This window comes from Pan paniscus, chromosome 10, assembly GCF_029289425.2.
Source record: "Pan paniscus chromosome 10, NHGRI_mPanPan1-v2.0_pri, whole genome shotgun sequence".
Classification (NCBI taxonomy): domain Eukaryota; kingdom Metazoa; phylum Chordata; class Mammalia; order Primates; family Hominidae; genus Pan; species Pan paniscus.
Window position 1 is genome coordinate 76,288,684 of NC_073259.2, and position 72,089 is coordinate 76,360,772.

Below are 72,089 nucleotides of genomic sequence, written 5' to 3' on the forward strand. Positions count from 1 at the left end.
ATGAGGGAAAGCATAGCTAAGCTTAGATATGTCTCTGAAGGCATAGGAAAGGGAGAATATCTCTAAGATCCCAGTAATTTGTTTTTTCCTGGGAATGCAGCCCTTGATGGCATCAGAAGATGCCATCACAAGTGATCCTGTCCATTGGTCAATGGTATGACTTGTGATGCTGCCATTGGTCAATCAAATATATACCAGGTCAACAATGCCCATGGTCAACACCTTCAAAATTGTGAGTTCATACAGTCATTCAACAAACATCTATATCTCACCTCCTCCATGCTGGCTCCTAGGCCATGCTCTGAGTATTATACACAGTTCCTGCCTTTAAGGTGTTTAAAGTGCACAGTATGCAAAGTCAGAGGCAGAGTTCTCTGAAAGCAGAGGACATAATCCAAACTAGAAATTCTCTGAGCCAAGTCACAAAGAAAATAGACAATTCGGCCGGGTGCAGTGGCTCACGCCTGTAATCCTAGCACTTTGGGAGGCCGAGGCAGGCAGATCACCTGAGGTCAGGAGTTCAAGACCAGCCTGGTCAACATGGCTAAACCCCATCTCTACCAAAAATATGAAAAATCAGCCGGGCATGGTGGCTTTTATCTGTAGTCTTAGCTACTTGGGAGGCTGAGACATGAGAATCGCTTGAACCCAGGAGGCAGAGGTTGCAGTGAGCTGACATCACGCCACTGCACTCCAGCCTGGGTGACACAGTGGGACTCCATCTCAAAAAAAAAAAAGAAAAGAAAAGAAAAAAGAAAATATACAATTCACCCAGCCCAAAAAGAAAGAACATACACAATTCCACCTTTGAAGATCTGTGAATAGTTAGATGAGGCTGAAAGACTTATACGAAAGGGAGAAGTAGAGAGAGAGACAAAACCGGAGAGAAAAGCATGAAGGGTTCTGTAATGCTTGTGAGCTTACACTATCCTACTGGCCATGGCAAGACACTAAAGGATTATGATGGAATGAACTGGGGAGATCCCATTTGTTCCTTATGAGCAGCACTCGGATGAGAATAAGGAGAATCATTTTAGCAAGATTGGAGGTAGAGAAACAAGTTAGGAGCTGGGTGCACTGACAGGAAGATAGTGATCTGATGTGGCCAATTGGGGTGGAGAGAAAGGTGATGGGTACAAAATATATTAATAGGATAGCTCTAGGGCAAATAGAATTTAAAGATAGACACTATGTGTAGATAGAAGTAGGGGGGAAATTGACAATTCCAAATTTTCTTGCTTGAACAGCAGACAGATGGAGTTTCATTCATTGTGCATCTAGAAGTAGTGCAAATTAGAGAAAAAATAATTAATTTGGCTTGGACCATTCTGGTACAATGGTCCAGTAAGCAGATATTAGGATAGGCAGCTGAGTAGAGGCAACTGAGCCATAATATTGGTTAGAAATCATGATCTTATTCACCGTCATAGAAGTAATAAGCAAAAATGAGTTCACCCAGAGAAAAGGTGTCACGTCTAAAGAGTCTACACAGAGAAAGGCATTTAAGCAGTAAATGTGGTAAGGTGACACTGCAATAGAAGTTTCTACAGAGTATAGTGGGAACAGAAAAGACTGTGTGGCCTGCTCCACTTGGGAAGCTCTAGAAGCTTTATTAAAGCCAGTTTTATTAAGCTGAGTGTAGTAAGTTGAGTAGGCCTTGTCATAGACAAGGCAAGAAAGATCATGACAAGCAGAGGGCATAGCTAAAGAATGGCATGGAAATGTGAAGCAGCACAAAATGTTTGGGAAAACCACATGTAGCTTTAAACTGCTAGAGGGTAGGATACACAGAGAGGTAAGAAAAAATTTGTCAACACATGAAATTAATGAAGTGGCCAGAGACTAAATCATAAAGGCTCCTGTGTTCTAGTACTTAGCAGTTAGGGTTTTATCACCTGTGAATCTCAGTTCCTTTGATGGAAAATGGGTATAACTGTGTATACCTGCAGCCTGAGGATTACAGATAGTATGTGTCAGGTCTCTAGCATGATGCCTGGGACACAGACCCAAGAAGTCAATGTCAGCTATTACATTGCTATTAAACAGAACTCTCATTTGGGCCCCAATGTGGAAGATGGATTGAAGGTGTCGAAATGGGGGTACAATACTGACTGTAGGTAGAGGACTTGAGAAGCCAGTTCATCACCCTAGGCCACAACCATGGGGCCAGATCTAAGGAGTAGCCATGGGAGCAGAAAGGAAGAGAGTGAGCTGAGAGACGTTAAGGAGCTAGAGTCAACCACCTGGGAGCTAGAGGGAGTAGGGAAGGAATCAGAGAAGTGAAGAAGGATTCTCCATGATCTGGCTTACCTACTTGGGTGATACCATTTATTAAACTGGGACTCTTCAAGGAAGAACACATCAATGAGGTAGTAAGCGTAGTTTGGGATTTTTTTTCTTTTTTTTGAGACAGAGTTTTGGTTTTGTTGCCCAGGCTGGAGTACAGTGGCGCGATCTCGGCTCACTGCAACCTCCACCTCCCGGGTTCAAGTGATTCTCCTGCCTTAGCCTCCTGAGTAGCTGGGATTACAGGCGCGTGCCACCACACCCAGATAATTTTTTGTATTTTTAGTAGAGATGGGGTTTCATCATGTTGGCCAGGATGGTCTCGAACTCCTAGTTTGGGATTTTTAGTTGGGGCCAGGAATATGGAATACACATATACAGCAGTTGGGTATACATGTCTGGAGTCCTTTCTAGGAGAGAAGGGGGTAGTCTTGGAGAATTCACAGGATGAGAAGAGCAATGGGACCAAGAGAGTGTCCCAAGGAATGCCAACATTTAAGGAATGGTAAGGAAAGAGAAGTTGGATTTAAAAATACATTGATTTTCATTATTCATGGCAGTTACAATCTCTGAAGCCACTGTGAACCCTGAATTAGAAAATGCTGAACCATTTCTTTTAGGGGAAATACAGGGTTAGGTTCCTGCAAGCCTCTGGTCACTGTGTTTTCACCAACTTATCAGTGGTAACCTTGTTTTATGTGTGTTTCTGTTTAAAAATAACATATTTAATCTATATTGTCAATTTATTAATGTTGAACTCATGCCCGAACAAAGTTTATCTAACACTTATTTTCTTCATAAGGCGTAGTATAGCTTTCTTGTGCTTGGAAACACTAAACAGCACTTCAGTACTAGGCCTGGGGCTATTTTAAACAGTAAAGTCATCAACAAAAAGCACAAATATGTGAAAAATGCACACTGAATAGGCTGCGATAAGGAAACTTCTTAATAGGGTGGGAACTGAAACGGGAAAGCGAAGCATCACCTTGGTCAGCCTCAGCTGAGAGCATGCCCATCGGGAAGCTCAAATTTTGTGCTCCTCTGCACATCTTTGTGGGTGACCTCAAAAACCCTATCAGGATCACTTTTGGAGTTACAAATAAATTTTAGCATAGGCAAATTTGCAAAAACAGACTCCATAAATACTAAAGGTTGACTACATGTATATTCAGGGAAAGGAATGGTCATTCTTGAGAGAAATCAGTGCTGAAAGAGACAACCAGTCTAAGAAGAAAACAAATAATAGTGTTAAATTCCACCTAGAGCTTAAGTAAAATGCAGACTAGAAGAATCCATTGGATGTTGTGAATAGAAGGTTAATTGCTGGCATTTGTTAGAGGACTTTCGTGGGAGGGTTTGAAGCAAGAGTTCAGTTGCTGAGTTGGAGAATAATTGCGGGGTAAAGAAATGGAGGGAGAAGAAGCACTTGTTTTCGGATGTTTTGTGGTGCTATTCAGAGGGGAATACATTCAACGTTGAAATGAAAGCTCTGTGAGGATAGGGGTTTTCTTCTCCTACATTCATTGCTGCTTTCTTAGTACCTAGAACAGTTCCTAGAACATAGCAGGTACTCAACACATACTATTACCAATAGGCCTGATCTGACAGAGCTAGGAGGGGCTTTTAAAATCATATTCCCAACACTTTACAACGAAAACTGAAACCAACGAGGTTGAGCAATTTGTCTGTAGCCACACAGCTAGCTAGTGGCAAAACTACGCTAGAAACCCAAGGCTCCTCACTTTTACTTCAGTGTACTTTTTTTATTTGCGATGGGACCAAAGATGAGATAAATGGAAATGGAGCAAAAATATGTTGCCTCATCATTACAACAGCAATTGCCACATATGGACAGGCTGGATAGGCTTCCAAAGTGAAGAAAACGAAATGAAAAGCCATGTGTATACTGTGACCCCATTTTTGAAAAATAAGAATAATCTGACCTGGTGCTGTGGCTCATGCCTATAATCCCAGCACTTTGGGAGGCTAAGGCAGGTGGATCACCTAAGGTCAGGAGGTCGAGACCAGCCTGGCCAACATAGTGAAACTCCGTCATTACTAAAAATACAAAAATTAGCCAGTCATGGTGGCAGGTGCCTGTAATCCCAGCTACTCAGGAGGCTGAGGCAGGAGAATTGCTTGAACCCAGGAGGTGGAGGCTGCAGTGACCCAAGATAGCGCCACTGCACTCCAGCCTGGACAAGAGAACCAGATTGTCAAAAAAAAAAAGAAAGAAAGAAAGAACAAAAAAGAAGAAGAAGAATCTAGCTGGCATACCTATTGAAAAAAATTGAGGATCACTAGACTATTAAAGTGGTTTTCTCTGCAGGTAGAATTACGAGGCACCTTCACTTTTTACAATACATATTTCTTCAGTGTTTAAATTTTATTTAATGTATATATTACTTCTATTGAGAAAAATAAATTTTAAAAACACTTTAAGAGTTTATAGAGAAAATTCTATTACTGTTAGAACTGGATCGTACAATGTTGCCTAAGTAGGAAATTAGCAGATCTTTGGCCAACATGTAGAACAAGTTTTGTGAGGTCGCCTGCCACACCCTGGAACAGCCATGGAAGGTTCCTTCAAACATCAGAGCAATCTAGAAGGAGAATAAGAGAAGATACAATTGCTACTGTAAAGTAAGAGAAAGAGAAGGTGATGGGAAGAAAGAGAGAGACATTCCCACTGTGAGAGGCTGAGGTGTGCTAAAAACAAACCGCAGAGAATCGAGGGATTAATAACAAAGGCTCCTACTGAGAAAGAAAATGACTCAGAGATTTGTAGTATCAAGAATAGAGGGTTTCCTGCCCACTCCTACTCCCACCTCCTTGCCCAGCTCACAGTCACCCAAGCACGCACACACAGCTCTGCCATGCTCCTGTGTGCAGTTTGCAAGGTATTAAACCCTCAGAGCCAACTCCATCAGGGCTGCTTGAGGATTCATGGAAATAGTTAAGCCAGCAGCAGGCTCATAATAAGTTATTATCACGGTAGTTGAAAGAAAAGGCAACCTCAGTTTGTATACACCTTAGGGAAAGTCACAGATGTAGTTCATGCTACATATACATTTTCTCTTAATTAAACATTGTTCTATAGCATTATTGGAAGTGCAAATCATTGAGTGTACAATTGTCCTGCTTGAAGACAATCCAGAGAGCTTCTCACACAGTGGCTATGTTTTTTGAGAACATAGTTTAGGGGGAAAAAAGATGGCTTAGGGGGCTTGTTAGCCAAGTTCAGAGCTCTAAATTCATAGCATATTTTTTAAAGTCAGTGAGCAAAAAGTTTAGAACTCCAAGACAGGCATCAAGCATAATGCTTTCAATCTAGATGCCACTTGGTAGCAATTAGACATTCCCAGCATTGGTTTCTCAGTGCTCCTCCAATGCGGCTCCTTCCCTGGAATCATTTCAAGCATCCAAGTAGGACAGGAGGCCTCCACCCCTCTCATTCCCAAACTCACATGCTCCTCATGCCTCCTGGCAAATTAGGGGGTGAAAAGGAGCATCATCCAGCTCCAAGCACGTAAGGGCCAACTGCTGCTTCCCTTGCCAGGTGATTTGTGATAGAAATACCTAGTCCTACTATATATTGATGTGCAAAAATGTGAAACTTTTATACTCAAGATAACTGACAGGGGCCACTCTCTTTCTTATTGAAAGCACTAAAGGATTTTCTCTCTTCCCTAAAAGAAATATCACAAGGCCCCAAATATTATTGAGTCTATAAAGACTTAATAATTAAAGCAGAGTGGTACTGCTAAATGAATTCACAAATAGACCAATGGAAAAGATGCAGAGTCAGAATTATAAGCAAATGCCTATGGGGATTTGGTATATGACAAAGGCAGCATCCCAAATCAGTCATGATGATTTTTAAATAGAACAATGGTGGGGCGATTGGGTAGTCAGGAGCAAAAGGACAAAGATCCATAACTAACGTAATACTCATCAGAATAAACTCCAAATAATTCAAAGATTTAAAGATGAGGGGGAAAGGAATTGTCAAAATATGATAAAATGCAGGCAAATCCCTTTGTAACATCAGTGTAGGGAAGGCCTTTCTAACTATGGCTGAAAATCCAGAGATCATGAGAGAGTAAAGATGCTTAACTACATAAACAAACAAAGGCCCTCTGAAGGCAAAAGAGTAGTAATAATAATAACACACCAAGGCAAAGTCAAAAGATAAGTGGCAAACCCGCAAAAATATTTGTAACTCATCTCAGGCATAGACTCCCCTACACATATTTTTCACAGAAAGGAAATATACCCTTAAACATATGAAAATACTCTCAACCTCAGTCATGAAAAAAAAACAACTATTAAGTCAGAACTGCTCTAGGAAACCATTTCTCGCCTATCAGATTGGCAAAAATCCAGTGTGACAACACACTCTATTGGCAGGGCAGTGGAGGGGACTCTTATCTAATGCTAGTGGGAGAGTCCTGTGAAGGACAATTTGGCAATAACCATGTAAAGCGCATTTACTCTTCGACCCAGCAGTCCTGCTTCTGGGAGTTTATCCTACAGATACCACTGCATAAGCAAATTCATTGCAATGTTTTTTGTAATTACAAGACTGCAAACAACCTAAACGCCCATTCGTGGAGGCTGGTTAGATACGCTGTGGGACAGGTACACAAGGAATACTATGCAGATGTAAACAGTAAAAAGTGCATGTTCTCTATGTATTATTAAAATACTTAGAGTAAAAAAGGTGAGGACAGAGTGCAGCTTTTGTGTAAAAAAAAAAAATAAACAGGTATTTATATTTGCATTTAAAAAGGATGAGATGAATATGCAAGAAACTAATAAAAATGCTTACTAATTTAGAGGGAGAATCAGGGTGAATGGGGACAAGGGTAGAAATAAAATATGTTTTTATATGTAATTGCTTTATATTGTTTTGATTTTGAACTATATATGTATATATTATTTATTGAATGAATGAATTTAAATTTTAAGGAACTATAATGTTGGCATAGAGTAAGCTATAAAGACCAAAAAATACCCCATGCTTTTGCCTCCTGCTTTCATTGTAACAAGTAAATCACATCCTCAGGTAAGGATTTGTCCAAGCCTTGCAGAACTATGCTTTCCTAGGGACATTTATTGAGTCTCTCTTTTTCCCACTGAAGGAAGATTTATTACATGACAGATGGACAGGAGCCTCTACTTACAGAATGACACAGGAATAGGAGCTCTATCGGCTCAGACACAGGAATGAGATCACAGGCAGACTTCATATTTGAAGGGAAGGCAGGACATGAGAGCACTGGTGTGTGGTTGGAGATAAACTGCCATTATAATCCCTCACCCAAGACGGGGAATCTGGAATATACTGTGCAGGAGAGCTGAACAAAGCAGGACTCCTCAGTCAAGGGACTGCAGCTTGCAGATTCAGTCTGCCTGTGTATGGGCTACATTTTCTATGAGAAGCAATATACCATGGTGCTCAAGACCAGCAACATACCTGGTCTCCAAGGCCAGTTAGGCATGGCTTGCAGCCCCAACTACACCATTTATGAAGGATATGGATTTGGCGAAGTTACTCAGTTTCTGTAAACCTCAGTTTCCTCATCTGTAAAATACAGGTAATAATAGGCAAAATTACATAAGATTATCCACATTCAGGCATTTGGTACAATGTCTGACACATAGTAAGTGCCCAGTAAATAGAAACCATTCATGTGATTTGGCCTGTACTAAAGGGAGCCTGTTCTTTATCTCATCAAGGCTGCACATCATTGCAAGGTTTTGTGGTTGTTTGTTTGTTTGTTTGAGATGGGGCCTCACCATGTTGCCCAGGCTGGTCTCAAACTCCTAGGCTCAAGCAATCCTCTTGCCTTGGCGTCCTGTTGCATTTTGAAGGAGGGATATCGGATACTTGCACTATCTCCCTTTTATTTTATTTTCCATTTCAACTCATATTTTAAGTTAAATAGTAAAACCCCCATTTTCACAGCTCCTGATGGAGCCATGTGAGTGAAGGTATGCATGTGAGTGAGGCTAGTCTCCCAAGAGAACCTACCCTTCATATGCAAACCTGGAGGGGGTCCCCACACAGCAGGAAACAGGCCACTTACAGCAATTTAATCCTGTGTGGAAGAAAATCTAAACTAAGTTTGGACATCTTTGATTGAACTCAGCACATCCTTTACAACCAATTAAATCATTAGACTTCAGAAAATCTTTTCAATGTGGGTGCCAAACAGCCAGTTTGGCTTTAGCTGTTTTGTAATCACCTTGGTTCCTCAATTTTCTCATCTCATTGTTCATGATAACCGTAATATCTGTACCTAAGGGAAGATTCCATAAATACTTTACTTGGTAACTAAGAAATGAGCCACTACCAGAGAAATCATTTCACTGCCACATCAGTGCAGGGGAGTTTAGCTGTTATTTTCTCAGATATCATAAGCTCTAAGAGGCTGATGCTTATCTGAGAATCCAATTTAAGGAAATTGTGCATGCTTAACTCTAGTGGTGTTTCTATGGCCATTTCACAATTATATAAGGAGGAATCAATTTAATAAGAACTTTATTGGAATCAATACATTTGATTGGCCTAGTTTCACAAGCACCTTAGCAATGCCACATTCTCAAAAATCAGCCACATATGAAACCAGTGTGCATGCAAGGATATTTATCAAGTACTTAGTGAAACTCGCTAAATTATCAAAGAAGATGGGGGAGGCTGCTATGACTTGGAAAGGCCAGATGGAAAGAAAAGCATAGACTGAAACAGAGTCACTTCATAGTTACACACTGAGGCCCAGAAGTAGACCAATCTCATTTTAAATTTTTCCTCTGCCCCCTACTAATTTTGTGAAACTCAGAAAATTTCTGAACCTCTCACCTCAGGGTCCTCCTCTGAAGAACAAGGAAAATCATAGTAATGGGAAGTAATGAGGTCATTTGTGAATTTCAGAGGTAAAGAGATTATTTGTGAAGGCCATTTAGTACAACACTTAATATAAGCACCCAAAACTACAGATATTATTTAATAAAGCTGCCACATGTAACCTGATAAATCTGTCAAATACAAATAATAATTGTCTTTATTTCTTATGGTTATTGTGGTCCTAAGTGAGTTAATGTATATAAACAGACTAGAAGTGGGATCCTCATGAGCTCAGTAAGTGTAAGGACTATGATAACAAAGAACCCTCCTCCTATTACTATAATTATTATCCAGTCCTTCTTTAGGGAAGAAGAAAAATCAGCCTGGAATTGAAGTTTTAATTTAATCAATAGCTTGAGCCACCTCAATTGCTGATATTTTACCACTTATTACCTGCAAAAAACTAGCAATTTCTTTCTTTCTTTTTTTTTTGAGACAGAGTCTTGCTCTGTCACCCAGGCTGGAGTACAGTGGCTTGATCTCGGCTCACTGCAACCTCTGCCTCCTGGTTTTAAATGATTCTTGTGCCTCAGCCTCCTGAGTAGCTGGGATTACAGGCATGCGCCATCACATCCAGCTAATTTTTGTATTTTTAGTAGAGATGGGGTTTCACCATGTTGGCCAGGCTGTTCTCGAACTCCTGGCCTCAAGTGTCCGCCCACCTTGGCCTCCCAAAGTACTGGGATTACAGGCTTGAGCCACTGCACCCAGCCAAAAATAGCAATTTCTTATGGTTCAATTTAATAATTGAATTTAATGTTCATTTAATTTAAACCTGCTGTCTCAAAGAAGCAAGTGCAACTTTTCTCAGTACAACTTAATTTCATGTGTGGTGTCTTAAGGTTGTACTTTTAAGGACTAGCCCCTTAGACTGGGTATTTTCATCTAGGTCCCCACTTTTTTTTGGTTTTCTAGTCAGGATCTCGCTCTGTTGCCCAGGCTAGAGTGCAGTGGAGCGCCATCACAGCTCACGGTAGCCTTGACCTCCTGGGCTCAAGTGATCCTCCCACCTCAGCCTCCCTGGTAGAGTAGTCGGAACTACAAGTACATGCCACCATGCACAGCAATTTTTTTCATTATTTGTAGAGATGCGGGTCTCCAAATGTTGCCCAGGCTGGTCTTGAACTCCTGGGCTTCAAGCAGTCTTTCCGCCTTGGCCTCCCAAAGTGCTGGAATTACAGACATGAGCCACCGCATCCGGTCATAGGTTACCACTTTTGACATTTATGTAGCTGCCACCAGGTGCCTGGTGGTGCCCCAGCCTCAGGCTCCGTGGGACAGCCAACTGAGCTCTCCTAGGCATACCCAAAATACAGCTGCATTAACTGTCTAGTGCAATTATTTTTACCAAGCTCTAATTGCTTAGTAAAAGCAAAGTAATATGCAATTTAGACTAAGGTTTTTTTATAAATAAAAATAAATATGTGGGTCCACTGTGACACCATTCTTATACTGACATAGTTGAATGGCTGTCTTTGCGTGTTTAGAATAAACTTGGTATTCTTTATTCTTCTCTAATGAAAACCTTTTCATTTTTCACTTATACCTCAAATGTCAAAAAAATTGTATGAGGCTCCTCATAGATCTAGAGTCAGAATCTCTTGCTGTCAGTTGAACTTTGGCATGTAACTCTCAGCTGGCTACTGATTTCAGAGGAAGCTGGAGGTGCCCACTCATCCACATCTCCAAAGCAGTAGAGATGAATGTAATATGGCTTTGAAGGTAAAAGACCTGAGTTTGGATTTCAACTTAGCCTCAACTTTCTTACTGGCAGAAGAAAGACAGTACTCACAAGATCATTCGAAAGATTGAATTAAATAATGTGGACTCCTCATGGATCTAGAGTCAGAATCTCTTGTTTTCAGTTGAACTTTGGCATCTAACTAACTCTCAGTTGGTCACGGATTTGAGAGGAAGCTGGAGGTGCCCCTCATCCGCTTATTACTGATGACTGTTACTGATGATGTGTAGTGAGTGTTTGCTGTGTACAGGTGGCTATGTAAGAATCCTATGTGGACCTGCTTGTTTAATTCTTATGTGAGGAGCTCAACACAGGCTTAGAAAAGCCCGGTAACTTGCCTAAGATGACATAGTACCTATCAAAGCTGAGATCTGAACCTTGTCAAAGCCCACAGCTCGTGTGTTTAATCACTGCACCTCCCATAGAGATGCTTTTCTGAAAAAAAATCGCAAGCTGATGAACTCTTTGTATTTTCACTTATCAAATGTATAGAACTTGTACAACTAAAGGGGCTTGGAGAAGTGGTTCTCAACTGGTTCTTGCAGAGACACCTCCGATGGTACTACAACTTTCCGAAGAGCTAAAGTAGTGCCCACAAAGTGCAGGCTACAAGCTCGGCTGTACCAGAAACACAGTTTTATTTATTTTTCACTGTAATAATACTTAACTTCTCTTCAAAGTCCCATTCAGGTGGGTGGTAGAATGGGGCCAACTTCAGGCACTTGTAATCAAGAATCTTTCTAACTTTTGTATTATCTCTATGGCTGCCACTACTTTTCTGCCACCAGAGTGGGGAGGAAGGAAGCTGGTCCTGTGTCATCACCTGTCCACTCTTTTATTTTTTTCTTTTGAGACAGGGTCTCACTGTGTCACCCAGGCTGGAGTGCAGTGGCACGACCTCGGCTCACTGCAGCCTCTGCCTCTGGGCTCAAGCAGTCCTCGCACCTCAGCCTCCTGAGTAGCTGGGACTACAGGCATGTGCTACCATGCACAGCTTTTTTTTTTTTTTTTGTAGAGACGGGGTTTCACCACGTTGCCCGGGCTGGTTGTGAACACCTGAGCTCAAGTGATCCATCCACATCAGCCTCTCAAAGTGCTGGGATTACAGGCATGAGCCACAGCGCCTAGCCCCACCTGTTCACTCTCTCATCCACTGAGATGTGCACCTTCCTGAATGATCTTTGACTGTCCATGCCCACAGGCATGGATCCATTTCAATCACTTTTGAGCCTCTCTCCAAAGTACAGAACAAATTGGAGTGGTCTCCCATAACTCTCTGTGGCCATGGGAAATTCTGGATGCTGTCATACAACCTTTCTGCCAAGATAGGTCACAGGCCACACAGCCATTTCTACTTTTTGCCAGACATAGGGCAAGGAGGAAGCAGATTTCCAAAAGTTTGCCATCTTTCTGGACTGTACCAGGGAATTAAGACAGAGGTCCCAAACCAGTGGTATGAGGAACAAATGCTTAACAATCATCTCTCCAAAGAGAAAAGTTCTGATTTGTAGCAGTTGCCAATTTCTGCAGTGTAAATATGCCCACCATGGCCAATTTCAAGCAAGCAACATGAGAGCACCAAATGAGGAGTTGGGAAGAAATGCTCCAGTGAGTCCTGAGGGTGAAGCTGTCTCCAGCACACCATTGCTCCAAACGAACCAAAACGTCCACAGTCCTCACTCAGCCAACCCAGGGCTCCATTTAGGAGAGTCTCAGGGAATAGGCCCTCCTTAGGAACACACCAACATTTACCCCTTCTCTTTGCCATTTTCATTCCCAGTCTGGCTGGGAGCTAGAAACATTGGCTTTGTCTGCCCACATTGTCATCCAATTTTTATCTTTCAAAAACAAAACCAAAAGCCAGGCTCTACTTCTCCAGTTATGCAGTGACAACCCTCTGGTTGTAATGGCTTATGTACTATAATAGACAATCATGGCTTCTTGCCTAGTGCTGAACTGAGGGAAAAAAATAGTTTAACAGAAAATATCAGATTTGGGAGAAAGAGGTGGGAAGAATCTATATTCACTGTATCAAAATAGTATCTCACTACATTACAGAGAATTCACTCCCTCTCGCATCTCCCAAAGCGCCTGCCAGCACTGTTTGCCAAGGATTCGACCACTTGTTTCCAGCACTCGCCCAATTCCTTAGGAGGTGAAGACCCAGCATGGCTTCAGTGAATGCCTCAAGAGTGGGCACAGGGCTCAGATCAAAAGATGCGAACGTGCTGTAATGCCTGTTTGGGTTGACCCTCCTGGCCCTTAGGCCACTGCCCTAACTACCCGTGTTACACTTGTTAGTTACATTTTTTTAAACACCAAGTTGAGATAATTTTTATCCCTTCCAGATCTCTCACCTCCCATAAAATAAAGCTATGTATAGGAAATAAGACAGAAAAGAGCAATCATAGTTAGCAATTATCGAGCTCTAACTACATGCCACTGTTATGTACTTCAATGCATGAGATGATTTATTCTCACAAAAATCATTTCAGAAAATGTATAATTATTATTCCTATTTACTCAGCAACTGGAGCTCAGAGTTTGGTAACTTGCCCAGGATCACAGAGCTAACAAGTGGCAGAACATGCTCTTGTCTGGCCCAATAGTATAAGCTTCTTTTAAAATTAACATTTGTGGGCCAGGTGTGGGGGCTCAAGCCTGTAATCCCATCACTTTGGGAGGCTGAGGTGGGATATCAGCTGAGGCAGTTCAGCCTGGCCAACATACGAAACCCTGTCTCCACTAAAAAAATACAAAAATTAGCTGGGCTTGATGGCACACCCCTGTAATCCCAGCTACTTGGGTGGCTGTGAGGCAAGAGAATCACTTGAACTCGGGAGGCAGAGGTTTCAGTGAGCCAAGATAGCACCACTGCACTCCAGCCTGGGTGACAGAGCAAGACTCTGCCCCCCCCAAAAAAATTAACATTTGTTAATTTTTTCTAGCTCCTTGGTGGTCTTGTTAAGATTATTAAAGAAAATCTATTGTACAGAGACTTGTGGAGATTGAATCATTCACTCAGGAAAATATGGTGAGTGAATATATTCTAAACACATCTGAGTTGGTGTCATGCCATGTCTAGATTTCAGATGCCCTACAAAGGCCAAGGAAAAGGTGAATTCTGGAGTCCTAGAGTAACCAGTGCCTTAGACACAAAAGAGAATGTGCTCCATGCACATAGAAAACCAGAAGGGCAAAGACAAGGCAAATATTCCTTAAAGCAGGTTGGTTTGGCAGAAGGAAAAATTTGTTACATTTTTATCTTTGAGTGCACACAAAGGAACAGTGGTAAATGACACAATGGTAGTGTGTTGGTGTTGTCATTAACACACATGGGAACATGTACTCATGCACACACACAAGCCACGCAACTCATTTATTTTACTGTGGCTTAGATGGACTTTTTTTTTTTTATTAGCAACTAGGAAATAGAGTTTGCCGAAGGGAAGCTAGCATGGGAAAAAGTAAGACTCGCTGGCTCTGCTGTTGTTCAGAGAGAAGAGGAAATGGAAATTACTTGTCACAGTAAATCTAAAATTTCCTGAAGTATCAGTCGAAACTAATCCTTCTCCTTATATGGAATTAACAAATAATTTTGAAAAAGCTAGTTGTCTAGTAAATTATTTTGTAATTTGTGGCTGTGGCTTTTTAAGATTAAACAGATTTCTACTTATATACTAAGATTAATGTGTTGTACATAGCAGAAAATGTCTGGAATTGTTGCAGACAGTTTTAATTAGTGAATGAAAATAACCACTAAATCTGTATAATAAGGAGGGTCATCAGATATTTTTCTAGAAGCTTCTCTAATACAAAATATTCACTGTTTCTGAGTTTTATTTTTATTATTATTTAAGTAGTGACTGAAGAGCTGTATATGTTGATGTATGTCTCTACTATTCTGTATTTTTATATGTCTTCAAATTATTAAAATAAATCTGAATAAAATTTTTTGGGTCCCCACATTTTGATTCTGACTCATAAAAGAAACTGACATGTTGTTAGTATATTGATCCATAATATTTTTAAAGTCTTGGCAGCAAAAGAACAAAGCTGGAGGCATCACACTACCTGACTTCAAACTATACTACAAGTCTACAGTAACCAAAACAGCATGTTACTGGTACCAAAACAGAGATATAGACCAATGGAACAGAACAGAGCCCTCAGAAATAATATCACACATCTACAACCATCTGATCTTTGACAAACATGACAAAAACAAGAAATAGGGAAAGGATTCCCTGTTTAATAAATGGTGCTGGGAAAACTGGCTAGCCACATGTAGAAAGCTGAAACGGGATCCCTTCCTTATACCTTATATGAAAATTAATTCAAGATGGATTAAAGACTTAAATGTTGGACCCAAAACCATAAAAACCCTACAAGAAAACCTAGGCAATACCATTCAGGACATAGGCATAGGCAAGGACTTCATGTCTAAAACACCAAAAGCAATGGCAACAAAAGCCAGAATTGACAAATGGGATCTAATTAAACTAAAGAGCTTCTGCACAGCAAAAGAAACTACCATCAGAGTGAACAGGCAACCTACAAAATGGGAGAAAATTTTTGCAATCTACTCATCTGACAAAGGGCTAATATCCAGAATCTACAATGAACTCAAACAAATGTACAAGAAAAAAAACACCCAACAAAAAGTGGGCGAAGGATATGAACAGACACTTCTCAAAAGAAGACATTTATGCAGCCAACAGACACATGAAAAAATGCTCATCATCACTGGCCATCAAAGAAATGCAAATCAAAACCACAGTGAGATACCATCTCACACCAGTTAGAACGACAATCATTAAAAAGTCAGGAAACAACAGGTGCTGGAGAGGATGTGGAGAAATAGGAACACTTTTACACTGTTGGTGGGACTGTAAACTAGTTCAACCATTGTGGAAGACAGTGTGATGATTCCTCAAGGATCTAGAACTAGAAATATCATTTGACCCAGCCATCCCATTACTGTGTATATACCCAAAGGATTATAAATCATGCTGCTATAAAGACACATGCACACGTATGTTTATAGCGGCACTATTCACAATAGCAAAGACTTGGAACCAACCCAAATGTCCATCAATGATAGACTGGATTAAGAAAATGTGGCACATATACACCATGGAATACTATGTAGCCATAAAAAAGGATGAGTTCATGTCCTTTGTAGGGACATGGATGAAGCTGGAAACCATCATTCTCAGCAAATTATCACAAGGACAAAAAACCAAACACCACACGTTCTTACTCATAGGTGGGAATTGAACAATGAGAACACTTGGACACAGGAAGGGGAACATCACACACCAGGGCCTGTTGTGGGGTGGGGGGATGGGGGAGGGATAGCATTAGGAGATATACCTAATGTAAATGACAAGTTAATGGGTGCAGGACACCAACATGGCACAAATATACACATGGAACAAACCTGCATGTTGTGCACATGTACCCTAGAACTTAAGTATAATAAAAAAATTAAAAATAAAAATAAATAAATAAACAAAAAGTCTTGGCAGCAACGATTCATAGTAATTTATTTATTTTATTTATTTATTTACTTACTTATTTATTTTTGAGACGGAGTCTTGCCCTGTCACCCAGGCTGGAGTGCAATGGCACTATCTCAGCTCACTGCAACCTCTGCCTCCCGGGTTCAAACAACTTTCCTGTCTCAGCCTCCCGAGTAGCTGGGATTACAGGCACCCGCCACCACACCCAGCTAATTTTTGTATTTGTAGTAGAGATGGGGTTTCACCATGTTGGCCAGGCTGGTCTCAAACTCCTGATCTCGTGATCCACCTGCCTAGGCCTCCCAAAGTGCTGGGAATTACAGGCGTGAGCCACCACACCTGGCCAGTAATTGATTTAAATGATCATGCTAGGGTATTTGTTAGTGCCAGGTATATGTTTTCAAATTAGTAAAGCACTTCGGATGTTTCATCTTTGCAAAATTACAGGTTAAACTTCATATTACTCGTTCCTTGTGGAACCAAAATTTAGTATTGCCATACAACCTGTTTTTGATTTTCTTTTGGTTTCCCCAGAACCTTAACTGTTTTGACCTGAATAGTTTTTTGACAGGAACATTGAATGCTAAGGTACTCACTGTGGGCAAATTTTTCCTGAGATGCCCAAACTCTGACTATCATTGAAGTTATGAGTGTAAAGCGCCTACATCTTCCCATAATGTGTGGCATTTGGGTTAGTTTATATTTTCTTCTTAAAATTACAAAACTGAGTTTAATTTAATTCATCTTATTCAAAAAAAACTTGCAGCAAACATAGGAAATCTTTGATATTGGGCACGCATTCATTCAGGGACCAACCTTGACTATCTTTCCTTTCATCAGTAATTATCGTGGGTACTTTATCTCTGCATTTCCTGACTCAAAGCTGATAACATCTCCAATTCATGGTTACGCTAATATAGTTTGCATTTATCAGGTAATTAGTTCCACCTTCTAGAGTAGCTGAGTCACAACACTGTAGTCAGTCTTTTTTCGCTTTACCACATAACGGAAATAGACAAATCATTTCAGCACCCCTACCTGAAACTGCCTCTGGGTAAGCTGAATGTAGGTCACAACTGATAGGTCTGTGATGAGAGGCCACGATTTCAGGGTACCCTGTCACCTGCTTATTAGATTTAACCTTAGCCTCTCTAAAACAAGGCTTTTTTTCTTGTTGTTTTAATGAAAATTTGCCGACATAATAAAACTAAACATTTTGAAGTGAATAACATTTAAATAGCATATATGAAAACTTCACAGACCTTATGCCATTTAATCTGAAAACTAAATTGGTGAGTTATCTTAATCTGCAAGATGAGGAATACAAGCTCAAAGTTCAATTGGCTTGCTCAAGGTGGAGTTAGGACTAGAACATAGGCTACTATAACCCCAAAGCCAGTTGTTCCCAAACTACCTATGAGAATCTGGAAGATTACACATATAGATTCCTAGGCCGTCTCTGCATAGTCTCCCTCTGTAAGTCTATTGTTATTTGTTGCTTGTTTTTATTTTCTAGGTGGACTTCAGCCAAGAAAATAAACTAAACCAAACCATTTGTATAAGCCAAGGAATATGTAAGTGGTATAATAAATATTAAAGCAGCTTATCTTGAGCTGGCTTTCTGAAGTAGATTGTTTTCTCTGTCAGGCAAGTGATATGGAAAGTTTAGGAGAGACTGAGGCAGTAGCTAGTGATGGGCTTGTAAACTGCTTCCCAGTAAATGGGAGAAGCCCTAATTTATGGCATCTGTTGATTTCAGTGGTGTAAATACTCCCACCATGGCCAATTTCTAACTACTGATAACTTTAACAACTTGCTCACAACATTCTTATTTAATGATTGGCCCATGAGTTAGCTCCAGCATAATACTGGCATGTAGACTGTATAGGGGAGAAACTGAACAATTTCCCAGCATTATCTAAATTGTCCATTATGTGGTCTGAATTGGTGTAAACTCCCCAAACATTACCCTACCTGTTGGCCTCATGTTCTGATTTCCAAAGGTGGCTTAGTGTCCCCCAAGTCCTCATTTCTCAATTTCCAGATATGCTTTATATGGATATAGGGCAGAATGAAACTACGGATGGAGACTAGTGGGTAGAGCACTTCGTAGAAGAGAAATGGATGCCATCTTTAAGATGACTCATCCTTTGCTCTTACCTGCCACGTGGCAGGAGTCACAGGATGGGGAGCTGCCTCCTGTATAAGAGCTTCAGGGTGGGAATGAAATATGACATATGATTTAAAGAAGCTTGGCTCTAAGCCTGAGAGCAAAGGGCTGGGTCTTTCTGTGCCTCCACTTGCCATGGGAGAAAGACAAGTATGGTTAGATTGCAGAGTCAACATTAGCAAGAAAGTTCATCAGCACGGAGCTGAAGAGATCAGTAGCCTGCTTTTAGTCCATGAGTCAAGCTCATAGGGCAAGTTGGCTTCTCAGAGACCCCATGTGACCAGACCCATTGGTGCACAACCCTAGCTAGTCCAATGACACAGACTGTTGTTTGGCCTGGAGTAATCTCTATCAGCAGAATCACCCTGGGAAACTGAGTAATGGTGGTTTGACAGACTGGGCCCTGAGCACACTAACATGACTACCACTTTCAGATGTAAAAGTACCAAAAACATATTCCAAAACCAAATAGAAATAATTCTGGGATCATCTACCATTTTACATTATTTGTTCCTTTGGTAAACTTCCAGAAGTCAGGATATTTTCTGGATGTCTGATATGTGCATGCACAATTAAAACAAAAATATATAATCCATCCTTGAGCTCCCTAAGTAGCCAACTTCAACACTGCTCTACTTAAGGACAAGCTTGTTTTGAATATTAATTTGCTTTCATTCTGGTTGAATCCATTTGTACAATAATTCAATGCTCACATATTCTTTTTCCCGACTAGAAAAGGTAGACATTTATCTTCCAAGAAGGCAAAGTAGAAAATTAACTCCCAAATGAATCAACCAGAGAGAGAACTGAATCACAGTGGGACTTGCAATTTTAGCATACACACTTCAAAGGAGTTAGCGTGGGTGGATTTCGAGTAAGGAGGCCTAGATTTAATTCACCAGCCTTCAGATCTTGGGCCAGTTATTTCATCTAAGTCGGTCTTCCCATCTGTAAAATGATATTTATGCTTAAATCTCATGGTAACATTTCCTCCTATGTACCAAGCATATTTATCATGTTATTTATCCTTAATCGTCACAACTATCCTTCAAGGTTTAATTTTGAGTTCAGAATTCCATGGGGATCCAGAGATGAGACCAGAAATTAACATGCGAAACCTCCCATGTATGTGTTTTGGTGCATTTTTATAAGGGCTCTCAAACACGGATACACTGAGAATCTCAACACCTGGGGTGAAGATGGGGGAGGGGCAGGGAAAAAAGCAGGTAGGTGTATGCATTTTAGAAAAACCACCCGTTGCAGTTCTGCGGTTGGCTCCCCAGTGTGGCTTGTGAGATATTAATTTAGACAAAAAGATCAAGCTACCAGTTTATAATATTTATTTGAGTATATACTGTATACTCAAAGCAGAAGTTATATTCAAGGTGAATAAAAATTGAATTACCTGGATATTCTGCAGAGAAATGAAAGCATATATCTACACAAAGACTTGCACACCAATACTGATAGCAGTCTTATTCATTATAATCCCAAACTGAAAACAACCCCAAAGTCCACCAGCAAGTGAATAAAGAGGCAACATGTGCACCAAAACATGGATGACTCTCAAAAATATTATGCTGAGTAAAAGCCAGGCATAAAGGATGGCTCCATTTATATAAAATTCCTGTAAACTAATTTATACCAACAGAATGCAGATTATTGGTTGCCTTGGGGACCAGGGGTGGAAGGACAGACTGACTGCAAAAGAATATGAAGAAACTTTTGGGGTGATGCAAACATAATGTATCATGATTGTGGTGTTAGTTTCACAGATGTGTACATCTATTCAAACTCACTGAGCTCTAATTTTTTTCACAACTGCAGTTTAAAGTATGCCTTAATAAAACTAATAAAAATTTGAATTAGCAATCCCAGCTCCTGAATACTAGCAAATCTCAAGGGGCAGTTGTCATGTAACTAAGACTACTCACCAACCCAAATGCATGTCTTCTGAGTTACCCTTAGTATGAGCAATTAAAACACTACTGGGCCCTCAACACTATTCTCTCCCCTGAGCCACTGAATAGGGTTTTTAACAGAAGCAGTCAATAACTGCAGAGCTAAATTGTTGCATAGAGACTGGGTTCATGACCTTGTCCCCATGAGAACTATATCCTAATCCTTCTAACACCTGATAGATCAAGTTCATGTGGTTTGATTCACTCCAGTGGGTGTACCCAGATTTTACATCTATAGCTTAGATAAAATAGACTGAGTTATGCAAAATTCCCTGCAAGCTAGCTCTAATTCCCTTCTTTACCATACATCAGTGGTCAGCCATTGAAAACTCTGTCCTAACCAACTAGACTAACCAACCTTTGAGGAAGAGGAAAATATATATCTAGAGAGGTAAGTTCCAAACCTATTTTACAATTAACATGCCTCAGTTCAGATATGTATAGAAGCCAATTTGTGTTCTAAAGTCCACTTATACTGTAATTTCAAACTTTTATTTTCATATTTAATGCCTTAGTAGCCTTTAATGAACAAACTAGTTTAAAGGTCAGTGGAAGATAGGCAAATATTTGTATGCCTACAGTTCTTTAAAACTTCATGATAATGTAAGATCTTTAACAAACTTATTGTGAACCAACGATTTGCAAATGCACTTTTGACCAATTATCACTTTAGAACAGATTGTTCACTTGTTTTCTAACCAATAAGCATGAATATTCTGTATATTTTAGCTTCAGTGCTTTCTATGTATTACTGTAAAGATTTTATGTAATATAGTTGTAAAATCCATATTTTTTAGAAACTTAAATTTATCATGATTTGCAAGATAAACAGTATGACAACAGAACATGTCCCATGAGTGAAGAAATATATTTAAAAAGTTTTGTGTTAAATTTCTGTAAATGAGTCTGCCTTGGAAATTCTTTGTCCCACATTTGTGAGAAAATATCACAGACTTGGCTCCATTCCATTCTGACAGCTGCAAAACAAGTATAACTGTTCATTAACCTGTTAGGAGTAGAATTCTTCTACAAGATAATTATTTGTTCCATGTAATAACTTTCTGGAGAAGCCAAACGCACTTGATCCATTTTTATTTCAAAATGTCTACAAAGTTTTAATTCTCCATTATACAGGTAATTTTTCAAAATCTAGACATTATTCAAATGTAAGCCAAAGTCCTTACACAAATAGAATACACTCAAAGATCAAAAATATACATATCTTTCAGCAAACTTTGTTACATAAATAAGAAAAATATATACAGCTGGTGTTTTCAAAGCACAATTATCTTAACACTGCAAACATGTATAGAAGGAACTAAAATAAAAAGAAACACTACAGCAAAGGTTAAAGGAACAACAAATTCATTTTACAACATCATCAATTATAAAGATACATATATCAAATCTTAGGGGAATATATACTTCACACTGGGATCTTAACTTTTACTTCACTTTGTTTATTTTTTTAGAATACTCTCTGGATAGGTGAAAATCTATCCATGACACCTATTACAAAAGTTACATGTGAAGAATTCAATAATCTAGGTCTTTGTACCCTGGGATAGATGTAAAAAGAATTCTTTAAAAGTTAAATTTGTATAAGCCTATGTTAACAATTTCCAAGTAAACTGTTCTATTGGAAATTAAATATTTCAAAGTAGAAAATGTTAGGAAAAACTTCACTCAAAAAATTTTAACACAGTAAGCAATAAAGAAAAATTATGCCAATGTTTCCTTAGATAAAGGCAACTCAGCTAAGTTTATGTTTTACCCCAGAAATTCTCCTTCCTTTTCTTAGCTCGTGCCAGAGTTTGAAAAGCCCGGAGACTAGAAGCTGCAGAGCGAGCAGAAATCTCAGACAATCTGTCCTCATCTGCAATGAAAAAATCCCGAGATTATATTCATTGCCAAAAATATCTATTAAATAAACATTATGTTTTATATAACAGAAAATTAAAAGCATCAAACTGTGTTATCAATGTCAAGTTAGTCAGGAAAAAAAGTAATCTACTGAAATGTAAGATACTAACACTCTCATGATACCTCACAATAGTTTTCCAGGTTTATCATATATAGAAATTAAACCTTTTAATCTTAAAATTTAACGTTAAATTTTTTTCCTTCTTGAAATCCCGTCATTAACAGAGCACACGGCCTATGATTTCAGTATTACTTGAAAATAATTCATCATAATACTGTTTTATCCTACTTTAAAAAGCACAGCTATTCTGAGCAAAAAGCTTTTCTAAACTTTTTAAAAACAAAATGCCATACCTTAACATGGCATTTACATCACATTTCTAAAATAATCTCACTAAATGTAGAAATAATTTTTGATTTTAATATGCTACCCTTCCTTAATACTGAAATTCCTCATTCTGAGTAAGCAAATCTTTTATAAGGTTATTTATAGACACTATTCTTCCATTAGAAAAAAGGACTGGATTCAAAGTTGCCAGACATTTGCATTTCAAAACATACAACTTGATTTCTAGCTCAACGAATTATAACAAAAAGTCCTAAACCTGCTAAACGGAAAGAAAGTCTTTAATGTATGATACAGAGTATGAAATTTAAATTTACTTCCAATTCAAACTTTATAAGTTCAGTAATTCCATACTTCTTAGGATGAATTAAAATAGTGATTCAATTATTCATATTGAATTCAAGTCTCCTGCCACTATTATAAGCAAATAAATGTCAGAATAAAAACTACAAAAGGCTGGGCATGGTGGCTCACGCCTGTAATCCCAGCACTTTGGGAGGCCAAGGCGGGCGGATCACAAGGTCAGGAGTTTGAGACCATCCTGGCCAACATGGTGAAACCCCATCTCTACTAAAAATACAAAAATTAGCCAGGTGTGGTAGCGGATGCCTGTAATCCCAGCTATTTGGGAGGCTGAGGCAGGAGAATCACTTGAACCCGGGAGGCAGAGGCTGCAGTGAGCCGAGATCATGCCACTGCACTCCAGCCTGGCGACAGAGCGAGACTCCGTCTCAAAAACAAAACAAAACGAAACAGCAAAAAAGAATAATGTCAATTTTCTCTAATCATGTATTTGTTTGACCATGGAAAATTGACAAAAATATATAGGCATTTTTTTAAAAGATGGATGTTAACACTAGGCCAAATTCCTGAGCCCCCAGCTAGACAAGGTGGAAACAGAGAAAGAACACTGACCTCAGCTGTGATGTCAGGCACAATCTCTTATTGTATGTTTGCCCTAGAACAGTTTTTTACCACTTTACTCCCAGCTTACTCATTTGTAAATGGGGGTAATTTCACTCCCCCTCACAGGGTTTCAAGGATCTAATGAAAAATCTGTGGAAGTACTTCATAAGCTATAAAGTGCTAATCAAATGTAAAGCCATTATACTCTCATAGACTAGAACTCAAACTTTTATGTTATGTGACTACTGAAATACCTTCATCATTAAAGGCTTCATGTTGAGGTAACTGCAAATTGTTCATCCTTGCTTTTCCCACTTAAAAAAAAAAGGCAGAAGAAATTATCCTTCAAAAGCTACTGAACAGCTTATCTCAATTATATACTAAACTGTTAGTAAAAGTAGGCTGTCAGAAATTTTATTAATTATCAAACCTACATGTGAGTAAAGGTTTAAGAAATGAAAAAGATTTTATTAATTAATTTTATATCTTAATAGAAATTACCATAAAAGGGCCATTCATAATTTATAATGCACTTAGCAAGCATGTAAACAAACTATGGATAACTTCCTAATATTCTTTCCAATGATAATATTGATCTATTCTAACTTTAAAGAAACGTAGTAGGCTTCTGATTAGAGATGGTAAATTAAATACACGCATTTACAAGAAGAACAAACTCATAGGACAAAGAGAATGGGAGCAAATAAGACAGCAAGAAACTTTTTGGAACATGGAAAGCAAATGGAAGAGCAGTGAGTGTATAACTATACCCAAGTAAGTGGAAGTTTAAGCCAGCAGAAGAGTGAAACCAAGAAACAACCAACTTGTTCCCCTGATGGCTCTGGGTTTGGGCGTACTGAGTACCACTGAAAGTTGGAGTGAAGGGAAGACTGAACCAGGAAGCTGGCTAAATATGTTTTTACAAAAATAGTTAATATGCCAGGTCCTCCTTTAAATTTGCACAGCTGGGTAGTTCCCTCTTTCCCAAAGAGGCATGGAAGTTTCGTCTCTAAAAGTTTACCAGAGATACTTTGACTGAAGGATACCAGGTTCAACTGTGGGCAGGGGTACTGTATTCAAAACAGAGGCATTATATGTATCATTTACCTCTTCAAAGAGATAAAACATTCCATTCATGAAATAAGAATGGGATGCTGTATAAAAGCAATATGCAATGTTCAAAAATTCTTAGAAATTAAAAAGAGCAAAAATCTTTTTAAAAAACTAACAGACGGCATGTGGAGAGTCAAAGAGCAGACCCACCTAACCCAGCCCCTGCCTGGCTGTGCCCCTCCACAGCTTAACAAAAACGACATAAACTTTTGGGAGTTTTATAACCCTGCCCAGGTGTGAGAAGCCAGAATACCTCCCCTGGGCAACACAGGGCAAGCTCAAATACCACTGCTACTACTGCAGCTGGTGCTCTTTTGCAAGCAGCACCTCCTGATTAGAGGCCAACTGACACAGTCCATTATATCATCTCTAGATAGAATAACGCTGTGCCCAGAAAACCAGTGCCTGACCTCAGCTATCACCACTGCCTGCAACACCCTAGCTGACCAGTGGTCCTGAATCTGTCTACGTGACAAGTTCACAACTATTATAACCAACATGCAAGAAAGCCAGCACCCTAAGCCTATCTACAACCAAGGAATCTCAGGAGTCCCAGATCTTTCCACTGGTGGGAAGTTTCTTTCAGCAGAGACACAATTGCAGTGCTAGGCTCAGCAGGGAGTCTACCCCATCACCCCAACAGTCAGGCAAGCTTAGTGCTCATGAAGGGTCTTGGAGAAGGGGTCTTATTTCCCCTTGTCCACCACTGCAGACACAGCTGGGACTTCTCCCACATGACTCGGTATGAGTGTGCCTATAGACAGCCTTCCTGGAACACTTTAGGGTGACCGCTTCCCCACAGGAGGAGCACTCCCCAGATGCAGGCTTGCATGAGAGGCAGAGTCACAATTCCTATCTACTTGGATAGCATTCTCACCCTTCACCCTGATAAGACCTCACTGCATTTAACTGAGAGCTCCCCCAGCCACCTTCATCAAGGCTGGGACCTGTGCCCACCAGTGGGTATTGCATTCACCCACCTACCTTAGCCACAGTAAGTTCTTACCCAGGGATACCTCCCCTAATGGCCTGAAGCCTGAACTATCAACTCAGTAAACAAAATACTGGAGAAAAATTAAATAAATGAAAAAGTACACACCACAGGGGAATGAGATAAGCTTCAAGAGACCTCTGCCATTCCAACCCCACAGGAGACAGCGAACTTGCCAACACGCTGAGTACACGGCTACTACAACCAGCAACTGAGGAAGCCATCATACAAAGACTCTCTATAACCAAAGAACTTATAAAGACTCTTCACCCCTAAAAGCACCAAGAACCAAATTAAACTATAACAAATTATAATCATTAAGGTCACATTCTTAAGAGGGGAAAAAAATTGTTAAAAAAACACACATAGTCAAATCAAAAATAAATTTGAGAACAATTAGAATAGTCTACCCAAAAAAGAAGGAACCAGAAAGTAATTCTAGTAATATGACAAAACAAGGTTCTATAACACCCTCAAAAGATCACACTCACTCTCCAGTAACTGATCCAAACCAAGATGAAATCTTTGAAATACCAGATAACAAATTCAGAAGGTTGATGACTAAGCTACTCAAGGAGCTACCAGAGAAAGGTGAAAACCAACATAAAGAAATTTTTAAAAAATTCAGGATATGAATGAAAAATTTCCCAGAGAGATAGATATCATAAAGAAAATGCAATCAGAACATCTGGAAATAAAAAACACACTTAGAGAAATACAAAACGTAGTGGAAAGTTTCAAAAATAGACTAGAACAAGTAGAAGATAGCTGCATGCCAGGTCCAAGAGGGAGGAAAAAGCAGAAAAAAGAATTTCAGAGCTCAAAGACAAGGCTTTCGAATTAACCCAATCAAACAAAAATAAAGAAAAAAGAATCAAATGAAATGAACAAAGTCTCCAAGAAATATAGGATTATGTAAACAACCAAATGTAAGAATAAATGGTGATACTGAGGGAGAAGAAAAGGCTAAAAGTTTGGAAAATTCCTTTGAGGGAATAATTGAGGAAAACTTCCCTGGCCTTGCTAGAGATTTAAATATCCAAATACAAGAAGCTCAATGAACTCTTAGGAACTTCATTGCAAAAAGATCATCACCAAGGCACATAGTCATCAGGTTATCTAAAGTCAACATGAATGAAAGAATTCTAACAGTTGTGAGGCAAAAAGCATCAGGTAACTTACAAAAGAAGAACAACTAGACTAACAACAGACTTCCCAGCAGAAACCTTACAAGGCAGAAGGCATTGGGGTCCTATCTTTAGCCTCCTTAAACAGAACACCTATCAGCCAAGAATTTTGTTAGTTTAGCAAAACTAAGTTTCATAAATGAAGGAGAAATAAAGTCTTTTTCAGACAAACAAATGCTGAGGAATTTGTCACTACCAGACCAGCACTACAAGAAATGCTAAGTAGGAGTTCTAAATTTTGAAACAAAAGCTTGATATGCAACAAAACAGAACCTCTGAAAGCTTAAAACTCACAGGGCCTATAAAACAACACAACGGAAAAAACAAAGTATCTAAGTAACAACTAACATAGTGAATAGAACAGTACCTCACGTCTCAATATTAACATTGAACGTAAATGGCCTAAATGCTCCATTTAAAAGATATGGAATGGCAGAATGGATTAAAAACCACAAACCAAATATCTAATGCACAAAGATTCATATAAACTCAAGGTAAAGGGGTAGGAAAAGATATTCCATGCAAATGGAAACCAAAAGCAAGCAGGGGTCTTATATCAGGCAAAACAGACTTTAAAGCAACAACTATTTAAAAAAAGACAAAGGTCATCATATAACGATAAAAAGGTCAGTCCAACAAGAAGGTATTACAGTCAGTCCTACATTTATATGCACCTAACACTGGAGTTCCCACATTCATAAAACAATTACTACTAGACCTGAGAAATGAAGTAGACAGCGACATAATAATAGCGAGTGACTTCAATACTCCACTGACAGCACTAGACAGATCGTTAAGACAGAAAGTCAACGAAGAAACAATGGACTTAAACAATACTCTAGAACAAATGGACTTAACAGATATTTACAAAACATTCTACCCAACAATTGTAGAATATACATTCTTCTCATCATTTCACATGGAACATTTTCCAAAACAGACCACATGACAAGCCACAAAACAAGTCTCAATAAATTTAAGAAAATCATACCAATTATCTTCTCAGACCACAGTGGAATAAAACTAGAAATCAACTCCAAAAGGAATCCTCAAAACTATACAAATACATAGAAATTAAATAATCTGCTCTTGAATGATTTTAGGGTTAACAATGAAATCAAGATGGAAATTCAAAAATTCTTTGAAATGAGTAACAGTGACACAAGTTATCAAAACCTCTGGGATACAGCAAAAGCAATGCTAAAAGTTTATAGCATTAAATGCCTACCTTAAAAAGTCTGAAAGAGCACAAACTGACAACCTAGTATCACACCTCAAGGAACTAGAGAAACAGGAACACCACGGCATACTAATCCACCATTAAAAGGAATGAAATAATGTCTTTTGCAGCAACTAAGATGGAGGTGGAGGTCATTATTCTAAATTAAGTAACTCAGGTATGAAAAATCAAATACTGCATGTTCTCACTTATCAGTGGGAGCTAAGCTATGAGGACACAAAGACATACAGAGTGATACGATAGACTGTGGGGACTTGGGGTGGGGGAAGGGATAAAAGTCTACATGTTGGGTACAGTGTACACTGCTTGGGTAACAGGTGCATTAAAATCCAGAATTCACCACTATAGAATACATCCATGTAACCAAAACTACCTGTACCCCAAAAGCTATTGAAATAAAAATTTTAAAAAACACAAAAGATAGAAGATAAAAATTAGTAACGCTTTCAAATTTAAAGACAGAGATGGAAAACAGGAGAGGTAAGATAAAAAATAAAATCATGTCCAACATCTGAATAGGAGCCCTAGAAAGAGGAAACAGAGAAAAGAGAGAAATTTTTTTTTTTTGGCCTCCCAGACTTAAGCAATTCTCATGCCTTAGCCTCCCAAGTAGCTGGAATTACAGGTGTGCACTGACACACCCAGCTAATTTTTTTGTAATAGAGACAGGGTTTCATCATGTGACCCAGGCTGGTCTCAAATTCCTGGCCTCAAATGATCTGCCTGCCTTGGCCTCCCAAAGTGGCTGGGATTACAAACATGAGCCACTGAGCCTGGCCAGGAGAGGAAATTTTTGACTGAATAATTCAAGAAAATGTTCCAGAAGTGAGAATTTTCCAGATTGAAAGGTCTATGGAGTACCAGCAAAATGAATAAAAAAAAAATACTCCCTCAGAGGCACATCATAAAATTTCAGAACATTAGATATGAAGAGAAGATCCCAAAAGCTGCCAGAAAGAAAACACCACACATAGAAGATCCAGAATAAAAGGAGCATCTGACTTCTTAACATTAACGATGGAAGCCAGAAAAGAGCTGAGCAATGCCTACTAACACTAAAGGAAAGTCATTTCTGACTGTGAATTCTACACCCAGGCAACATTTGGCAATGTCTGGAGACATTTTTGGTTGTCACATCCAGAGAAGAGGTGCTACTGTCATCTATCTAGTGGATTCCCTGTATGTGTATGAATAAGAACTTGAGAGATATCTCACACATATATAACAGCAAAAAGTGAACTTAGGTGCAGCACAATTGGTCCCAAGGAGGGAGTTTTCCTATTTAAAGAAATTTTATTAATACATTAACCAAAAATACTAAATAACTGATTTATTAACATAAAATGCATTCTTAGCCTTTGTACCTATCAGTATAACACTTTATTTTAAAAGACAAAAAATTAAAACCAAAATAATTACCATTGTGCTGAAACTCTGGATCTCTAAGAGAGCCCTGAATTCGTCGAGAGGGATGCCAGTAGGATGGAACATGTGGTGGAGAAGGCAACTGTCCAGGGGGATTTGTTGGGTATTTTGGAATTTTTGAAACTGGAAGAGTTGCCTCAGCAAATTTGTGGATATTGTCTTCAGAATCTTCCCGCAAAGGCAGAGGATCAACTGTTTTTATACCAGCAGCTGGAGAAGTCAGTAGGGATACAGCACGACCTTCTTTCTAAATGACAAAAAAAAAAAAAAAAAAAAAAAGATGCCTATGTGTAGATATGTAAATAAATAAGCCAAACATTTAAATGCAAAAAACATAACCAAAAAGCAGAAGGAGAAATATGAGAGAATTTATGCAACCTCTATGTGGGGAAGATATGATATAGACAAACAGACCTGGCTATATAAACAAAATACGTAGACATTTTAAAAATTAAAAGAAAAATGCAGAACTTGGAAAAAATACAACTTTTATGACTGACAATGAATTATCATTGCTGCATAAGTATTTCTTTAAAAACAGTAAGAAAAATATAAACCTAATTAAAAAGTAGAAAAAGGATATGAATAAGCAATTCATATAATGTACACACAAATCACAAACAGCAAACGTATTCTTCCTTATTAATGATCAAATAATTATAAAATGAAAGCACTGAGATATTAATTTTTCACGTACCAAATTTGAAAAATTAATTTTTAAAAGCACAATGATACCAGAGCTGGCAAGGATGTAGAGAAACTGGCAACCTCATAGACTGCTATTGGGAGTACAATCTTTCTGGGGGGCTGGCAAAACATAGCAGAAGCCTTAAAATTTAGCATTCTTTGACTTCTTTGACTACACAATAATACTTGGGGAGTAGTTACAAACACAAAATAATATAAACAAAAATGTAGCTACAGATGGATTTCTTTACAGTATTTCTTCAAAACAGACTAAGAAATAACAATAGAAATTTGAATAAAAATTAGATTTTAACAATAAGCATCTGGTTTTAAAAAACTGTGGTGTAACTATAGATTGCACATGTCTCCATAAAAATAAGATTATGAATATTTCATGATGTGAAAATATGTTAACAGTGCTAAAAATAGATTATAAAACCTTTCTACACTATGATAAATAAATAACCAAATATACTAACACATATATACCTAAATACCTCAAAAATTTAACAGTGGATGTCCCTGAACAGTACATGTGAGATATTTACCTTCTTTTTTAGTTTGGTCAGTATTTGCTGTTTTCCACAATGACTATGTATCACTGTCCTAAAAGTCACGAACAATTTTACTTTTTAAAAGAAGGCAGCTAGCTGGACACACTGGCTCATGCCTGTAATCCTAGCAATTTGGGATACTTGGGTGGCCAAGGCACAAGAATTGCTCGAGCTGGGGAGGCAGAGATTGCAGTGAGCCATGATTGCATCACTGCACTCCAGCCAGGAAACGGAGAGAGACTGTCTCAAAAAATAAAAATAAAAATGGTCCAGGTGCAGTGGCTCATGCCTGTAATCCTAGCACTTTGGGAGGCCGAGACGGGAGGATCACTTTAGGCCAGGAGTTTGACCAGCCTGGTCAACACGGTGAGACCCCATCTCTATTTATTTTTTAAAAAATTTAAATTAAATTAAAAACAAAACAAGGCAAACCAGTAAAATCAAATACAGTTCCAAACTTTCCTGATTATTTCTTGTAATTGTTGCCTTCACTTATTATCTTTGATTCTATCAATGTAACATTCAAAACATTGCTTTCTAAACTTAGATATCATTTTCTGTGATTGCAGAGCTTATTGCTTCAAACTGGCCTAGGGCTGTTAGTCTCAACCAATAAACATATTTCAAATCAATATGAAGGATAAAACCACAAATCTTCCACTTGCTTTCCTTTTTAAACAAGTATCACTTAGTACAATACAAATAATTCCAAAGAGAAATTGTTCTTTTTTTTTCCTTTTTCTATATATATGAACAAAATTTGTGATCTCTGTAAAACTGGTTTTACAATTGCTGAAAACACCGGAAAGAAACCTGTAAAATAAAAGACATGGGGTTCCCAGGTTTAACGTAACTGATTCTGCGATCTGTTTTTGAGCCTAAATCCTCAAAAGGCCAATAGGCCTCACTGCTCTACTCAGCCCTGTGTACAGCAGTTCTCCACTGAGGAGCCACAGTGACTTGATTTGCCCTGTGAATCATACCCTATTTGCTTTGTTGCTTCTGATATTCCAGAGGTTTCCCAGTGACATCAGAATAACATCCAAGAGAATAAACCCCACTCGATTATAATGAATTATCTTTTTGATGTGCTGCTGGATTCAGTCTGATAGTATTTTGTTGAGGATTTTTGTGTCTACCTTCATCAGGAATATTGGTCTACAGTTTTCTTTTTTTGTTGTTGTGTCCTTGCCAGATTTTGGTATCAGGATGATACTGGTTTCATAGAATGTGTTAAGGAGAAATCCTTTCTCTTTGATTTTGGGGAATAGTTTTAGCACATAAACAGAATTAAAAACAAAAACCATATGATCATCTCAATACATGTAGAAAAAGCATTTGATAAAGTCCAATATCCCTTCATGATAAAAATCCTCAACAAAGTAGGCAATGAAGGAACATACCTCTCAAAATAATAAGAGCCATCTATGACAAACCCACAGCCAATATCATACTGAATGGGCAAAGGTGAAAGCATCCCCCCTAAGAACAAGACAAGGATGCCCACTCTCACCACCTCTATTCAACATAGTACTGAAGTCCTACCCAGAGCAATCGGGCAAGAAAAAGAAACAAAAGGCATCTAAATAGAAAAAGAGGAAGTCAAATTATCTCTGTTCACTCACAATATGATTCTAAACCTAAAAAAACCCTAACAATCCCTCCAAAAGACCTGATAAATGACGTTAGTAAAGTTTCAGGATACAAAAATTAACGTGCAAAAATCAGTAGCATTTCTACACACCAATAATTCAAGCTAACAACCAAATCAAGGATACAGTCCTGTTACAATGGCCCCCCAAAAATAAAGTACCTAGGAACACAGCTAACCAAGGAGGTGAAAGATCTCCCCATGAACTACAAAACACTGCTGAACGAAATTATAGATGACATAAACAAATGGAAAAGCATTCCACGCCCATGGATTGGAAGAATCGATATTGTTAAAATTGCCATACTGTCTAAAGTAACTTACAGATTCAATGCAATTCCTATCGAATTACCAATGTCATTTTTCACAGAATTAGAAAAAGCAGTTCTAAAATTCATAAGGAAGCAAAAAAAAAAAGGGCCCAAAGCAATCCTAAGCAAAAAAAAAAAAAAAAAGAAAAAAAAAAGAACAAAGCTGGAGGCATTACATTACTTGACTTCAACCTATTACTATAAAGTTACAGCAACCACAACATCATGGTACTGGTAAACAAACAGACAGACTAATGGAACAGAAAAGAGAACTCAGAAATAAAGCCATACACCTACAGCTATCTGATCTTTAACAAAGATGACCAAAAAAAATGAACAATGGAAAAAGGACACCCTATTCAATAAATGGTGCTGGGAAAACTGGCTGGCCATATGTAGAAGAATGAAATTGGACCCCTATCTCTCACCATATACAAAAATTAACTCAAGATGGATTAAAGACTTAAATGTAAGACCTCAAAGTACAAAAATCCTAGAAGAAACCCTAGAAAAAACTCTTCTGGACATTGGCTAAGGTAAGGAATTTATGACTAAGTACTCAAAAACAAATGTAACAAAAACAAATTGACAATTGGGACTTTTGCACAGCAAAAGAAACTATCAACAGAGTAAACGGACATCTTACAGAATGGGAGAAAATATTTGCAAACTACATATCTGACAACAGACTAATATCCAGAATCTATAAGGAACTTAACAAGAAAAAAACAACTCCATTAAAAAGGGGGCAAAGGACATGAACAGACACTTCTTAAAAGAAGACAAAGCAGCCAACAAACATGAAAGAATGCTCAACATTGCTAATCACCAGAGAGATGCAAATCAAAACCATAATGAGATATCATCTCACACCAGTCAGAATGACTATTACCAAAAAGTCAAAAAATAACAGATGTTGGCAAGGATGCAGAGAAAAGGAAACGCAACCCCTTTGGAAAGCAATATGAAAATTTCTCAAACAACTAAAATTAGAACTACCATTCAACCCAGCAATCTCACTACTGAGTATCTACCCAAAGGAAATCATTCTATGAAAAAGACCTGCACTCATAGGTTTATTCCAGCACTATTCACATTAGCAAACTCATGGAATCAGCCTAGGTGCCCATCAATAGTGGATTAGATAAAGAAAATGTAGTACATATACACACCGTAGAATACTGTGCAGCCATAAAAAAGAATGAAATCATGTCCACTGCAACAACATGGATGCAGCTGGAGGCCATTATTCTAAGTGAATTAACACAGAAACATAAAGTCAAATACTGCATATTCTCATTTATAAGTGGGAGCTAAACAAGAGTACACACAACATAAAGATGGAAACAGACACTAGCAACTACAAAAGGGGGAGAAGAGGGTGGGGTGCAAGAGTTGAAAACCTACCTATTGGGTACAATGTTCACTATTTGGGTGATGGGTTCAATAGAAGCCCAAACCCCAGCATTACACAATATACCAATGTAACAAACTTGGACATGAACGCTCTGAATCTAAAATAAAATTCAGGCTGGGCACAGTGGCTCAAGCCTGTAATCATCCTACCACTTTGGGAGGCCAAGAAGGGAGGACTGCTTGAACCCAGGAGTTTGAGAACAGCCTGGCAACACAGCGAGACCCCCAACTCTACAAAAAATTTTTTTAAAAAATTAGCCAGGCATGGTGGCACATATCTGTGGTCCCAGCTACTCAGGAGGCTGAGGTGGGAGGATTGCCTAAGCCCAGAAGGTTGGGGCTACAATGAGCCATGATTGCACCACTGCACTCCGGCCTGGGCAACAGAGCAAGACCTTGTCTCAAAAAGCAAAAAATGGGCCAGATGTGGTGGTTGTAACCTGTAATCCCAGCACTTTGGGAGGCCGACGCAGGTGGATCACTTGAGGCCAGGAGTTCAAGACCAGCCTGGCCAACATGGCAAAACCACATCTCTACTAAAAATACAAAAATTAGCCAGATGTGGCGGCAGCCGCCTGTAGTCCCAGCTATTTGGGAGGCTGAGGCATGAGAACTGCTTGAGCCTGGAAGGCAGAGGTTGCAGTGAGCCAAGATCGCACCACTATACTCCAGCCTGGGCAACAGAGCAAGTCCCTGTCTCAAAAAAAAAAAAAAGTGAATATAAAATTAAATTAAAAAAAAAAAAGAATAACATCTAAGATCCTTACTCAGCCTCCCTTTCTAATCTCATTTCCTGCCCTCTCCCCTTCCCTCTCCAGGCTCCAGCCACACTTTTAATCTCTCTGGGTTCTTGCCCTAGGGAAGAACACTTGCACTTGCTGTTCTTTCTTTTTTTTTTTTTTTTTTTGAGATGGAGTCTCACTCTGTCGCCCAGGCTGGAGTGCAGTGGCGTGATCTTGGCTCACTGCAACCTCCGCCTCCCGGATTCAGGCAATTCTCATGCCTCAGCCTCCCAAGTAGCTGGGACTATAGGCGTGTGCCACCATGTCCAGCTAACTTTTGTAATTTTAGTAGAGACAGGGTTTCACTGTGTTGGCCAGGCTGATGTTGAACTCCTGACCTCAAGTCATCCACCTGCCTTGGCCTCCCAAAGTGCTGGAATTACAGGCATGAGCCACTGCGCCCAGCCCCTGTTCTTTCTAATTGGAAAACAATCTCTGCCCCAGATCTCTGCATGGGCACCTTCCTCATCAGTCAGGTCTCAGCTAAAATGTCATCTCCTTAGAGGTGCCTGTGCTGATGGCCCAAACTAAAGCTGTCTTACCCATCCCTTAGAGATCTGTAGTTTTATTTAATTCACAGCGCTTACTACTATGTGAAATTATTTTCTTAAAAAATTGTCTATTCCTCCCAATGAAAATGTAAGCTTCATGAAGGCAGGGATTTTGACTTGATTATCAATAAATCCCCAGATCCTAGAACAGTGCCTGGCACTTGGTAAGAGCCTATTAAATATTGAATTGAATGAATGAAAATAAAACTACCCTCCAAAGAGCCTCCTTGTCCAGAGTTCTCTTGCTCAGTGCATGGTACCTCCATCAATCTTGTTGGGCAAGCCAGAAACTTAGCAGGCATCCCTGTCTCTCATCCATTATCCAACCCAGCATCAATCTTAACATTGTTCCCCTTACACAATTGTGCAGTTTCATCCACTTCTGTCTATTCCTACCCTCCTTCATCCAAGCTACCAACACCTCCTATGTGGACTACTGCAATGGCCTTTTAAGGGCATTCACAGCCTACTCTTGCCTCCTATGGCAGCCGGACAGATCTTGCAAAACATATATCCATCACAATTCCCATATTGAAAATATTTCAATGGCTTCCCATTGCTCTTGAGATAACAAAAGAAATCCCAATGTTGCCATGTTTTCCAGCCTCATGTTGTACCAGGCTCCCTGCCACACACCGTATTGGTCTTTGTTTCCTCAAACTCTACATTGTTTCTCTCCACAAGATCTTGGCATATGCTAGGCTCCCTCTCCCCATCCTTTTTTCCTGGTTAATGCTTCCTCTTCTCCTTTATCTTAGCTCAATTATGAGTTTTTCAAAGAAGCATCATTGACTTCCAAGAAGGTTTCTGATCTCCATGATTAGAACAATTCCTTCCAGAATAGCGCTAAGTACTTTTATTTTGAAACTCTTATTAGTTTTAATTTCATTTCTTTTTTGGTGTGATTAACATGTATCTCCCTTACCAGACTGCAGGTTTCATAAGATTATGTACCATGTCTGTTTCTATCCATTATCATTGCCATAGCATGTGGGTAAATACGCTAAATGAATGAAGTGAGCAAATCCACACCTGGGTTTTTAATATAATTTTAAGATTTGAAAATGTTTCCTGATGATCAACCCAATATGAGAATTCTACCCTAAAGTTTTGGGACATACTGATAATTTATTGGAAATTGAATGACCTATGGGTTTAATTTTATACATAATAATAACGTAATTTCTTATCAATGCTTTTATAAGAGAATATAAGGGGAAAAACTGATGGTGTATATCAAAGTTTAGTGACTCTTCTGCCTACCAGTAACCAAGGGGTAGACACTGGGAAATAACCAAATCTAGCTAGCTCCTGGTATAGTCCCTGGTAGTGCTGGTCGCAGAAAATTCACATGGAAGGATATCCAATCAAGTTGTCAATAATAAACTTGTGTACGTATGTACATATGTATGTATTTATTGGTTTGGAGAGAGTCTTGCTCTGTCTTCCAGGCTGGAGTGCAGTGGCGTGATCTCAGCTCACTCCAACCTCCACCTCCTGGGTTGAAGTGATTCTTGTGCCTCAATCTCCCAAATGGCTGGGATTACAGGCGTCTGCCACCACGCCCAGCTAATTTTTGTATTTTTAGTAGGGACAAGATTTCCCCATGTTGGCCAGGCTGGTCTTGAACTCCTGGCTTCATGTGATCTGCCCACCTTGGCCTCCCGAAGTGCTGGGATTACAAACATGAGCTACCGCACCAGGCCAGAAACTTATTTTAGAGGAGTTGGTAATTAAAATGTTAAAAGTGTATAGTACTCACAGCGAGACAGAGAATGGCATTAACATTCTAAGGGATGATATTACTCTATTTAGATTATTCAATAAATTAATTCCACAGTAAGTGAAAATAATACATATAAATCCAGCCACAAATATGGATGAGTCACTCGTTTTGGCTGAATCAGCTGTGTGTATACAGTTGCCTAAAAGCTCACACCTTCCAGATGGCAGCCTGGATTTCTAAGGAGGAGTAAAACAGTCCATTAAGATCTGATTCTCATGAGTCCTCTGACCATATTCCTAATGTCACATTTCCTTTAATAAACCAATGTATACATAAGCAACAGGAAATAGTTTTGATATTCTGTCACTCCAATAACATTCATTCAATCTGTTACGTGCTATGAGCTGGGCTCTGTTCTAAGCACTGGGGATTAAGAGGTAGAGGGTGCTCTGATCCCATCTCCCACCTGTTCCCAATCCCTGAAAACTCCTACTTTGTACTCAAATTCACAAACAGCCATCAGCAAAATTCCCTATAGATTTTCAACCTTTTCTCTGAATGTTCTCTATTCTACTCCAACCACTTACACCCAAGATGTTAAGTTAAGCCTTGTCATTACTGGTAACTGCAACCTCTCCATAACCTAAATTTCTGACCACCATTTCCTAACTTTAAAACTAATCCCCACAGGTGCCCCAATTCCAACAAGTCTTTTATTTTACCTAGACCATCCATCCACCGATCCTATCACCTCTGCACTCTTCTCAAGTCCCAGTGTCCTTCCCTCACCAACTCATTATAATCCCTTCTTCATATATACCTCAACTCCATTCCCCTTTTTCTCACTTTGTCTTATTCTCATGACAAATTCAAAACCCTAGGTAAATCCAATTCTATCTGATAAAAGTATCCTGCACTTCTGCAGCCAAACATTACTGGAGAAGGGCACACAACCCTTCCTGACTGGTCTTCTGCCAACTTTGTGACCACCAACTTAAAATGGCCCCTTAACATTGGCCTAAAATATCCCACATTCCCCTGGCCCACTCACTCTCCCACTCTCTGAGAAGACTACTCTATGCCTTCACTTTCCTCAAATCTCCAACATCTTCCCCAGCCTTATTCTCAGTAAGGATCTTTCTTCACATGTCACCAAGAAGCAATAAGAAGAGGTCTTCGAAAAGCTGCCATCACATCTTCCTACATTCATCAGCAGTGCCTGCCCATGAATTCTGCTTTCCCTCTTTTAACAATAAAGAAACAATCAGTGTCTAAAGCCAACCCTTCCATATCTCCACCAGATCCTAAGCCCTTTCTCCTACTCAAGAGCATCTTTCCAACAACTTTCCCCTCACTCCTGCATCATCAACTTTTCTCTCTCCAAAATTATTCTTGTCAACATACAAACATGCTGTTGTGTCTTCCATCTTGTTCTCACTTCTCTCAACTACTCCTGCATTACTCTGCTTCCCTTCTTGGAAAAGAAACTTCAGAGAATTATCTGTGGCAGCTTTCTCCAATTCTTCTCCTCTTTTTTCTCTTGAATTCACTTGCACTTAGGCTTTTGTCCCTTCCTTCCACCAAAACTGCCCTTTATCAAGGTCACCAAAGACCTCCACGTTGCTAAATCTGATAAGCAATTGTCCTATCTTACTCACCTATCTGTAGCATTGACTCTCCCTCCTCCTTGACACCTCCAGGATACCAGTCTCTTGTTTGTCAACACCTCACTGGCTGCTCTCCTTCAGTCTCCTTTGCTGACTAGTCCTCAACTTCCCAATATCAAAAAACTGGGGTTTAGACCTGTCTACAACTATTCTTCTCTGTCTACACCCACTCCCTTGATGATTTCCTCCAGTCTCAATACTTTAAAAACCTGACCCACCTAAGCTATAAAGAGCCTCAAATCTGTACCTATAGCCCAACTTCTCCTCTACACTCCAAACCTATATAGTCAGTTCCCTATTCAACATGTCTACTTGTATGTCTAATAAGCTTCTCAAATTTAGAGTGTCCAGAACGGAATTCTTGATCTTCTCCAACTCAGTTAAATGGCGACTCCATCCTTATTGCTAAGGCCAAAAATCTTGAGTCACCCTTGATTTTTCTCTTTCTCCCACCCCAGATCTTATCCATCAGCAAATCTTGTTGGCTGTACCTTCCATGTGTATCCAGAATTGAACTTTATATGACCTTCACTGCCACCACCAAGGTCCAAACAACCATCACCTCCTGCCTGGATAGAGTAAGTGACTCCCAACTGTTTTTATGCCCCAGCTCTTGCTCTACTACTACCTATTCTCAACACAGCAGCCAGAAAGACCTTGGAAAAAAACTAAATAAAATCATGTCACTCCTCTGCCTTTCCAATAGCTTGCCACTGCATACAGAAAAAAATTCAAAATCTTTGCTATGATTTACAAAGCCCTACACAATTTAGCACCCCATTATGTCTCTGAACCCATTATCAACACTACTCTCCCTCTCATTCTCTCTCTCTCTCTTCCAGCAACAGTGACCTTCTAGCTGTTCCTCAAGGGGGCAGGTACCCCCATCACCTGAGGGATCTGCACTTACTGTTCTTGTCACCTAGACCTTCCCAGATCCACATACAGGTCAATCCCTTACCTTTTTCAGATCCTGCTTAAATGCCACTCTCGCACTGAGGACTTCCCTGGCCACCTCCTGTTCACTTCAGCGGTTTTATTTTTCTCCTTAGCACTAATCAGTATCTAAAATACCATGTATTTTACCTGGTTATTTTGTTTATTGTCTCCCTCCTCCACTAGAATGTAAGTTCAATGATGGCTATGATTTTTGTCTGTTTGTTCTCTGCTATGTCCCCAGCACTTAAAACAATGCCTGGAACATAGCTGGAATACAACTGTCACACAGCAGATGCTCAATAAAAGTATTGCTTTCTTTATCTTCCTATTGAGTCACTACTGACAAAGTTGAAAGTGTATCAACAAAAACGTAATGCTTCTAACAGAAAAAAAGTCAAGCCTTTTGCCTTACTAAAAAGCAGGTTAACAGTATCATCTCCTCATATGATAGCCACAATTCTCTAAAATCTTAACCCATCATTCATTTATTACATGTGTCTACAATAATTTGTCCTAGATGAGATGCTTTTTTCCCCAAAACATATTTACCTTAGTAAAATCATTCTTTGAAGTTTCTAAACAATCCTGAGAGGTCATTCTTTTCCTCTGTTCTGGGGCTGGAGGCTTCATCCTAGATGGAGACACTAAAACAGCACCACCTGGAAAAATAAAGATGACAGTTTCAATTACACTAAATTAACATGTAGAAAAAGCAGGTTAAATAAGAACTGCACGGTGTTTGCCAATTACCAACAGCTGGAGTAGTGAGATCATGATGAGTCCTCTGGATTCCACCAAGTTCTCTCAGCTTGGGAGTAGGAAGCCGGCCTCCTTTTTCTGAGGATACAGAAGAATCTGACCTATAAATTGAAACAATCTATGAATCTATACAGCATTTCCTCCAGAAAATATGATAAAAAATACTTTGCCATCATTGTGCAATAATACAGTATAAAACTTGTAAGAGGCCAGGCGCAGTGGCTCACGCCCGTAATCCCAGCACTTTGGGAGGCCGAGGTGGGCGGATCAGGAGATCGAGACCATCCTGGCCAACATGGTGAAACCCCATCTCTACTAAAAATACAAAAACAAAATTAGCCGGGTGTGGTGGCGGGCACCTGTAGTCCCAGCTACTTGGGAGGCTGAGGCGGGAGAATGGTGTGAACCCAAAAGGCGGAGCTTGCAGAGAGCCGAGATCGTGCCACGGCACTCCAGCCTGGGTGACAGAGCGAAACTCCATCTCAAAAAAAAAAAAAAAAACTTGTAAGAGAAGGCCATTTTGTTTCTGAAAAAAATAATCACCAAATCCACATGCAGTTAAAAGCGACTGAAATTTTCAATAATGAATAGAACTAAGCACAAGATCAAAAATAAAACACTGAAAAAATAATATAAGCTGTATCAACTATATCAATAGAAGAAAAACAACCCACAAAGAAAAAAGTGACTGAATACTGGATAATGGGGAAAATCACTGCCAAGTCAGCACCGGCACAGCAGAGAATCCTTCCTCACATCAAGGCTCAAGTTCCATAACATCCGTGAATGAATAAAGGATTTAGATTATAGACAAAAGGCACTATTATCATAGGTGGAGAACAGCCACTCCCCAAAGCAATTTACACATAAAACAACAGGAATTAGCTATTTTCAGAAATCACTTTTTTAAAAATATTATAAAACATTATCTTTTTTGGTAGAATCATCTGATATTAAAGAACACCAGTTTTTTTCTTTAAAGTCATTCTTCCAGACACATTTGCAAATCTGGCACACCATAAATTATAGGACGTAAATGAAAATAATCCTAACTACTTCCTCCCAAAGTAGCCCAGAATTCAAGTATTCAATTACCAATCACTAGTGACTTAAATACCTGAGTGAATCAAATTATTCACCATACAGCAGTGCCTCCTTTGTGACATTGAAATAAAATCTGCAATTTATTAGTCATAAAATCAAAAGTGTAAACCACTATATTTAGTGACAAAATACATATCAACCATGTAAATAACGCTTCTCTATACTGAGTAATTTAAAACTCTCACCCTTCTTTCATCTTATCTGCCTTAGATTTCTCATGTACATCCGACTTCTCTTGCTCTCCCATAAAAGCCTGCTTGCCCGTTTTCCTGTCCCCTTCCTCTTCATCGTCGTCCTCCTCCTCTTTCTCCCCGGGCTGTTTCTGTACGTCTTCACTTGTGTTCTCTGTATCCCAAGCCAGCCGCCTTCTAACGGGTATGGTGGGAGCTGACACACCCAATTTCTCCGTGGTATTTTTCTGGGGCTGTTCTTCCACGATATTTCCTTTTTCTTCTGGTTCTGTAGAAGGACATTTCTGCAAAGTCTTATGGCTTGTAGGATCTCTGCGTAACAAAATCAATTTTATTTTAAATGTGAATAGTTTGCACTTTTCTAATCTACACCAATTTTAGTGAGTCCATCATTTCCTTCTACTATTCACAACGACATGTTTTCCATAGATATTGCCTTGCTCAGGTATTGAAGAAGGAAATCTAATTCGTTTTATAGCAAAATAAATGAAAGTCATAATCTGGAGTTTCTATTAAAATATTCCAAAATGTATTTATCTTCTTTTACTCCTACCTTCACATATGCTTGTGTACATCTGCTGACACAAGTCATACCTAGCCCTAAACTGGCATTTACACACATAAACTAGGACCCCATGGTCTAAGTTCTTCAATTACTTTCACTTACAAATAATTAAATCATGTTCATTTTAACCCAGAACAGCAGAGCGCTCTTCCATAAAATCAGCAGCCAAGTTCTGAATTAGCCACAAAATCTATTAATGAGTAATAGCTATGTATTAATAGCTTGCAGTCTCTACTTTTTTATTGTTGTTGACTTTCTTTTTACCTTCTAAAGGTCTTTTTACATCTACCATGTAATCATCCCTACTCCGCTATTAACTGCCAACAAAAAATATTATAAAAATCTAGCCTTCCAGATTTACATTATGTGTTATTTATACATAAATAAAGCAATCTACATTGCTTTATTTTTCACTGAGAATAAAAATGAAATAAATGGCTGCCACAATTCCATTCGACTAGGAGACACATTTTGAGTAGTCAGGTCATTTTCCTATATCATTCTATGATCTACATAAGCTTCAACAAACTTTTTTTGCCATCCACAAAGAATATCTCACCCAGCAAGATCTAATGCTCTGATGTTGCTACTAACGGTTCCTTCTGAGCTTGTGGTTGAGGAGACATCCCAACAGCAGTTGCTATCAGATAAAATCTGATTCAGATGGTCCCGAGAAAAATGCGTCCCCTGAACTCGCTTCCTATAAAACTCAGCCTTTTCTCGGAGTTCTTTAACCTATTCAGAAGAGTTCAGACATCATATACTATTGTAAATGCTTCTTTACAAACAGCACCAAGTAGCATATCAAAGACATTGCACAAATACAGCCAGGGACCGAAGACGAAGGCAAAATTAGCCACATACAGTCATCAGACTGTGCATTTAAGCAAAAACTAAAACAATCAAGCTAAAGCATGATGCAGTTATTTTATTTCAGACCAGCAGGCAGGGAGAAATTCATAGCAGCTAAGAAAAATATTGACACCTACTTTTTATTCCAACTGAAATTACACAAGTAATCTATGCATTATTATAGTTTTTAAAAACTCAAAAGCAACCAACCTCGGCATACCACATGGCATTTAGAGAATCCTAGAGAAGGAATACAGAAACACACTTAATGATAGGTTAATGCCATAATTGAATATTAATGGGAATCAATGAAACAAATTATTCTCCCTTCTAAATATCTACCAAACTTGTCAATCAATATTTCTTGGGATTTTTAGTAATTAGTTCAGTAACCAAGTTACCTTATTATTATCTTGAAAACCAGCCACATTCTTGCATGGCTAGGATGCTGCTGATGACAGATAAATTAGGCAATCTAACTATTATTCCTATTTCCCCACCTCTGGAAGAGTACTTACACGCCAGAAATCCCTAACCCAGCTTTATTTCATGGCTTTGTATACAGCTACTACTGCTACAGAAGCCCTCACTGGGAGATTTATGAGGTTATGAGGCTTCCCTCTCCAAATTCCTCAATATTCCCTTGGAATCAGCAAAATCTCAACTTTTTTTTTTAAAAAGTACTAAATATATAATTTAAAATAATAGCCCATAAAATCATAATCGCAATGTGTTCAACAAAGGGACAGAATAAAAAAAGTTCTGCTGAATAATAAAGTGATATGAATTATTTAATATGCAAGTAACATTTTCTGATGAAAAGGAGCCTTTATACCCATTTGAAACCTTTCACTTTATACATCATACTGCCACCTGCTGGCTTCTCCAAGTACAATTCCACAATGTAAAAAAAATTAAGTTCAAGTTTTACCCTTAAAATTCTGTTCAATATCTTTATTTAATCTCGAAAAACACTAATTTTTTTTATCATCGAGACAGAAAATCTTTATTCTAGAATTGCTTTTCTTTCAGGGCAAAAAAAAAAAGCAAATAATGAAACAGCAATGTAAAAGCAATTGTAGAAACATAGCTCCTTAACAAGGTACGATTTTGAATGCAGATGAAAGTGTTACATCTCTAGGCAATTGGCCAAAGCAAAAGACAGCACCTATATGGCATAAGAAACCATATAATCCCAACAGAGTCCTACTCTAATGAACCATATCTGAAAAAAGTTCCTAAAGGATAATTTGAAATATTTTCTTCACTGCCAAAAAAAAAAGCTATGTTCATTTATCATTTCTATCAACTCCTATACCTTTAAAGAAAATTTCTAGCAGTGGTTTTTGCATTTAACAGGTAGAAGTGAGGTACATGAATTAACTCTACTGAACTTCTAACCAGGGTATTCTGAATGCACAGGAACCTTGTTATAAAGTGCCTCGATATACTCCAGATTTTATTGCCAGTAAGTGCCCCCATGCTTCAAATGTTTCAGGGCCACTCCATCACCTACATGCCTCAGCATCACTTCCTCCTCTGTGTTCTCAGAGTTCTTTGGGCACATCCCCATTAATACATATTCAATTTTACTGGAATTAATTGCACATGCCCTCCTCCTCCATCAACCTATGAACTTCTTGAGGTGAGGGAAAACGCAGCACTTAAGCACTGAGTCCACAACCTGTCCTGAGTGCAGACTAAGTGGTATGCCTGAGCTAAACATGGCAGCCAAAGATAAGCAAGAAACTCCCTGCACTCAGTGAGCCAACCTGTACATAAATTGTCATAATACTGATGGCGGTCTATGCCATAATAAGCAAATGAAATGAAATGTAAGTTGAAGGAGTAGTTCAAAAGGGGGACCAATCAGTCCTGCACTGTGTTGGGTAGAGTGATGGGGCAGTGGGGGTGGAAGGGACAGCAGAGGCAGCCGCATCTATCCATGCATGATGAATGAAAGGATGGATGAATACCCTCCATGTACACAGTTATCCAGTTTTATTTGACGTCAATTTTATTTAGAAAGGAGGGGGAGAGTATACTTCATAAAAATTCTGAGGACTTTGATTTATTCAGTTCTATTTGTTACTGACATTTAAAACTAAGTGCTTTAAATTTACTATATTAACAATCTTTATTAATCTCAGTGCTAATATTATATTTTACAAATATGATTTTAAATATCTTTAGCCCTAAACTAAGATGAAAAATTAAAAGGCTGACATTTTCCAAAGTAGTATGTTCTACTAAAAAGAGGAGGAAAAAAAATCAATAGCATGAACTCAATGTTAAATAGAACAATCCCTATAGCCAACTACCAGAGCCACCAAAAAGGACAGAAATAAACCATTCCCAACTCAAAACAACATACACACACCTTTCTGGGCCAAGTAATGTTATCATATTATATATTATGATACAATTATAAGTAGAATGTTTCCTTTTCTGAATTTCTTTGTCCAAATTAAGAGTTCAACTAAATTATTTAAAACATGCAGAAAATTCAAACTCAAGAAACTGGGGATAAAAACTCTTTTTACCCAAAAACCATCCCCCCAAAATGAGGGGTCACTTTATACCTAGTCTTTACAATGTCTGTCAAATTACAGGACATCTCTCAAATGCAGGACTTTATCTTGAAACACAGTCCTATTTGTGGAAGACACATTGGAATAAAATCACCTCAACCAATCGATGATGAAAAGATTACCTAACAATTAAGAAAAAAAGAAGTTTAACATAGACTAAGTAGTTATTCTGAGGATAGAACCTAAAAAATTCTAATTGCTGACTATTAAGAAACAATCCCTTAAGTGAGCATTTTAAAAAGCAATAGTCAAGTGGTTATTATAATGGAGATGACAAACATACAACCACTGGGCAAATAAAACCAACCACCCTAATGCTCTATGAGAGGTAACTGGGACTTAGCATAGAATTTCCAGTGACTAGACTATAAACAGATTCAAAAAGTATCTCAAACATAGAAAGAAATGAAGATGATATATGGACTCGAAAACTAATGTGACTCAAAAAGTGAGTTAATATTCCAACAACAAAGTCACTTATGTCTGAGTGCATGTGAGGAGTGTGAATACACTCCTTCCTGAAACGTTAGGAGTGGGAAAATGAAGGAGTACTGTACCTTGTATTTAGGAACCTCATAATCAGATGCCTATAGTAAATGACTTCCAAGAGATATAAGTAAAACATGGCTCATATTAAATGTCTATAACCTGGTCAACTAAAACTGTTATCATCAATGATCACTGACTTCTTAGCTAAAAATTCTTATTCTTTTTCAACTTCAATTTACTTTTTGAATTATTTTTCTCAAAGAAATTAAGGCAAACTATACCACTAATTTAAATATTTACAACCACCATTATAGTATTTAATAAGCAAAAAAAGCTGCATTACCAAGATATCATAATAGGAAACCTTGAAAAGTCTATCTTAAATTGACAACAACAATGTTCTCTTCCATCAAGGCAGGATAAGGAATCTCATCTTACTATGACTTCGGTTTTAACAATCTTCTCAATTAGATGTTTAGTTCTGATGCCTAAACTCATCTTAGTTTAAAGAAATCGCTGCTCGGCCTTTTGGCTGAGATCAAGTGTAGAAATCTCAGAGAAAACACAGTCTTCAAAACAAAGAGTTTCTCATAACCTCAACCTAGTGTCACGCCTAAACACAACAGGCCAGCGGCTGACATCAATTTACCAGCCACACATACTGTTCTGCCTCTGTCCTGCTTTTCCCCACTCCCACTATCAGACTCCTCAGTCAGGGAGATCTTTGCCAAGACTTGGGATGGTCATAAACTGCTCAAGAGTTTAGCTGACTCACTGCCTTTCTTCCATCATGGGTGCTTTCGATGCTCCTAGTTTTAACTTGATTTCACTAAGGTGAATATATGAACATTGCCCCAGATAATATCCGGGACAGCTTTGAGCTTTGTCTTTTACTTTGCCTGTGCTGTCTTCAGGCCGTGCTCAAATAGAGAAGTAGAAAGAAAGCAAAAGAGTGGCCACGGTGGAAGGAATCAAGTGACCTCCTGAAACAATATGCAGACAGCATGGCAGTCGCCAGGACATATGTCTGGGAGCTGCAGCTCAAAGAACCAGCAGCTCAGAGCACCCGAGCACCAGCCCCTTCCCCCAGAGGCTGATTACATATAATTGTGGGCCATGGTTTTAAGTAATGAGCTAAATAAAAGACTCATTCCCCATCCAAATTATCCTTCTGTTTACAATGACAGGGGGAAGTGGGATGTTTACTTATGTCTAAACAGAAACATTTTAATTTAGCTTGTTCTCACAGAAAAGGCAAAAAAAAGTCAAGATATGATTTGAAAGATGCTAATTAATACAATAACAAAAAGGTTCCATTCTCTATCCTTTGAGTATAAGAAGCTAGTACTAAAGTAGCAATTCTCAACTCTAGAATTACCCTTCCCTTCAAACCTATCTTCAGATCCCCAGAGTTTCTCCCAAGTCAGAGTACCCCAAAACTGTAGCTCACACCTCTAACAACACAAACTTCACCTTTCTTTTGCCTACAAACTGTAATAGTACACATTGACAATGGGCATCACTATCAGATAAATTATTTAATCTTGAAAATTAATCTTCAGTTGAGACAGTGGAGGTCTGGAGATTATGAAATAATCAAATCTATAATGATACAATTCTATAAATTGACTCTATTAACACAATCAAATGTTTGATGGTAAAAAGCATTAAACTTAAAAGACCTCAATAAATATTAATCTCTGAAGAGCCAGTGGCATTTAAAAAAGATGATAATTTACATCCTAATACGTAAGTTCCTGATACTATTAGTGCTATTATTATATCATACTTCTTTAAATTGTGGTCTCTATTACCAAAAGGAACTCGTTGTGAAATTAAAGTGTTAACAGAGGCTGAAAGAACATGTAGGCTTATTGAGGTCATGTACACTCACCTGATTTGGCATGTTTCCCTTTACATGTGTCCAAGCCCCAGCTTTATATAAATACTGAGCTGGGCTCAGAAATTTTGCTCTATATTCGGAATTCACCTTCCTAATAGAAATGAAATGAAAGTAAATATTTCACCATGTTAATCATTGAAATACCATATTTTCCTATTAAAATACATACCCAAGCCTTTGATGTTTCCAAGGAGTAAGCTTCCTTTTAGGCTGGTGTAAGTCTTTTAATTCCATCTCTGCTTCCAATTTTAAATGATCATCTATTTTATTACTCTGAAATGGAAATAATTTAAGTTTTATGCTTAAGATGTTACACATTAAAGTGAAAACATGCATGTTATAAAGTTAGACTTGAATATTTAATGACATTTCTATTTTTAGAAGCTTTAGATACTAAAGAAAACAAAAACCATAAGAAATCAACAAAGAAGTTTTGAAATTTTTAGTATATTTGGTTAGTTATTTTTGAAGTTTAGCTGAGGATATAGTTTCATTTTCTCACAATAAAGATTTTAGATCTTTGGCTAAGGAAGAAAATTTTTAAGTTAACAAATACATATCTAAATAATGTTACCACATACTGAATTTGATATTCTAAATTTACAATTGCGTTAATTAAACATAAGATCCTGATGAATTAGTTACCAAATCGCTTTACTGAATAACAATTCTTTTTTTCTCCAATAATATCATAGGCCTAATATATGTGTGTGTGTATAAATCATTTTACTTTTAGTCATATTTACTTGTAGTTACATACTTTCTATTTTTAGGACCCATAAAGTATCGGGTATCAACATTCCAGGAGATTCAAAAATAGTATTTATACCCCAATTACCTGTAATTTATAATCATGTTAGCCTGATTCTGCAAATTAAATGGCTGTAATATCACACAGAAGCAGTTGTTTGTATATTCTGAGGTAAATCATGTGAATGATACTGGCTATAATTTGGCATGCTAAAGCTTTGGTTTAAAATACATGTGATGGCCGGGTATGGTGGCTCACGCCTGTAATCCCAGCACTTCGGGAGGCCAAGGTGGGCGGATCACCTGAGGCTAGTAGTTCGAGACCAGCCTGGCCAACATAGTGAAACCCCCATCTCTACTAAAAATACAAAAATTAGCCGGGAATGGTGGCATGCATCTGTAGTCCCAGCTACTCAGGAGGCTGAGGCAGGAGAATTGCTTGAATCTGGGAGGCAGAGGTTGCAGTGAGCCGAGATCGTACCACTGCACTCCAGCCTGGGCGACAGACCGAGACTCTGTCTCGAAAAAAATAAATAAAAATAAAATACATATAAGTATGTATGTGTTTAATTTCCATAACTTAAAGTAAGTATTTCTATCACTACTGTTACCCCTGGAGGTTACTGTAAATCCAGTCATTTGATATTAAACTTACTTGACTTTGATACTAAACTTATTAGACTTACTTCCTGTATTGTTAAGTACTCATCATGCTGTATCATTTTTATTTATGTCTGTCTCCCCACTAGCCCAAGAGCTGCTTGGGGCTATTTGCCAGCCTTGTATTCTCAGTACCAACCCGTGTCTGCTCCTAGTAGCTGGCTCAATGAACATTTGATGAACAAATGAATTAATGAACTAGTGAAAACCAAAAACTCCCAGGTGGTAGTAAGTAAACGAAAACGTGGAGAATCTAAAATAATGGGGATTTTGTTTTGTAAGGTTAAAAGTTGATGAATACCTTCCTTTCAGGAGACACTGTTTCAAGATTTCTGTTTTCTCTCAAATCATTTCTTAATTTTGGTTCTTTCACTGGAGATAAACCCTTGAAATTTCTTTTGTATTCAGTTTCATGGATGACTGAGTTACCTTTGAATGGTGGAACAAACTGGCTTTTATTGTGGAAAACCTTAAAACAAAAATTATTTTAGTTTAGTTTTGTTGATTAAATATGCGGAACTTTGGTCTTCAATTACTTAACAAAACATAAAGTTGAATTACAGGACAAAAAAATAGCAAAGTTATATATGATTTTAATTTTATTTCACATATATTATTAACATCCAAAGGTCAACTTTATATACTCATTACTATGTTTTGAATAATAGTTTTGTAATCAAAATATAGCTTATAACCAAAATAAACATTGGCATATTTTCATATGACATAGACATTAGCTTTAAGGCAACTCTGTTGTCAGTTCCACAGGTTTTTTTCTTCCTCCCTGACATGATTTTTTTTCTTCCTGCCTTAATAGAAAATTCTTGACATTTCTGAATACCCAATATGTTCAATTTGTTTAGCTTTTCTTCCCTTGGCTTATTTTCAGCGTATTTTATTAAGGCAAAGAAAATGTTCCGAGCAATTACTACACTTCTATTGTTAAATATTTCCTTTTATACTTACTACTTCACAATATGGTTTCTATTTCACGGCATATTACCACTGATTACAAGGAAAGCAAATGGAAAAGATGGGGAACTCAGTCAAGTTATATTACTGCTTTGTAATGCTGGATAGTACATCTTCATACAGATCAGATCTAAACAGTTTATCTTTTTTAGTACAGTATAACCTCAAGGACTTTACTACCAAAAACTGTTCTGACTCCTTTACATATTAATATAAGCCATCCTTTCAGAAAGCAGGTGTCTGATAAAATGAAATGAACAACCTTTTTAGAGGTTTCCTATCAACAAGCATTGAAAGCTGTCTCAAAGCTCTTCAATCCATAGACTCTGAATTCAGTATGCTTTGAACTAACCATGAGCATTTCCTTCTTAAAAAAGTATGTGAAACACTTATTAAAGAAAGCAGTAAAACTACTGAATATATCGCTAGTGATTTCTCTTATAAAAGTAACGTTCTACACGCTTTCACTGACATGTAAAAGCCCTATTTGATGATGATAGGGCTTTGATTTGAATCAGCTCTATTTTAAAGGTCAAATACTCTATAAAAAACTGAATAATTACAATTTTCAGGTTGTAAGTAATGTTTTAGGTACACTTAATCTCCAAAAAAACCTGTAGGCAAGCAAAAGAAGTACTGATCCTATTTACTAGGTTAATAAAGGGTATTTATCACTTTGTTACTTCACAGATTCTTAAAATGTTATATAAATTTCAAAGGTATTTTAAAAATTGAATAATAATTAAGCCCAAAGCTGCCACAATTTATAGGATCACTGGTGTTTTTTTATCTTAATGTAAGATGACTAGATGTTATTGTCTTGCTGAATCCAATTATCCTGTCAGTTCTTAGGGCTATACACAATATACAAGTGAATGCTGACGTACAGGAGAAAATGAATGTGAGGGTGTGTGAAAGTGTGTGTATTTATAAAGAAAAACACAAAGACCAGAAGAAAAAACAGACTAAGCCATTACAGGTCTCTGGGGATATTCCAAGTGGAGGTATTTCCTGTCTATGCCTAGAAGTACTGTTAAGAACATAAATGAGAGTTTAAAGCCTAAGAACTGCCTAAAGGATGAAGGTAGTAAAACAACAGACTATCTATTAGTAATGGTATCTCAATACTAAAATTGTGCAGGAGTATAATGAAATCTAATACCACATCATTACAGCTTTTGAATTTTACAAATATAGTCATACTGACAATGCCTATTACTATTTGTCTGATACAAGGACAAAATTACGTATCTTGTGTTACTGTCAACATATTTTGTATTTATTAAATATTCAAAGCAGTTACGCCTTTCTTAGAATACAGGAAACATGCAATATATTAGTCAACAAAACACAACATTTTAGAATAAAATCAATTTAATAATTTTTTAATAAGTAAAAAAATCTTGTAGTATGCAAAAACTTACCAGTTCCCCAAGTTTTCATTACCCTGTCTCATATTTAGTATATGTGCTGCATCTGGCAACAATGATCATCAGAGGCCTAGGACAGTATAATATTACTACCATAAATCATAAGTAATAGGATGATTTTAGCAAAACTCTCATTTTGGTTTTCTAGAACCTACCTCCAGGCTACTTAAGTACTTAATTTCTTTCAACTCTTAATTCTATGTAAATCTACATTACTAGATAAGATAATGGTACTCAGAAATGTATTACATCCATTAAACTACCTGATTGGCTGCAAAAGCTGGAGCACTTTCTTTAGAAGTCTTCCAAACAAACTGCCTTTGATATTCAGAATTTCTCAAGGCATTATATGAAGGAACAACAGTCAATCCAGCTTTCTTACGCAGAAGTCTATCCAACTGTTCAAAAAACAAAATCCACTCAAAGACATTAAAAATTTCTATTCAAACTTTTTAAAAATTGTGGTAAAAAATGCGTAACATGAAATCTATCCTCTTAACAAAATGTTAAATCTACAGTGCAAAATTGTTAACTACATGCGCATTGTGGTACAGCAAACTTTCTTCAACTTATAAATAGTATCTTTTTTCAAGTGTCAAACTATTTAAAATTCCTTTCTATCAAAGGACTATTAGGCATCCCAGGAAAAATATAATACTCTCAGTCCTTTCCTACTAATCATTCATAATTAAATCTATTACCAAAAAGTCCCAGCACTTTGCCTCACCTGCACACTGCTTCTATGAACACCCCTTCTCCTGCCTGCCAGACTCACACATCACCTTCCTTGTTCCCTTTCACCCCCAGCTTTTTCAACAAGCTACAGATTCTTCTCCAACACTCTGAAATGCCTCTTCAGGGTCCCAGTCAGTGGTGGACATGAACCAGAGAAGAGCAGTGGAACAGAATGGAGAAAGAAATGTGGAAAGCATTGAGATCCCCACGCAAGTTCCTGCAGCCTCTGCTTATGTGCTCACAGGGACCTGCTACAGGCCAGCTGTGACATAAGAGAGCAGAAATGCAAGATCTCTGAGAGACAGCCAGAGCTCTCCTTCCTTTTGCGTTTCATCAATTGAGTTTCTGTTTGTCTTCTTGTACACGATAAGAAACTGAAAAGGGGCTAGGTAGAAGTCAGCTCAGCACCCTGACAGAAGTAAGGGCCTACTTCCCTTCTCTGTCTCAACTTGATCTCTCCCTGAGGACTCAGGTGCTAATATATGATGAATAAAATCCAGACGCAGGAGGTCCATCCAATAAACAGATTATCATAGTATAACTACTACAAAATAGCGAGTAGTCAGAATAGAACTAATTCACAATAACTAAAGTCAACAGCCTGTTATCAACTATTCTTATAGACATTAGACAAGAAAACAACAATGGAAAATTCTGAAACACAAAATGTAATATTACAGAAATGACGATGAAACCAATAAAGAATTCTATGCTTTTGAAAAGAAATGCAGTGAATATGCCTACCCCATTAGCTACATTTTCTGAAAGAACCTTGGTAGAATGTTCCAGTTCCACATTTTCATTAACTGGTGTATGGTTTGTTACACCCTCATTATTTTCCACATCTGAAGCCCCTTCAGCTCTGGAGTCTGCAGAGTGAGATCTGGTTCTTTTGGGAACCCTGGAAGCTTCTAGTGAGTGAACTCTTTCTTGAGTAACATCCTTTTGTTCTGCTTCTTGTGATTTTGGTGTTTCCGGGGCTTCTGGTTCTGGTGATGCAACCACATTGCTCTCTGAGATAGCTCCATTCCACTCCAGAGATTTTGAAATCTGTGGGTCATGGTAAGGGACTCTTCTTTTTGAAATAAAACTTGGCTCTTTCGTGATGCCTACAAAACACGGTATACAAAAATAGTAGCTACTAAAGCAAAAAGTTACAAAGACAACTTTTAAGAACACTTGTGGAGGAGAAATGAAATTTTAAATTTAGTTCAGATATATGTACCTATATATACACACAATATCCTTCAGATAATAGGATTTTAAAAGTACAGCTTTTCAACATAAAATATTTAATTTTGCTTTTAAAAGCATTAAAAATTTGACCGTAACAAAAAATTAAAAATCGGGGGGTCACAAAATGTTCCAGTTATCCTAACAAAAGTCACTAGAATTGCAACGTGATAGACCTGGCAGGCCAGGCAGTACATGCTGCCTCGTTTCTAATTACTTTCCTGTGCTACTTAACAGAACAACGGGCCCTGGTACTGTCAAAATTTGGAACTTTTCACAAAGCTTCTCTTATGTGGAGCAGACCAAGATGAGAAGGGATGAGATGTCACTGTGCTGGATCTTGGTTCTACATCTGCCTTGATTTCCTGAGAATTAAAAAAGAATAAGCCCTTTTAACAACAGCTAAGATACAATTTCTCTATATTTCTGTATGGAAAGCAAATGTCCAAAAACTTAACCTTCTATGAAGGTAAGAGCAGCTCTGCAGAATGACAGCCACTGAGAGACTGCCTTAGTTTAGGGCCATTCTTTAAGACGGTTGCAGGGTGCAGAAGGAAGATTAAGACCAGAATGGAAAGGGAAGGTGGAAAGAAAATTGGGCATGAGGTAAAACCCAGGGCTCCTTAGCCTCTATTGTAGATGTCTTGGCCATGTCACCCCGGGTCCTTATCCTTTTAAAAGGCTTCCCTAGACCACAGGTCTTCACACTGGGTGGATATCTGTCTGGAGGCACACAAAGATGTTTCAGGAGGGTAAACAGAAGTGGGCAGCTTAAGGGAATCATTTTCCAGATCCTCACCTCCACATGTGCTCTCTTGCCTGATGCTGATATATCTGCCTGAGAGCTGCATCTGCCATCTGCAGTTCCATTTCCCACCGCCCCTTTCATAATCTCCTTTTTCCCACTTTACAGAAGAAAGACACACCTCTTAACCAGCCTGAAACTTACTCCAGTGCATCCGCCCAAGGTAGAACAAAACCTCAGGGGTAGGGAGCCAAACAAAGGGACAATTCAAGAAAGCATATCCCTGAGGGAGAATATTTGACAGCAAAGCAAAGCAGGCAGAGATTAGAAATAACAAAGCAACAGCATCTTATTTCATATAGCTCCATGGATTTTCCATCTACCTTCTCAGTATTAAAATTCAGATATGAGAGGGATGTCATGTGAAATGTACATATGCATATTAACACATTTACCTTAATTAAAGATAAACAGACTTTTTCTCACAGAAAATAATTCTAATTTGGCTGGTTAGTTTGCCAATGAATACTGACTTTGCCAATTGTATGATAAACATTTTCCAAAAATTGAATGGGCTAAATTGGCAGCTCCAGAGTTTTTACAAAATATATGTAAAATATATAAGCACTATGCAATATACCAGAAATTCTATCATTCAAAACTATTCTTAAAAATTTATTATAAAAAATAGCAATTTAGAAATGTGTGACGAAGCACAATGTTTTTCTAAATTTTTCTAGGAAGTATAAAAGCAAAAAAGCTTGAAGATCACCAATTAGACTCCTCTCTGCTTTAACACAGAGGCAGGTTTTTGGTAGAAGCGCAAAATGAAAGAAGATTCTCAAGTGGTCTGCTGCTGTCTCCCAGCACCAGCAAATCCCCAGGGTAAAAATACACTACTCTAAAAGAAGGGACAGCCATCCTCGGTAACACTGCTGTTGTTTTTTGCTAACCTCCCACCTCCTATTCTGAGCATTCTGGAATTCTTGCTCAGTCCCTCCCCATGACCTAAAATTCCCCACTAACGTTCCCCCCCAGTCCATTCCTTCCTTCATTATATACCATGCTCTAAGGTGGCTTTGCTCTCATGGTCTCATTTCATCACCTTCCCCTCAAATGCAGCTGATCTAAGCTGAAATGTTATTGGACAACTACCCAGTTTAATGAATTTTCCAGTGTCATAATAGCCCCGTAGGCGCTCAGCAGGGTGGGATATCTATGCTTAAACAGAGATTTATTTGGATTCTTAATCTAATGGAGGTTCAAATATGTGGAATTTCTGGTCATTTGTAAAAAGAGGATTATGAGCAGAGGGATTTTCCTAGCACCCTGCCGGAGAAGCAGGGACACCCAGTCTCTGAAGTTTGCCGCTGGGTCAGATCATGATGCTTCAGAGGAACTCTAAAAGAGACACTCACTCTTGCCCACTCTTCCCTTTGTTCTCTAGACCAAATTCTGAAAATACCTCCTCATCTTACTAACTTTCTGGGCTTGGTACCCTACCCATAAGTCTTTTCCTGGCTTCAAACATCTAACATTTATGTGACTTACATGCCATGCTCGCACACATCACATGTGGGACACTAAGCACTGATCTGTGTACTCAAACCAGGCCCTTAATAGGCAACATCTCATTTAAACCCTCCCAGTAATCCTATGCAACAGGCTTCCTAAAATCTCACTTGGTGAAACTAGCTCAATTTGCCCAACATCACACAGCTATTGTAGATTCAAATTTAGGCTAATTCATTCATTCAAAAAATAGTTTCAAGAAGCAATAGAATGTTCCAAGGCCTGTGTTAGGTACTGGGTAGGAACAAGGTGGTGAATAAGACAGAGCCCTACTCTCAGAGATCTAATATACTAGTAAGGAAGAATTAAATAAGCAGGTATAATGAGGTCAGTCTGTCTCCCTTCTGTTCTATCACCCTCTGGGAAACTCTGGCCCAGGACTCTGACTTCCCTGGGACACAGGGAGGAGGCATGTGTGATAACAAGAACATGACCTCTGAAACTACATGCTTTGCACAAAACAGACTTGATTTCAAATCATGGCTCTGCCACTTACTAGCTGTAAAGCTGGGGCAGCGACCTCATCTCCCTAAGCTTCCATTTCTCAAGACCTTGGGAGCACTCTTCCCCAGCATTGTCCCCTCAGCTTTCAGGTCTCAGCTCAAATATCACCTCCTCAAAAAGAGCCTTTCCCAACCATCTAATCTAAAGCATTTTCCCTCCAATCCACTCCTCCCGCATGTTATCTATCACACTTCCCTACAATTTTATATAAAAACCTGAAATTCCCTTAATTATTGAGTGACTTGCTTACTGTTTCTCTCCACAGTTAAGGGACTTTGGTTCAGGGCTATATCCCTAGCGTTCCCATACCAAACTGAGGGTCAGGCTGCTATTTCTCTCGGCCAATAACGAGATGCAGATGAACTAGGGAGAAAGAGAGTTTTTATTTCTATAACCGGTTACGAGAAGAAGGCCTGCAAATTATCACCAGACGAACCCCAAATTACAAAGTTTTTCAGAGCTTATATACCTTCTAAGCTATATGTCTACGTGTAAGTGTGCATTCATCTAAGGATATAAGTGATTAACTTCTTTTAATCTATAACTAAGGTCTGAGTCCTGAAGACCTTCTTCTGGAGCATCAGTAAATTTACTTAATCTAAATGGGTCTAGGTGCTGGGCTGATTACCCTTATCTTGTCTCCTGCTGAGTCACGGAGGTTTGAGGAGTTCCTTCAGACCGCCAATAAATTTGTGGAGGCCTGGGGAGTTTCTGCAGACCCCCAGTAAAACTTGTTTAATCCTAAACGGATCCTGTTAAGAATTCCTTATTTTGTCATGCTTTACGGCCCAGGAAAGGCCTAGGCAATACTCTTGATGGGCTTTTGTGACATCCCAGCCTTTGTGTAAGGGCACTGGCTTTTTTTAGCTTTCAATATTTAACTTAACCACTCAGTCAGTACCGAAACAGTTGTGATGGAGGCCTCCATTAGTGAAACCTGGCCTGCCACACTAGCTGCTGGGAATAGTCCTGGCTCATAGTAAACCTTCAATAAATACTTGATTAATAAATGAATAAATCAACCAGGCCAACTGAACTTTTAATATATCATTTGGTAAACTTAGCCCAAGGTTTACTTAGCCCAAGTTATAACGGCTTGGCCCAAGTTATAAACTTAGCCCAGGTTAGAATGGCTATTAGCCTGCTCAACTTACCTAATTGATCTGATCTAAGTCCAGCCCATGGGTACTTTCGCCCCACGGAGGAATTACAAGACTCTGACAAATAAGACTTTTTCCACAGGAAGTTCCTCTGGTATTCACTCAGCCCCTGTAATGCAAAGTACACTTTTGAGTACAGTCCGATTAATGAATGATGTTTTAAAGCAGACATCGGTGAAAAATAATTTCTGAACCTCCCAAAAGAGACTTAAGACTGAAAATTAAACACAGACGAGCTCCTTAATAAGAGCTAATATTCACCCAGCCCTGTGCTAAGCAGTTCACACGTGTTATATCCTTTAATCCACAACACCACTTGAGGCAGATGCTACCAGGAATTCCAGGCTCAGAGGTTACCCTTTCACTGATTATCTGATTCCAAAGCATGAGTTCTTGTCGGATAACTAATGACAATCTAAATTCTCATCATTCTAGATTTATCCCAGGTTTTCACCGAGTACACAATATTATGTACCATGCCTAGGACCTTTTGCTATTTGATAAAGTCAACAAAAGGCAAACTCCCCTTCCATTCTGAATACACGCCTTTAAGATAAATGAGTCAGGAGATGTGGGACGCTGTGGCCACCTGTTAAGTTTCAGGGTGCTAGTCCCTGACAGCTACCAGCTACCTGGAACTTTTAACATACCCTAAGAATGCACAACGATGAAAAATGTGTATTTCTTTATACGCTGTCTTTACTAAGAACCCATTTCTCAAGCCTTTAAAAGCCACATACACTAAAGTTTTAAAGGTAATGGGGGTTAAATGCTAAGCTAAATGGGCCACAGGTGTCCCAATGTGAAGTCGCCTTTAGTTCTCTTCGCAAAGGGACCTCCTCCCATCTCCACTCCTCTTGAGTCCCCCTAAGTAAATGTGTCTCGCACCACCTGACTCTTCGACACACTGCAACTTGCAAATGTGAGTGAGCGGAGAGGGAACTAGGTTAAGAGGCGGCGGGCAGATTCTGGGGCCCCTCCAGCAGGCCCTGGGGCTGGCAGCTTCCGCCGGGCAGAGGGCTGCAGCGCAGAAAAGCAGCGTGACCTCGGCGCTCCACACCTCCCCCGCCGTGGCTCCCCCCAGCCACATTCCAGCCCGGGGACCCCAGCCTCACCTTGAAGCGCACCGGCATGTCGCCCGGCGCCGGAGCCCCCGCTACTCCGACAGTTTACTGGACAAAAAGCTCCGAGGGGGCGGGGCGATAACAGTGTTCCCTAGCAAAGCCTCGGCCCGGCGTCCCCGACTACGCGCCGGCGCACTCCGCGCTTCCCCCCTAGAGCCCTGTCGGTCTGTTTTTCCCCGCCCATTTTGGAGCCTAGGGACCAATAGAGACTCGCAGAGTGCCTTACCTCCATTAGGATTTGACCAATGAGTGGCCGAAAGGGAGCCGCCTACCTCCCTTGCCAAATCCCTGGGGCTGATAGAGATGGCGGGCGGAAGGCCGGCCAATAAGGCTCCCGGAACCGGGCTGGGCGGGACCCCGGGGGTGCCTTCCTGGGTTGGGTGGACCGGTCCCCGGTTCGCCGGGTCCTGCGCAGCAATGCGTCTGCTTGCTGGTGGAATTCGCCAGCCGCCAGCCTCGCTGGCCCAGGTGCTTGACAGCATCAAAGGTCAAAGTGTGTTCTTCATGCTAAAATCTATGACAAAACCGAACGCTTCTTTTTCCGAAAGTGCTCAGATCTATTCTGCTGAATATCGGTTCGTACGAACGACAGCCGCATTACAGTTTATTGTCACATCAAAAGGGAAAGGCCAAAAAAAATATAACTTAGGCAGGATTTTTGAAACTTTATTGAAACTCGAAAGACAAACTGCTGTCTCTTCCTCCAGTGATGTTCTTCCTCCCTCAATCTCTACCTTCCCCAAAATGATGTACATACAGCCCTTAGATGAGAAAACGTTTATTGAAGATGGTTGTCTCAACTTCCAAACCTTCAGCCTTGTCTCTCCGCTCAACCTTTTTTTAAAAATAAAACTTCATCTGATTTTAATCGACTATTGCCATCATCGTCGATAAATGTTTCTTGACAGAATACTGCTGATTCTGAGAATTGGGAAAGAAAGAAATTGTCCAGATAGTTCTCTGATATACTTGGGAAGGACATACATCTTTATTTATTTATTCATTTATTTATTTATTCAATAATGGTGTAATGTGACATGTGCTAAATTTCTAAATGAAAGGTGTCAATAATAAGGGCTACAGGATCCGGGAGCAGGGAGTCATTTCGGACGGCAGAAGATGCGTCAGGAGGAAATATTCAGACTGAAAGGACTGCAATAAGTAAAAAGTGGGACGATGAAAGGGCAGATGTCTGAATGGAATGCTGCCAGGCTTCTTCCAGGAACAACAAATGAGTGCCTTTTACATTTGTCATGTGTTGACTGAATAAAAGTATACCACTCTTAAACTTTCAAATATCAACACCAATCCTTGATGCTTCCCTTTAAGCATTTTCCGCAAAAGCTGTCTTCCTGAATCCTGATTGATGTCTTTGTTCTTCATCATCATCGAGATACTTAAAAATTCATTTGAAGAAGCCACCTGATATCTGGAACAAAGAGCATATTAAATTAGTCCCAATGCAGCCATGCATCCAGGGGGCCCTTGATTAATGTTAATTGGTGATGACAGCATCTCTGTCGTGTAAATTAAGAATGGCACAAACAAGACACAGTGGAACATAGAACAAAAGTCATCTGCAGGAAGGCAGCCCATCTTACAGAGTAAGAAAGGCACAACTTTGGTTGTGCACACAGCTTTGTTACCACAAAATGCTAAGGTGAGATCAGCAAAAGCAAGTGTGTAGAATGTAGCCTGCCTACTAAACAAGGGCAATGATCACTGCAGAAGAGCTCTGCTGAGCAGGGAGTAAATGACAGGAAAACCAAACAGCAGATTGTAAAAATAACTCAGTCACATCCCAGGCTTGCTAGAGAAGTATCATAAAGACTTAAGGAAGAAGATTTTACTTTGCTATTGTTAAACAAAAGCCTACCCAAGTTTAAGAGGCAAAGATATAGGAATGGGAAAAAAAAAAGTGACTACCTTAGTAAATGAGTTTTGTAGCCTGTGTTTTACCAGCTCTTATCTTCTCTGCTACTGCAGGAAACAGTACCCAGTACCCTACAAAGTTCCACCCATGTTTTGGGGAGTCCCTAGGAGGTATTTCACATGTGCTCGCAGCAACCACATAGCGTATGCCGGGCAGCACTGCCCCTTGTTCCAATAGCCATGCATCTGTAGGTGTCACTCTTGCTGCTGGCTATCACAGCCACTTTAGCTTGGTACTGAGTCTCCACTGGGCACAGCAACTGGGTACAGCCACTCCTCAAACTGCCTGGCATTGCTGGTAATCTATGGCAAAGCACCTCTCCTTTTTGCGTTACCCTCTTTGAAGTGAGTAACACTATGTCTTAGAGAGCCTTCTTTTCATTTGTGTTTTAGCCTTTCTCATCGCCAAAGGGCTCAAAATGAAGTCCGTGGAGTCTAAGCCAAAAAGTAATTCCTCAAGTGACAGATCTCATGCTATGCTTCTCTCTTCCACTAGCTAAGGCCCTCTTACTGGGACAATGGTATCACACCTGGCTCACTCTTCCCTTTGTTGATTTCTCTATTTCTCATAGGAATAGATTTCTGTCTATTGCTCGTGAGAGACTGAATTTGCACAACCTCTATGAAGGGCATTTTGGCAATTTGATCCAGGAGTTCCTCTTCTATAAATTTATCTTACAGATAGACTCACACATATGTGAAAAAAATATTCATTTAAAGTTGTTTAATGTACTGTTTCTAGTTACAAAAGGTTGAAAACTACCTAAATGTCCATTTAGAGAGAACTAGTCAAATACATTACGGTTCATCCAAATCCAAAGAGTAGCGCAGGTTGTTCTGCTCCTTTGGGCCTTCTGATCCTGCATGGATATGTTAGGTCCAGCTAGGAAAACAGACCCTACACAAGGCATTTCAACAAAGAGAACTTAATATAAGCTATTGGTTCATTAGCTATTGAAGAACTTAAAGCCAAAAGGATAAAGAAGAGGAACTCCAGGAAGCAGCTCATACTGTAAGGCTGAGAGAACAAAAGGAAAATGTTGAGGTTACTAGAATGCGGAGGTTTGTAGGAGAGGCCTCCTGGAGTTGGTCAGACCGCTGAGAAAGGGCCACTGCCCCACTGGTGGGGTGCCTCTGAGGGGACAAAATGAGACTCTCTGGGAACGTCTGGAAAAGAGACAAGCTGGAGACTGCAATGAACTGCCACTGTGGGGTAGAAGATCACTGTTCAGGTGCTGCGGGGAGGAACAGCAAGCAAAACAGAGCATCCCAGTCTTTCCCTAGCTTCCTTTCTTGGCAAACATAGCAGGGAGCTGGCCATGTGATTTGCAGAGTCTGAAGGGTGAGACTAGAACTGACATGCAACAGCTTATTAACTTGCACACTTCCATACAACCCCTAACAAGCAAGAAGCACCTCTTTATGAGCTAACATAGAAGACTCTCAAAGAAAAGAAGCAAGGCTTAGAAGACTGTTTATGGTATACCATCAGTTGAAATAAAAGAAAGACGAGTGAATAAAAGAAAGAAAAAACTGTCCTATGATGTCGCATAATGATGTCATTCACAGGCACTTACTTCCTCACTCATGAGTCCAACTCCATTAGCGGCAGCTATAAAGAAAAGAGCATTTTATTCAGTTTACTGGTAAGATATGGAAACTTTAAGTTATTGATAGTTACCACTGAGGCTATTTTCCTTAAATAAAATAACTCCATCGGCCCTTTCTAGATTTATCTTGACATATACCTCACGATAAGGCTGTTGCTCCTTTTAGAGACAAAAACATATCAAAATCCTTTGAGGCAAATTTTATTTGCACTTGAAATATAAAATATCCTCATCTACTACTCATTCTATTAAAAAAGGAAGTTGACCACTTCACAAATTAATAATCTCCTATCATTTTCTCAGTAGCAGTTGAAACAGTGGAGAATTTGTATTTGCCTCTAACTATATTTATTTTTATTTAACAAAAGAAAAGTGTATATGAGCAAATACATCAGACGAGGGTTGAAGAAGGGAGGTACAAAGATGAATAAGACATAGCCCCTGTCTTCAAATATAATTATAATCTTCTAATGGGGGATCAATAAGTACACAAAGAACACAGAAAATAAAAAGAAAGGAGAAAGTGAGAAAGGGGCTAAATGTGAGCACCTTGGTATTCTAAAGATGCTTTTAAACCTGGAGCCAGAAAGTTTGATCTAAGATAGACGATTAAAGAGCAGGCAGGATAAAAGAGCTGAATTTAAATTCCATCCTGGGAAACACCTGATCTAGAGGCCTTTCACTTTTTTTGTTCTGCCCTGGGTAGCTGAATCCAAGCCAGATGTTCCTTGAGAAGATTCAACTAACATTGCTGAAGATCGGTTCCCAAAAAGGTAAATTACTTGCTTTCTGTTGTCTTTTTTTTTTCTTGTTGCTTCGGAAATCAGTAAAGCTGTTTTAGAAACTACTGTTTTATCAATATAGTGATACACAGCCTTGTGTTTACATATATGTAATTTTCTCTGAAATACCTTACAAGGTAACTGAAATGCCAGTCTTTGGGCTTAGTAATGCTCTTTAGCTCTGTTAACATTCTCTCAGGTCACATTTAATTGGGCTTTCATTGGTAAATCTTGAGCTCAGCCTTTGCCAAAAAGCAATCAGTCTGACAACCGCTTTCTTTTGCATTTTTCCATAGGTATTAGCTGATTTTTCCTCCTATGAATGAATTTCTGATTGCACAACTAAAAAAAATGACAATTAAATCCATGGATTCTGTCTGAGAAGCAAAATTGCTGATACTTCACATTAATGTCAGTAAGAATCGAATAAATAGGTTCTATGATTAAGACTTAGCAATGAGCCAAGTGCAATTTGCCCTCCAGACTTTTAGCCGTGAAATGCCTTTGTTGACAAGGGAGTGTCTGGCTTTTGAATCAGTGGGGCACCTTTTGGAGGGACTCCAGGTTCTCTTGACAACAGCACTTTTTTTTTTTTCTCTTTTTGGTGAGCCGAAAGGACTCCTCACCATACAAGGCCACGGCTGAGTAAAGTAATTCTCAGTAAGGCATAAACCACTGGCAAGCCTCACATACCATAATAATAATGTTGTACTGCAGCTGAACAAGGTCCAGGGAATACATTTGGGGCACAAAATTTCTTTCATTTTAATACCTTCACTGTATGATTCTGTTCTAAGAATTCCCTTTCCTTTTCTTCATTGATTATTTATTGTCCTAAATCACCATCTCTTTGAAAAGTCCTCACAGGGACGCAGATATTTTCCAGAATTGCTAATTGCTGATTTGAAAGCATGAATTCTCTCATCTCATCAAATCGGATTCTGTGTCTTAAGGTCAGATCAGCCTTTCTAAGAATCTTGTAAATCTCTACCTTTATGCCAAAATAAATTTTGAAATATTTCTTTTATCACGGGTAATGTACATGCACCTGTAATCCCAGCACTTTGGGAGGCTGAGGCGGGCGGATCATGAGGTCAGGAGTTTGAGACCAGCCTGGCCAATTTGGTGAAACCCCTTCTGTACTAAAAATACAAAAATTAGCCGGGCATGGTGGCACACGCCTGTAAGTTTCAGCTACTCGGGAGGCTGAGGCAGAAGAACCGCTTGAACCCGGGAGGCAGAGATTGCAGTGTGCCGAGATTGCACCACTGTACTCCAGCCTGGGCGACAGAGCGAGACTCCATCTCGAATAAATAAATAAATAAATAAATAAAATAACTGCAGATTAAGTCCAGATTGCTACTATTGTTCTTTCTGAAATCGCCAGTCTTTCTACTGATAATGGTATCTGAAGTATCAATAAGGGACCAAAAATTTTTCAGAACATAAAGTCAGTTTCCTCTCCTTTGTGGCTTATAATTGTTGACTCCCTTAAGAGATTTTTCTCTCTTAAGGCCTGGCACGGTGGCTCATGCCTGTAATCCCAGCACTTTGGGAGGCCAAAGCAGGCGGATCACAAGGTCAGGAGTTCGAGACCAGCCTGGCCAACAAGATGAAACCCCGTCTCTACTAAAAATACAAAAATTATCCGGGTGTGGTGGCGCACACCCATAATCCCAGCTACTCAGGAGGCTGAGGCAGGAGAATTGCTTAAACCCGGGAGGTGGAGATTGCAGTGAGCTGAGATCGCACCACTGCACTCCAGCCTGGGCAACAGAGCAAGACTCCATCTCAAAAAAAAAAAAAAGATTTTTACATGTATTTTGCTGGAGCAATTAGTATGAAATCTTAGTATCGTGTTATTCAATTCATCCTTCAACCTCTCAACTTCTATTAATTGAATGAATGATGGTTGACAGTGTAGCATGATATGTCCAAATGTAAAACACTGCATATATAAATATGTTGTTTTAGTATCATTGAGCACTATCTATGGAATAAGTTTCAGGAATCGTATGTATTTTAGTTAATCATGCTGTGGTGATGCTGAGACTGACTCATTCCAAATTCATGCCAACCTCCTTCTCCTACTGCAGAAGCTGGAAAACTAAAAACCCCTTTGACCTTAGACCCGTTTGCAACTGAAGTGTGGGTATAATTTACATTCTGCTGATCAGAAGCACTTGCATAAACTGAGTTAGATGGGAAAAAAGCAGAGCACAGCTTTGCATTGCTGTAAATCATGACAGTAGCAGCAACAGCAGCGTGGTTCTGCAGTTGGCAGCTCTACCAGCAGCTTCCTGGTCATAGCAGAGGTGAAGTCGGAGCTTGTAGCAAAGGTGTCTCAACTTAGCAGGCAGATTCTTGGCTCCACGACTTCCTGACTGTAGGCTCCTTTAGTGAGTCTGTTCTGTGATGTGGCCCTAGAGTCTACTTCTTCAGCTCTCATAATGATTCTTTAAGCCACTTGTATCAATCGTCGGTTGCCACAATAATGCTGGATAACAAACACTCTCAAATGCAGCAACTTAAAATAATAACCATTTATTATTGCTTATGAATCTCTGGGTCAGTTGGCCAGTTCTGCTGATGTAGGTTGAGCTTAGCTAATCCCACTAAGCCTGCTTGTGGATTTGTGGCCAGCTGATGGGTTAGCTAGAAATTGGCTGGTCTCAGATGGCTTCAGCTAGGACAACTCCTCATCGTTCCACTTGGGCTCTCATCTTCTAGCAAGCTAGCCTGGATTGTTCTCATGGAAAATGAAAGATTCCAAAAGGAATCCAAAGTACGGAGGATTCCAAAGGATTCCAAAGTATGTGAAGCCTCTTGAGGGCTTGGCTTCGAAACAGCATACCATCACCTCTACCATATTTTGTTAGCCAAAGCAGATTAAAAGGCCATCCCAGATTCAAGGGCTAGGGAAATAGACTCAACCCCTTCATGGAAGGAGTGGCAGAGTCACGTTCGTTGTAAAGGAAGAATGAAGAATTGGTAGACTAGTATTGCAATAGGTCTTCCTCACTACTGAATACCCTGAAAATACCCTTTCTGTTTTGAAAAGCTAGAATAAATTATATTATCTGAAATTTAACTCTGACCGATGCAATGCCAGTTCAGACATATGTGTGCATCTTGATTCCCTCTTAAAACTCTGTAAAATGACAGTAACTGAATGCCAGGGCAAACACGTGCATTCATCTCAATTTCTTCTTAAAACTTCATGCAATGGGCCAGGCGCGGTGGCTCACGCCTGTAATCCCAGCACTTTGGGAGGCCGAGGCGGGCGGATCACGAGGTCAGGAGATCGAGACCATCCTGGCTAACACGGCGAAACCCTGTCTCTGCTAAAAATACAAAAAAATTAGCCAGGCGAGGTCGCGGGCGCCTGTAGTCCCAGCTACTTGGGAGGCTGAGGCAGGAGAATGGCGTGAATCCGGGAGGCAGAGCCTGCAGTGAGCCGAGATCATGCCACTGCACTCCAGCCTGGGCGACAGAGCGAGACTCCATCTCAAAAAAAAAGAAAAAACTTCATGAAATGATAGTAAATGAATAAAACAGGTATAACAGGTATAAACCAGTGAGGTCAAAGAGAATGGCAGAGGGGACAACTGTAAAATAGAAATATTAACAAATATTGAAGTTATGGAGAGTAGTCTGTTGCAGATGGGGTTCTCTGGAAAGCAGACTCGGAGATGAAGTTTAACGTGCTGAATGTCTATTAGTGAGTGTTCCTGAGATCAACACCTGTGGAAGGGAGGGCAACAGAGTAGAACTGGGTAGAAGAAGAAGTGAAGCTGCAAGGCAGGCCTGACAGCCTCAGCCAACCCCATGAGAAATCATGAACTAAAATTATTTGTCAGAGGTGTCCTGCCTTGGGCCAAAATGAGCCTCCTTAGGAAGGCTGTAACCTTGGAAAAGGTGGCTGTCTGCCGTGGAGGTAACCTCTAAAGGGGCTGACAGCAGAAAGCACTCCGAGTAGGAGCAGCAACACATCCTTCTTTGAAGTGGAATATGGACAGTGCATCACTGAAAGCACGTTACTGTTTAAGCAGTCAGTGTACCTCACAAGCAGCACATACTTGAAGGCTTACACACAAAAAAAAACTCTGGTCCTATTGGGAGCTAGTTTCAATGCAGCTGTTAGACTCTTAGTCTTCAAACCTTCAGGAGTGAAGAAGAGTACCTGTCAGCATGAGTTCCTTTTGCCACAGTGTAGAGTCCCAGATGGAACATTGCCACATCCTGTCCGGTTCCTGCCTTAGCAAAGAACTGACTCCTCCTACTGCCAGAATCCTAAAAAGAATCCTTTATCTTTTTCATAAGCTTTCCAGCCTACTTCTGGTTCAAAACTCTCAGAGACAAAACACTGGATCTGCATCTCCTCCTTTCCCTTCCCTAGACTGGTCTCCCCTTCCTTGCTTTGTGGCAAAGTGGTTATATTTTGCTCCTGGGGTGGATCATCCACAGTCCTGTGCTTCCAGACATTCTGGTAACGTTGGTGCCATTGAAACAATGAGGAAAGCCAGATCCAGGAACCAACAGGACATCTGCTTATGACATCCATAGCCAAAGGAAGGATGGGAATTGAGTATAGAGAAACCCCAGCCCTAGAAGAGAGCAAGGAAAAAGGAACTGGATTTGAGGAGCTGTGCAGACTTGTCTTTTTATCTATGAGACTATAAAACACCATATAAAGGGAAATTGTCCGTATTTGTGACCCCCCAAAAAAAATTGGCTCCCTAAAATTAATTCCAATTGCAGTCATTTATAAACCAGCTACTACCACTTATGCCTAATTACCATGCAGCACAGTAACAACCGTACATGCCATAAAGCATGTGATCAGTTCATTGATTGGAAAGCTAAACTCTGCAACTATAGGGACAGCCGATGTGCAAACACTTTGTGAATTGAAAAGCGTTACAGAAATGGGAGCAGTTCTTGTCATTAGGCTATAAAGAATGTCTCCTTTTGTATCCTTCCTCATCTTTGCTGTTCCTAAACAATGGAACTCACATAGTTTCTTTCACTTCAGTCATCTCTTAGTCTCAAATTATTCTAAACAATACTTTTTCTGATTATTATTAGTATTGGCTACAATTGATTAAGTCCTTGCTACATGTCTTTAGGTTGTCCATGCTGTACCATAATGTTTCAGTCGGGAAATCAGAGCCACTATAGGTTGTACAGGAATAAGGGGCTTCATATAGAAATGCAAGCTTGCCCAGATGTGAGAGAAGGTAAAGTAGTGAAAGTTGAGACAGTCACAGCCCAAAGACTGGAAAAAAAATGTTGCTGATGACTTCAGCCTAAAGCCTGGAGTATGGATAGGGAGCTGATGGGTGAAGACTGAGAATCCTGCCATCACTACAGAGTGAGAGCTCGTAGAAAGGACTATGGACTCCCACATCTGGTGACCCTGTCTGATAAACCTCAGCAAGATTTACCCTGAGAACAATGGTCTCCCATCACTTCTGCCCACAAAGTCTTGCACAAGTCGCAAACTCAAAGTCTCATTGACTACCTCCAACCCAGAATTATATAAGAATGGAGATTCTGGGAAAGGTAGTTCCCAGCCTTGGACAGGCATGGCACTGATGGTGTGGAGTGACCAACAGGCTGTCTGGCATACGGACAACTCTACTATGTAGGATGTAGGTGTTACTGTTAATATTTTTTGGCAGATAAAATTCTGAGATGTTTAATAACTTGCCTGAGGTCACATGCTAATCAGTGACAGAGCTAAAAGTCAAACCCAGGTCGGTCTGATGCTCATGATCCTACCTTAACAACTCTTCTCTAACAGTCCTTCAAAATCTGTATAAGTACTATTAATTGTCACAATATTTCTTCTAATATTATGTCCCTGTCTCTGTGACTACCAGAGGCATATATTTTGACTATTCTAGAACATTGTGGATAAAAGATATAGATCTTGGGAGTAAAGCAACATGTCAGGGATGCATTCCTACTCTGGGGCCAGAGCTGGGACATTTCTGCTGCCCTCAGTAGCAGGTGAACTGTTAGGCAGCTTACAGGGCTGCATTATTAGAAAGTCCTTTTTCCTCCTCTGGTCAAAGAAAAATTAATATCTACAGTCCTCAATTCTCCAGTCTCTTCCAAGTACTGTGCCCTACACAATGCTTCCTTGAATGTACTTTTGGAGGGAGGAAAGGGTATGCATTCTTAAACTTCAAATTGAATGTAAAAAGCTTTAAGGGGACTATTTGGAGAACTTCCTATGTGCTCCCTAGACTTTGTGAGATGGAGTGGCTATTATCTAATTGGGGGAAATGCAATGGGGAAAGTTTGCAGCTGGAGTTGGTTTAACAGCAGAATGAAGAGAGGAGGGTGCATTAGGAACAATATGCATAACAGGGCAAGAATGTATGAACTCTCATGGGCCAAGCTAGACAGATGGAGAGGACCAACCTGGAGTCATGTTCAATCCTACCTAACAGTATTCCCTGAAGGGGAAATGTGACCCAACTGTGGATTGCCAGAAGTTCAGGTGTTGAGAGTGAGATCAATGTGGTCCCTGAAGTGCAGCCCTGCCCACAAAAAGGGAGCTGCAGTCAGAGGTCCTCACTGGGCAGGCCTCCAAACACATCCCTCAAGGGAAGGAGCCAGCAATTGTGCACCTGCCACCTCAGAGGAAATCATCGGATTACAAACTGCACAAGCCACAAAAGGCCTTTTTTCATTAATTCTCTGTTCTTCTGAGCCTAGCTCTGAAAACGTCAGAAATAGCATCTAGAAAGCAGAGAGTAGTAGAAGGAGAAGCAGAGAAGTAGAAATGTCAATTACGCATCTCTCCAACCACGGATATCCAAGCCCTAACTAGGCACATGGTTGGGAAGGTAGGAAGACAGGAAGAAGGGAAAAGGGAACCAGATCAGAGTTTTATGCTCATGAGAAACTTTAAAAATCATGAAAAGGAGGCTGTTCTTGTGACTAAAAGTAACCAAAGGATTTTTTTATTTCCTAACTAGGAGTAACTGAAGAAATTTGGAACCTAGATGAGATTGCATCCAGGAATGGGATTTAGCAGGGAGAAATGGGAAATAATAAAGTCTTTCCCCTATTCAGTCCAGCTTGTAAATAAAATGATCATAACAATGTAATAGAAACAATGAGAGAACATAAAAGGACTCTTAGAAACTAAAAACATTATAGGAGAATTTTTAAATGGTGTGTAAGAGTTAGAAAATAAAGCTGAGGAAATCTCTTGGAAACTAGAACAAAAAGAAACAATCAATTAAAAGACAATAAAAGTCAACAGTCATCAGGAAGACCCAGAATATGACATCGTAACACCTCTGTTTAAAAAAAGAGAAAACCAGAAAAAAAATGTAGAGAAGGAAATTACTGAAGAAACAATGCAAGAAGTCTTCCCAGAATTGTTGACATGAGTTTCCAAATTAAAAGTGCCCACCCTGCACATGCATTAATTCATTCTGTAAATATGTGAATGCACCTTTTATGTGCTAGATGCAGTTCTAGAACTATGGCAGACACTAAAACAGGAAAGTCCCTGCTATGGAGCTTGCATTCTACTGGAGGGAGACAGGTAAGAAAGAAAGAATTATATCATGTGTCAGATGGTGATAGAAATTATTAAGTAAAATAAACCTGCATAAAGGAATATGTGATGAGGGGGTGTGGGGGAGGGATCACTGTTTGAAAGCGTACAGTTAAAGACCTCTCTGGTAAGTGACATCTGAGCAAAGAGGGTGAGAGATGCAAGTATGCTAGGAATGTAAGCCCAGCAAGGGCAAGGTTCTTTGTCCACCTTGTTTACTGACGTATCCCAAAGACCTGCAGCATACTTGGTACTCAACAAACATTTGTTGAATAAATGAATCTGTTCCATATGCTGTTGCATAAGGAAAAGCATATGCAAAAACCCTGAGACAAGAACAAGAAAGTTAATGTGGCTGGAGCAGAGGAAGCTTTGGGGGTAATTGTAGGTGATGACCTTGGAGGCTGTGGCTAGAACTTTGGATTTTATTCCGAGACACGGAAATCCATTGCAAAGTTCTGAACATCATAGTGTCACAATACAATTCACATTGTTAAAAAACTTACCCTTGCATCTGTGAAGAAAATAGATGGCAACAGGACAAGAATGGGAGCAGGTAGACCCTCCCAGTCCAGGCAAATATTACCAGTGGCTAAGAGTAAGGTAGTATCAGTGAAGAAGTGATCCTATTATTGATAGATCTTAAAGCAGAGTACACAAGACTTGCTGATTAATTAAATGTTACGCGTGAGAGAAATATAAAAGTTAAGGATGAAACCAAAGTTTTTAACCTAAACAACTCGGAGGATGGAGGGGGAAACAGAGGAACCAATTGCAAGGTGAGAAGTTAAGGGTTATTTTGGATTTATCGATTTTGAGATGCCTAAATGACAAGT

At 39.3% G+C, this 72,089-nt stretch overlaps 1 protein-coding gene across 10 annotated transcripts; it reads right to left on the reverse strand.

The window, feature by feature from the left end:
• Nucleotides 1–21,668: 21,668 nt before the first annotated feature.
• Nucleotides 21,669–59,958, reverse strand: MDM1 (Mdm1 nuclear protein). Of its 10 annotated transcripts, XM_003808709.4 has the most exons (15): nucleotides 59,339–59,958; nucleotides 58,218–58,332; nucleotides 53,754–54,118; nucleotides 52,538–52,672; nucleotides 50,174–50,341; nucleotides 48,632–48,735; nucleotides 48,454–48,553; nucleotides 43,690–43,719; nucleotides 43,187–43,362; nucleotides 42,057–42,374; nucleotides 40,759–40,868; nucleotides 40,558–40,667; nucleotides 29,719–29,971; nucleotides 24,023–24,082; nucleotides 21,669–22,469 (listed from the first exon to the last, which is right to left on the reverse strand). In XM_003808709.4, exons 1-15 carry the CDS (start codon nucleotides 59,354–59,356, stop codon nucleotides 22,357–22,359), a joined length of 2,175 nt encoding a protein of 724 aa, XP_003808757.1. In that variant the 5' UTR covers nucleotides 59,357–59,958; the 3' UTR covers nucleotides 21,669–22,356. The 10 variants fall into 10 exon arrangements, 9 of the variants coding, with proteins under 9 accessions (XP_003808757.1, XP_003808758.1, XP_003808756.1 ...); XM_003808710.4 differs by lacking the exon at nucleotides 52,538–52,672; XM_003808708.4 differs by lacking the exon at nucleotides 43,690–43,719.
• Between the last annotated feature and the right edge of the window lie 12,131 nt (nucleotides 59,959–72,089).

Bases quoted from the DNA above. Each gene is read 5' to 3' on its own strand.
- MDM1 (XM_003808709.4), bottom strand. The intron at 48,554-48,631 runs GTATGTATTTTA...CATTTCTATTAG, and splicing joins TGGAAACATCAAAGGCTTGG to GAAGGTGAATTCCGAATATA. The intron at 43,363-43,689 runs GTTGGTTGCTTT...TCTTCTGAATAG, and splicing joins ATGCCATGTGGTATGCCGAG to GTTAAAGAACTCCGAGAAAA.